This window comes from Lactuca saligna, chromosome 7, assembly GCF_052625555.1.
Source record: "Lactuca saligna cultivar CGN05327 chromosome 7, ASM5262555v1, whole genome shotgun sequence".
Lineage (NCBI taxonomy): Eukaryota > Viridiplantae > Streptophyta > Magnoliopsida > Asterales > Asteraceae > Lactuca > Lactuca saligna.
Window position 1 is genome coordinate 45,548,153 of NC_136423.1, and position 72,089 is coordinate 45,620,241.

Sequence of the window (72,089 nt, forward strand, 5' to 3'; positions counted from 1 at the left end):
GTAATGTGGATAACAAGAAAAACTAAAAGCACAAAAAGACACAGTATTTACGTGGTTTGGTTAAGGTGACCTACGTCCATAGGTAAGAGGGGAATATTCTTTATTTCATAGTTCTCAAACAGAGATTACAAGCACAATTCACTAGAGATTCGTCCTACTCACCAAGGATACATGATACTGTTGGATTAGTGTCTAAGTCCATAACTATTTTGGTATGTACTTGACCCGATGGTGCATGGTCCTTTTGGGTTGCCTTCACCAAAGCAACTTAATTGGAGAAATAAATAGAGAGAGAGGTTATTATGATTTATTAATATGTTATAAGAATAATATATTAAAGGAGAAATCATATTTGTTTAATTAATATTGGTCAATAATTAATTAGGAATTAATTTTGTGATCAAGTGTAATTAATTAAACTAGAGGGGCTGATTTGTAATTATGTGATAGTTACAAAATAAAGTAAGGATTATCTTATTATTAGGTTGGACGAATTTAAGGTGATAAGGCCTTAGAATTCGACTATGATAAGGATTCAAGGATTATCTTATGGGTTGCTTTGTGGATAAGCAACTAGATAAGGATAATGACTGAAACCCTATCTCTACACCTATATAAAGACCCTAAGGCTCATGAATTCGTGAATCCCTTCCCAAGAAATCCTAAGGAAGAATTTTAACCTCTCTCCTCTCTCTTTATACCTTCTCCATTTTCTCTTGGTGTTTGTAAGCCATTAGAGGAGTGATACTTGTGACTCTAAGCATTCCAAAGTCAATTCAAGGAGATTTAGGATTGTTATTGCTATATAACAATCAAGGTATGTTCTTAAACCCATTCATATGTTAATATCGATTTCATATACTAGAATTAGGGTTTATAGTCTTGGATAACTTCCATGTACAATAGAGAAACCTAGATCCAAGCATTAGGAAATGTATGAGCACATAGGATGTCTTATGACCAAAACCCATCAGTGGTATCAGAGCATAGGATGGTTTCAATTGTATTGATTCATTGTATATCTAAAAAATTTGATTTTTGGTGTTCTAGAGGCTGGACTCGCCAAGTCCATAGCTAACCTCGCCGAGTCCAGGGTGACTCGACGAGTCAACTCGTCAGATAGTGCTTATCTCGGGATTTCTTGCTGTTTTTGCATATGGATAGTTACCTTATCATGTTAGATCAATATTAATCCGATTATATGATATATTTGACTATATTTTTGATCTAATTGAAGATATTTATCAATTAATAAGATTATTGTTTCCTTATAAGATAATTGATTAATTATTTTGAGTAAATTGATAAATTGTTTTGCAAGAAATCATTAAATAAATCAAATGTGGATAATTATGTGATTAAATATTAATTTAGATTATTTGTTATTTGATCCTTGTTGTTATGAAAAGTTTCATATTTTGCCCTTTAGGTTTTATAGTTTAAATTTGAACCCAAAAGTTTTGTTGTTTTGAAATTTAAATAGTTGAAACCCTAATGTTTTTGAAATGTTTCAAAACTTGCCCTCAAGTTTTGGAATTTAAAAGTTGATTAAAAGTTAATTAGGAATGTTAAATTCTAAAACCCTAGTAATGTTTTGAAAAGTTCAAATACACCCTTATGTTTTTATTAATTAATTAAGGAGTATAATTAAAAGAGACTTAATAAATCCATAAAAGTCTAGGTTAACCATTTAATTGAATTAAAAGTGTAATTGTTAAAGTTAACCACCTAATATTTTAAAAGTGTAAAATGCACCCTATACTATATATAACATTAAAAGTCTAACATTATATATATGTATGAGTAAAAGTCAGTCTTACCGTTAGTAGGCCTCATTCACGAAGCTGGTCTATAAGGGGTGTTTAAGGAAATTGCCTATAAAATGGCGATCGAATGGGTATCCACTCTTACCCACCGCACTTTTGACTAGTGGAGGGTCATTAGCCGAACGGGTAGGATAGGACGAAACATTCCATTATAAGTATAATGAAATACAAAAGTAACTAAATGTTTTTACAAATTCCCAATCTTAGTTACTTAGGCAAAGTGAATTGATGCAATTCCATGAAATTACACTTTGTGCCCTTGCGAAGACGTTAGTGGAGCGTGTGTGGTTTACCGGAACACTAAATGGTTCTAAGCAAAGGTAGCAAAGGGTGACTCAATGTTTGTCATATTTCGGTGGAGCGTGTGTGGTTTACCGGCACATCGAATAGGTGACTGTAACATGTGAGGGCACCATGTAAGTTTGCATGGTTATTCACACCCGCTTTGTGATCCTCGGCATCCCAGTCACAAACAAGAGGGGCATATCGAGATTTAAACATGCCATTAAAATGTTCAATGAATCTCAAAGGATCTAGGAGTTTTCATAGATTTAAAACTTAAATTTCTTTTTCATTTTTCATGATGGAAATTAGTGAATCGTCATTCACTTACCTTCAAATATTCTGCAACTAGATTACGACATCCCTTTTCTAGGTTGTAGTGTAATGTGTTGGGTCCTAGCCTTAGTATCTCATTTGGGTGATTTACTAAGGACTCAATCAATCAATCAACTAACTTGAATTTGTTTCTCTCGTTTTGTAGATGTCAAAGTTCGACAACTATGGTCTTCCCAAATCCCGTGGAACAAGCATTCCACATGAAGATGATATTCCACGATTCGATCGAGGAACAAGAAATCATGCTTCACTTCCTCCTCCTCCTCCAATTATTCTCCCTAACCCACAAGATTGTAAAATTGAAAGGTTCAATATCACTCAAGCCCTTTTGGCAAGTAAACATAAAAAAGGAAAGTCGGTGTGTGCACACGTCTTAGGGATGAAGTCACACATTGATAGGTTAAGAATGATGGGATCCGTTGTCGGTGAAGAGATGGCTGTTGATTTGGTTCTTCAGTCACTTCCTAACTCGTATAGTGAGTTCGTAAGAGAGTACTATATGATGAACCACGACGTGACCCTTATTGATCTCACCTATATGCTTGTTGCAACTGAATCAACAATGGTTTGGCGCAATAGAAAAACAAAGTTGATTGGCGAATCTGCCTTCAAGACCTCTATGGATATAGACAATGGCAATGAAAGACATGCAATGATCAAAAAGTTTGATCATAAGAGAAAGGCAATGTTTGAAGTAGTTCCATGTGTTGTTCCAAAAGAGTCAATTTGCTTTTATTGCAAGAGAAGGGGCATTGGAGACGAAGTTGCCCTATTTACCTAAGAGATCTAAGAGATGGGAGAGTCAAAAGTATGACTACGCTTCAGGTAAAATCCACTATCTAACTTCGTTAAGTCCCTATTCATTGATTCTTAATACATGATGTGATAAGATTGCATTTGAATGTTTTGCAGGATCGGTGAAAAGAAAGGAAGCTTGATAAGAGAGCAAGATGAATCTAATCACAAGAGATGGATCTCGATCGCATGGACTTGAAGATTGGATTTTGAGCTTAGATAGTTATAATAGAAATTTTCCTTTTACATAGTTTTCAATAGATTTTGCATTGTAAGAACAAATATTTTTCCGCTGCTTTTATAAAGAAAATAAATTTTGACTTATTTATTTGTTTACTTCCTTGCAATGAAATCGTTATGAAAATTGATGTTTGCATATTTCTACAATAAATGGATATGATTCTTAGTTATGTTATTTATGGAAATGTCGAGAATTTACCAAATAGGGAGAGTTTCTCGTCGCCCAAAGTTTCAATTGGACTGAAATTTGGAATCACGCAACTTGGTTGCATGATGAATGAGAAATTTCATATTTGGAAATTAGACAAATTCGTTGACAAAGTATCAAGTGAAGGACTAGGAGATCGAGTACACAAAGTTGCGTGTTGATCAAAGTCCACCATAAGAGTAACAAAGACATTCGTCATGATTTACTAAAGGTTTAGTAAATAAGATTATGCTTATAAGATTAAGTGTGATTCTGAATTGATTGAAAATGTTTAAATCAATAGCAGAACGAATAAGAAGAGTCAAGTAGGCAGAAAGATAAAAGTTTCTCCATTCTAAGAAGAAGGGAAAGTAGCTTTTATGCTTTATGATAGATCTTAATGATTAAGAACCATATCTCAATTGATACTCTAAGTGAGTCTTAGTACAATTGTATGTTTAAGAAGAGGAATCAAGGATTGAAGAAATTCTTAAATCAAGAAGTCCATCATACTTCGTTCCAATAACAAGTCTTAAAGTTAAGATTGTGACAATGAGTGAAAAGTATTAAAAGGTTTATAACATTCATCAAATGTGGAAAGTTGTGATGTCTTGAATAAGACAAAGATCGACTAGGACCAATTTATGAAGTGTTTTGATAAAAACTACACTAACTCTTGAATATTTGTTTGTAAAGAAATGTTTATTGACAAAAGAATCTTATATGTCAAGGAGTCAGTGGGAGTCTTATTGGTCTGGAAAGGTTTCAAGAACAAATCAAATAAACCTTATCAATCATCACTAGCACACGAGTTGAGGTTCACGACCTATCGTGTTGACGTTATTTTGTTTCTATGCCATTCAAATTGAGTTAATTATGCATGTGAGTCCTATGAGTTCTCATCTTGAACGCATAAAAGGCAAGGCACCTTAATCAATGAAAGGTACATTGATAGGAAAAGGTGAGCTGCTTAACTACTTGGAAGACGTGGTGGGCAGCTGTGCTACCATAAGACAAGAAATCAAGATTAAAAAAGGCTCGGTCCATATGAGTTTGAATTTGTCGTAAACTTTCGTTTTAACAAATTCACATGGATAGGAACAAATACACCATTTAAATCTAAGTGTCATAAGATTTCCTCCTTCATGAAAATAATTGTGAGGAAATGCTTTCACTAAGAAAGATTTTAAGAAGATAGTGATTGTAAAATTGCATTCTCGAATTCGATCATGGTTACGGTATCCCTTTCCATAATTTGAATTGTGAGGTTTGGCAATTAGTCTTAATTGTTAAGACACACATATGAACTATCTAAGGCAAAGGTGTATAAGTTCAAGAAGCCTTGATAAAAGATTATCAAAGAACTAAGTATTAGAAACATGGACTTAAGAAATTCAATAGGTATTGTCTTTCTGAAAGTTAAGAAGTTCATGAATACATGTCGAAGATAGTGGGAGCATAAGTGTTATGTTTTTTAGTAATCATCATGATAGTGGGAGCATAAAAGTTATGATTGTATGATTATTATGGAAAGTTTTGCAAGTTGGCAATATTAATTATAGAAAACAAGAGTTATACCTTGCAAAGTCGTAAGGGTTGTATAGTTGTTTTGCTATAATTAAGGGAGAGAATATTATGCTTTATTTCAAATCTAAAGGCTTAGGTTGAGAAATGTTAATAAATTTAGTCAAAGGTACATAGTATGTTCTTTAAATTTCTATTATGATTACGAAATTCCTTTTCACAATTCGAATTTTGAGAACATAGCAAATAAAACATTATGTGTCGTGTCCCATACGCTTCGGGTATAGGATCAATTGCAAATGCTTTAATGTTTGACCATTCTAAAATTTTCCAAATTTCTAGCGCATTTAGAGGGAAAAGGGACTAGAATTGGTTTTGACTAAAATAATTAAACAACTATCAAAGGACAATCCAAAGTTCGACGAGGATTGGTCGCTTGTGAGAAGTTGGAAGTATAGTATTGGAAAATATGGAAATGTTTCATTGGATGGACCATATCGACATCATTACAAATAGAAAAGATTATATTAAGAATGAGTTGTCATGAGGAAAATATGGAAGCGTGTTCATATTAGGAAGTAAATATTGAAAATCTATGTCTAGATTAGAAACTTTTATGCAAAAGGATGTTCAAAGGAATGTACTTTGAGTGAGAGACATCATATCTAAGGAATTGTCTTGTAACAATCTTCGATAGAGGACTTTGTAATATCATTGGCAATAGTCTTTGTGACTTTGGTGCAGTGACGTTACGAAAGGATCGTTGCATAAAGTGTTAGAATCTAGCATATTCTATAAGTAGAAAGAATTTGATATTCTTACACTTATGAAAATGGATTTGGAGTTGTAAAATGAGAATGATTGGAAATATGTTCAATTTGTCTATTTCACAAAAGTAAAGACCATAGGTAAACATTGTGTGCATGCTAGGAGCATGGGACAAGTGTTGGAATTCAAGTAAGAAGTTGATTACCCGAAACGACAAATAATGAGTAATCGATATGGTGATAAATAAAACGTGTTTTATTTATACTCAAAGGTTTGAGGCCATATGGGATTAGTATTATTCTTGTTTTTCACCTTGCATGTTTTGACTTCCAGAATAATTGAGTTTATTAAGAATAATTGAATTATTTGAACGGGCCACAGTCATTCATATGTTGGAAGTAGATATGAATGAAGACTGTCATGAATTGGTGTGTGGATTGTCTAAAGAGCATTAGACATAAGCAAATGTTTGCTGCAACGTTCATGAGTACTTATGAATATGATTTGAGCATTGGATTAAACCCACGCTCACTTGGATCACTCCATGAATTGTATTACGAGTGATTGGTGAGACGATAACATCTTATATTCTTGAAACTGAGATGTGTGAGTTGTATCTTGCTAATCGGTTGCACATTAATAATATGTAAACGTACTAGTAACTTGGTGTTACAAAACATATTGTTGTGTGTGATTTGGTTAGTGAATGCAAGCAAGCATTGTATCAAAGTTTATCCGTTCCTTTTATTCAAAGTAGGATAAAAGCGATATCTTTTGGGCCCCTCGATGGTTTGGTGATGACAAACATAAATGCTCGGCCGGGCTAGGGCTAATTTGATTTGTTCAATTAGTCTTTCGTCATAAATCATAAATCGAGAAGTAGTACAAAGAGAATGATTAAAAATCATATCTCATACGATATCTAGAATGGAGGAATATATGATCCCTTATCTTAAGGACACGCGTATCTGATAGGATCAGAGTTAACAGTGGCTTTGGAAAGCTACGATTGCATATCAGGATCTGAAGTCATACGCATAATAGTTATTAGACTTATCCAAGTGGGAGACTATTGGATTAGTGTCTAAGTCCATAACTATTTTGGTATGTACTTGACCCGATGGTGCATGGTCCTTTTGGGTTGCCTTCACCAAAGCAACTTAATTGGAGAAATAAATAGAGAGAGTGGTTATTATGATTTATTAATATGTTATAAGAATAATATATTAAAGGAGAAATCATATTTGTTTAATTAATATTGGTCAATAATTAATTAGGAATTAATTTTGTGATCAAGTGTAATTAATTAAACTATAGGGGCTGATTTGTAATTATGTGATAGTTACAAAATAAGGTAAGGATTATCTTATTATTAGGTTGGACGAATTTAAGGTGATAAGGCCTTAGAATTCGACTATGATAAGGATTCAAGGATTATCTTATGGGTTGCTTTGTGGATAAGCAACTAGATAAGGATAATGACTGAAACCCTATCTCTACACCTATATAAAGACCCTAAGGCTCATGAATTCGTGAATCCCTTCCCAAGAAGTCCTAAGGACGAATTTTAACCTCTCTCCTCTCTCTTTATACCTTCTCCATTTGCTCTTGGTGTTTGTAAGCCATTAGAGGAGTGACACTTGTGACTCTAAGCATTCCAAAGTCAATTCAAGGAGATTTAGGATTGTTATTGCTATATAACAATCAAGGTATGTTCTTAAACCCATTCATATGTTAATATCGATTTCATATACTAGAATTAGGGTTTATAGTCTTGGATAACTTCCATGTACAATAGAGAAACCTAGATCCAAGCATTAGGAAATGTATGAGCACATAGGATGTCTTATGACCAAAACCCATCAGATACAAGACACAAGACACTTCAAATGACTCTTCATGCATCCCTATTATACTTGAGGGATCAGACCTAAAACCTTAATAGGCCAAGACTATTGGCCAACAGGCTCATGAAAGGTGTCAACCAATCATATTTCACCATGCAGCATCATTTAGAACATTCTTCCATGTCATACAACCCATGAGCATCAGTAAAATACATGATGGAGCACCTGGTGCCATAGTAGAGCATCGTGATATACAAGTGGTGCATCATGAACTCTAATGGCTAAACATCCATCATGGTCGCACAACATGGTGTAATCCTTGAGCAATACCAACTTCAGAGCATCCTTGAATGATCTTAAGTATCATAAAGGACTTCATAGCATACTTGGCTCATCAGGGATACCATGGGTCCTCAAGGAACCAAATACTTACCATCTTGCACCATGATGACGCCTAATGTGCAAGGATAGCACAACATGCTCCAAGTATGGCACAAGAACTTCTATGTTGGAGCAACATCATCACCTTGGTGCAAAAAGAACCATCTTGGCGCAACATGGACATGCTTCGCACAACCAGAACCTACTTGGAATAAGAGGGACTCTCCATGGCGCAAGAAGGAATGCCCTTGGCGCAATAGCATCCTTCTTGGCCCAACACTTCATTAGATGGCACAACAAGGTCCCTTGTTACTCAATATCACTCCCAAGTGGTCCAAACCTCTTCCAGGTGCTCCAAACATTCTTATGTAAGATCTGTTCCTTTGGCACTTGAACAATTCCTTTGTCAGATGTTCCACTCCTTTCTCAGATAATCCATTCCTTTGTCACATGCACCATGAACCCCAAGTGCTCCATTGAGTTCCAAGTGCTCCAAATGCTCCGTGAACGTGAGCCAAATGCTCGATTCACATTTAACATATATGTTTGCAAGTTTCCAAGTAGAACCATGCACATGGATGAAGTCATAAGGTAGGGAACTTATTATTCATTGCCTCGATTCACGTATCATCAATATCGACTTCATAAAAATATTTTGTACATACATGTTGATAGTCTCAAACGTGGTGAATTCAAAAATGCAAATAGAATTTGTATCAGATACACAAAACTCCATGAAATGGCATTTAAAGTTTCGAATCTAAATGGCTCCGATTCGACAATTTTACGAATTTGATTTCGCTTCGAGTTAAAAATATCATAAGAATGAAATAAAATAATAAATAATATTTTGAGTTTAAAAACGTGCTCAAAAATAGTTTATGAAGTTCGTATCTATTCAAAACAAAGCAGAGTAGTGTTCGTATTAGGAAAATCAAATAACTATTGTTTCTATATCTTAAAAAGATCATAACTTTTTCATACGATCTTTGTTTTGGACGCTCTTTATATCCTTGCAGTCACGAGAACATATTATATCCAAATTTGTTTTATCTATAGCTATCAAGTATACTTCATTCATAAATTATATTTTAGGGCACAAAATAATACTTATTTTGATAATTATGTTATGTTTGTCAATGACTATTAACTTTGAGCAAAACAGAGAAATTTGAGTGAAAGTATGAGTATCATGACTTCAATATCTTATAAAAAACAACATACAATAGGTCCTAATACAATGGGTGTCGCAATGCTTTGACCTATATTTACCAATTGTTACATATATGTACTTAATTATACACACCACTTGACCATCCTTCCTAACATCTCAACCATTCTCATCACATTCTTAATTGGATAGGTAGTTTTCACACAAATGAGATGAGTTTCAAAATAATGACGAAATTTAGTTGGAGCACAATAAGAGATAAGATTAGTTTTTCAAGATGTGAATACCTTGTCTCAGAATCCAAGAAACTCTTATTTACATAATATATTGGATGTTAAGCACTATATTACTCCTTTACCCAGACTATGCTTGTTACATTTTTAGATACTTCCAAGTATAGGAACAAGGGTTCTCAATCTTTACGTTTAGCTAGAAATGAAGCCAAAGATAGGTAGCTCTTCAGCTCTTGGAATGCTTTTTCATGCTCCTTTGTCCATTCAAATTTCTTATTTTTATATCAAGATAACATGTAAAATTTTGTATCTTTCATATGCTTTAGAGATAAACCTATTTATGGTTGCTTGTATTGTCTTCCATTTACTTCAAATGAACCATCATTTGTTTTTTGTTGTCGATGTCATTGAATATATGCAATTTACGAGGAACATTAAGGTCATTGTTGGAGTTAACAACACAAAAAATGCATGTCAAATCTATAAATCAATTGATGCTACTACTCCTAGTATTATCTTTTGGCATTCTTGATTGCTTCCAAAATATTAACCTCTACATTTATTTGGGGAATTTGCTAACTCCCAATGTGTATAATCAATGCTTCCAAACATTTAAGAAAAATCATTTGCCGCTTCATGCGTCTTATACAATAATTTAACATAACTATATGGCGGTTTTCGTAAATACTTTTTTTGGTATGAAGTTCGATGATACCTTAACAAAAGATGTAACCACATTATCATGCATTCTCTCCGACATCCTTAAGTACTTATTCATTGTATTGATGGTGGTATCATACGCCAAAAGATGAATTACGACTGTGCATTTTGAGAACAGTGTAAAACCCCACATGTCTTTAGTACATCTTAACTAAAAGCATTCATAATTAGCCTCCAAATTATAACTATTCATACAAATAGTTGTCTATTCATGACGATTTGATGCTTAAATGCTTTTGTGTTATATATGTTGTTACCCTCAAAGTAGTCTCAAGCATTCATGTACATCTTTCATTTCTCTGTTTAAAGCACACTATTGTTTTTTTTTGTTGGGAAGTTTTTATCTTATTTTGCAAAATTATCATGGATACTTGAAATATGTGATGGAGATGTCCAACTTAGGATAGCTTAGGATCACAGGAGCCTTAGAACCTATACCCTTTAGCAAATTGGGCATTTATAAAGCTTTTTGCTATTTTTTTATGATGAAAGAAAATAAACAAAATTGCAAATTTGGTCCTTATAGTTTGTCAAAAATTAGGAACATGGTCCAAAATATTTTGGAGTTGCACCGCTGGTTCAAAAAAAATTTGTTGTAAGTTTGGTCCAAAATTATTTGAAAGCATTTAAAATGAGGAATTTTCCCTTTTAATGTAGTTTTTTACAACAATTAAAAAAAGAAAATACAACCCTATCTGTCACACCCCCAAACCAGAACGGCGGAATCGTTCGAGGGTGGATGACTTCATGTAGTATCGTAATAATTAATACATAGTAAAGAAAGCAATACAACCATCACATATATGATTTAAAAGTTTACATTGTTGAAGGGTACTTGTTTCAAAATAAATTACAATATGATGATTAAATAGAAAATTAACTAACGCCGTAGCGTCCATTCTTCAAAAGTGGCAGTTTACCTATATTACTGAATCCCTGAGAAATACAAGTGGTTTTGAAAGAGTAGGTCAGCATTTAAGCTGGTGAGTTCATAAGTATTTAGTGATATTGTTTCTATGAAATAGAATGAAAATGGTTTGTACATGTTACATGTTCCTAGAAAATCCCATATTTTCTACTATAGTAGATGGTAGTTTGATTTTTCCAAAACTTTCATGCAATAGTGCTTTTCATGCCTAAAATAGTAGTTTTATGTGCAAATCGTTAAGGCATTTGAAAAACTCTGTAAATCAATGTGTTTTTAATACTCCATGTGAGTCTTATAACCATGATATTTGACCAGGATCCCTATATCAACGTTCTTCAGGCGTCGGAAAGTTATGACGTTTGTCACCCCAGACCTGCTGGCCTAGCTGTAGCTAACAACGTAGGTGTGAGATTGTTAATCCCGTATAGATCTATACACTAGTATCACGCTCCCCCTACAAGGTATTATGGTATATAATACAGGACTTAAAATGCATACTCGAAAGTACGTGAAATGTCTCACAAAATTTAGTATAAAACAGATTTTACGTATGAAAATGTTCATTTGTTCCTGTATATGAAAATATCTCTTCAATATAGTAATCCTAGTATGTATGTGTTCATGATTTTCTCGTAAACTCTACATATGATAGTTTTTCAAAGTGTGTTTCGTTCATATAGTAAACCCTAGTGTAATGCTCACTCATTATGTAAAGTATAACACATAAAGTGACTTAACTGATCACATATACCTAATGTAAAAATGGAGCATTTGATTTGTATTTATATATATATATATATATATATATATATATATATATATATATATATATATATATATATATATACACGTTTTATTTCCACAAGACTAGGTGTTATTGAAAATATATATTTCATACGAGGATACTCATGTAGTAGTTTATGAATCATATATTTCATACGGGAATATTCATGTAGAAGTTTATGAATTATATATTTCATACGAGAATACTAATGTAGTAGTTTATGAATCACATAGGATTACTTAGATAAAAAGTTTATATAGTGAATCGTTAAGTTACACACGATAATAACCGCATGTTTTAATTGCATTCCCCCCCCCCCCCCCCCCTAATATTGTATAAAAAGCATTTATCAAACATTTAAAAACGTAGTTTATAGGGGTATGAACTCACTTGAAAGATTGAAGAAGGCAAGATGAAAACCGAGCAGAACTTTAACTCGAGAAAGCTGATTTTCTCGGGATTCTCGGGAATCTCGGGAGCACAAACGACCTTCGGGGCTTGATTATGGAAACCGGGGCTTCGGGATATCACGTGCACGACAAACGAGGTAAAAATGCAAGAAAGAGGAGAGGAAATGAGAATTTTCCCCGGAACCCTCGCATCCCTTTTATAGGAGCTGGGAACCGCCTCGGTACGCTAGGCATACGTGTGCGTCATGCGTGACCACATCCTCGACTGCCTCGGAGCTCGGATGGGATAGGGCATAGCTTCGCATAGGGGGCGATGTGGACGATCCGAGGCCTAGTCCTCGAGTACGTTGGGCGTACGCTATTACGCTGGGCGTAACTTGGATTGGCCCGGTGACTTCCCCTTCGGATAATACCGAATTTTGATTTGAATTTAAATTTTTATTATTTAGTAAACTTTAAAAATTTATATCTTCTTCATACGAACTCCGTTTTGGACATTCTTTATATTCACGTGTAGGTGAGAATATGCTCTACAACTTTTGTTTAGACTCCATCGACAAATTTTGAAATTATTTTTATTATTTATTTTTAAAAGGTTGGGGTAAGAAAAGTTCATTAGAAATCCATAACTTCTTTATCCGATGTTTGTTTTTGCCAGACTTTTTACCGTTGAAATACCATTGTCGAGACCTTCGATTCTCATTTAGGTCATTTCGGCCAAAAGTCGCTCGCTCTCCGTTTCGAGTTTTTAGCTATCTACCGTTATACCGAACTTGCAAAAATCATAACTTCCTCATACGAAGTCAGATTTGACGTTCTTTTTATGTAAGCTCACAGTTTAATGATATTTAACACAATAGGTAACCAGATAGAGACTTTTGTACATTTTATTTTTAAAGTTAATTTCATTACTTTCGAAAGTGGTTACAATACTTGGTTTTTTAAGTCATTACATAGCATCGAAATATCGGGTTGTCACATCATCCCCCCATTAGAGGGAATTTCGTCTCGAAATTTAACGTAAGAAAAACACTTGTGGACTAGGGAAAAAGATGTGGGTATTTGTGTTTCATCTGATCTTCGCGTTCCCAGGTGTATTCAGGTCCACGCTTTGCATTACAGCCGACATTCACGATGGGTATGCGACTTTGTTTTGTTCTTATAATTTCCCTATCCATGATTTTAATTGGTTCTTCTATAAAATGGAGACTCTCGTTGATTTCAATTTCGTCTAGAGGGACGACGAGGGTCTCATCAGACAAACATTTCTTTAATTTTGACACTTGAAAGGTAGGGTGTACGTTATTGAGTTCTTGCGGTAGATGAAGTTTGTAGGCTACCGGGCTGATCCTTACAAGGATCTCGAATGGTCCGATATACCTTGGGTTTAGTTTCCCATGTTTTCCGAAACGTATTAACCCCTTCCAGGGTGAGACCTTTAATAGCACTCGATCTCCTACCTAAAATTCCAAGGGTTTCCGTCTTTTGTCTGCATAACTCTTTTGTCTATATCTTGAAGCCTTTAGTCATTCCCGAATTTTTACAATCTTCTCGGTTGTCTCTCTTATGATTTACAAGCCAGTGAGAGTGTTGTCGGGTACTTGTCCCTTGGCTAGTAGTGTGTCACCTACTTCAGTCCAGCACAATTGGGATCTGCACTTCCGTCTATAGAGGGCTTCCAATGGGGCAACTTTAATGCTGGAGTGATAGCTATTGTTGTATGAAAATTCGACTAGTGGTAAATGGGTATCCCACGCCTTACCAAAATCGATTACACAATCTCTTAGCATATCTTCCAAGGTTTGTATAGTCCTCTCACTTTGACCGTCGGTTTCTGGATGGTAAGCAGTACTCATGTCGAGCCTCGTTCCCAGAGATTTTTGTAACGATTTCCAGAATCGCGAGGTGAACCTACTATCTCTGTCGGAGATAATGGGTATTGGTACACCATGTAGTCACACAATCTCTCGGATGTAGCTTCAACCTAGCTTCTCCATCTTGTCGGTTTCTCTTATTGGCAGGAAGTGTGCGGATTTTGTTAACCTATCAATGATTACCCAGATGGTGTCTAGTCCACCTGCTGTCTTGGGTAATTTGGTTATGAAGTCTATCATTATTTGTTCCCACTTCCACTCGGGTATTTCGGGTTGTTGCAGCAATCCCGATGGCTTCTGGTACTCTATCTTGACCTTAGTGCAAGTCAGACACTTGCTCACATAGGTAGCGATCTCTGCTTTCATGTTCGGCCACCAATACAGTTTCTTGAGGTCTAGGTACATCTTGTCCGAACCTGGATGCACGAAGTATCGAGTCTTATGAGCCTCGTTCATGACTACATCTCTGAATCCACCAAACTTCAGTGTCCAGATCCGATCCATGAAGTAATGGACTCCGTCACCCTTGACTTCAAGATTCTTGTCGATTCCTCTTAGAGCTTCACCTGCCACATTCTCTGTTTTCAAGGCTTCCCTCTGATCTTCCTTGATTTGTGTGGACAGATGTGAATGGATCGTCATGATTAAGGATTTCACTCGGCGAATGCAGCGTCTGGAATGCAGCATCTTGTTTTCCTTCCCAATTGAAAGTTACACCCTTATGTGTCAAGGTGGTGAGTGGTTTAGCAATCTTCGAGAAGTTTTGTATAAATCTACGGTAATAGCCAGCAAGGCCCAAGAATTGTCGAATTTCCATTGGGGTTCTTGGAGCTGACCAGTTCTCGATTACTTTGATTTTGGAAGGGTCCACGTGTATTCCATCTTTGCTAACCACGTGACCTAGGAAATCTACCTTCCGAATCCAAAACTCTCACTTGGAGAATTTTGCGTATAACTTCTCTTTTCTTAGCATTTCCAAGACTTGTCGGAGGTGTTGACTTTGATCCTCTTTATTCTTTGAATAAATGAGTATATCGTCTATAAACATGATCACAAATTTGTCCAAGAATGAACGACACACTCGGTTCATTAAGTCTATGAACACCGCCGGTGCGTTTGTTAATCAAAAGGGCATCACTACAAACTCATAGTGACCATAACGAGTTCGAAAAGCTGTTTTGGGAACATCTCCTTCCATGACTCGTAGTTGGTGATATCCGGATCTTAAGTCGATCTTTGAGAAATAACTCGCTCCTTGGAGTTGGTCGAACAAGTCGTCAATGCGTGGTAGTAGGTATTGGTTCTTGATAGTAAGCTTGTTAAGTTCCCGGTAATCAATGCACATACGGAAAGATCCATCCTTCTTCTTTACAAACAAGATTGGTGCTCCCCAAGGTGAGAACCTTGGCCTGATGAACCCTTTGTTGAGCAGTTTGTTTAATTGGCTGGATAATTCTTGCATCTCAGCGGGTGCCAGACGATATGGCGGCTTAGCTATTGGGGTAGCTCTGTGAATTAAATCGATTCTGAACTCGACTTGTCTTTCTGGTGGGACTCTTGGGAGATCTTCAGGGAAAATATCATGAAAATCGCAGACATCTTGAATGTCTTTGATGCTCTTCGTTTCGTTTTCCTTATCTACTACGTGGGCTAAGAAGGCATAGTACTCCTTATGTAGGTATTTCTGGGCTTTGACGCAAGAGATGATTTGTAAATTGGTACCGGGTTTATCCCCATAAATGACAAGAGTTTTGCCGCTTGGTAGGTTTAGGCGAACGACCCTTTCGTGGCAAAGAATATCAGCATGGTGTAGGCTTAAGCAATCCATACCGATGATGACATCAAAGCTCTTTATAGTGATCGGCATTAGATCGATTTGAAATGAGTGTTCGTTTAGAGTTAGTATGCAACCTATGTACATATCATTCGTGCTTTCTGTTCTACCGTTTGCCATTTCAACTGTGAATATCTTATTGAGTGTTTTAGGGTTCTGTTTTAGTATATGCTTGAATTTATGACTCACGAAACTCCTCTCCGCACCAAAATCAAAGAGTATGCATTCATAAGCGTTATTGTCATTGTTGTTGTTGCTTCCTCGAGGTTGTTTCTGTGCGGTAGTTGCGAAGTTTGGCAAACCCCATGGTCTACGAGAGCTTGTGCCAACTGTTTGGCGCTATCGAAGGTGATTGGTTTGGAAGCTAGATGTAACGCCCGTAGATCCAAGCTAGTCGATTTAGAGATAATAGGGGTCAAAAATGACTTTTTTGCAAAATATTATTTATAATAAATAGTCTTAATCAAGTTTTAGAATATGTCTCAACATTTCCGTACATATAAAGAATGCCGAAATCCGAGTTATAACAAAGAAGTTATGGTTGTCAAAATTTTACGGCAACACCGACACGACACCGGGAAGCGTAAATAGTAAATTTACGATGGAGTGACTTTTAGCCTGAGCAATATAAATGAAAGTTGTAGTATATGTTAAACCAAGAACATACAAAAAAAGAACACCCAAATCTGACTTCGTATGAGGAAGTTATGATTTTTCTAAGATTCGGCTTAGTAGTGCACGACCCGAAACTCGAATTTTAGTTCGAGCGGTTATTGGCTTACGCGACCTAAATGAGAGTTGAAGATCTCATGAATAGGAACTCAACGGTAAAGAGACAGATGAAAACGGAGTCCGTATGAGGGAGTTACGAATTCTTCGCGATCATTTAGCTGTCTAATCTCCATGTACTATTAAATTTAAGATCGGTCGAGAACTATCCGACAGAGTCTAAATGAAAGTTGTAGATCTTGTTTTTACCTACGCGTGGATATAAACAACATCGAAGACGGAGATCGTATGCGAAAGTTATGGATTTTTGAAAATCGACTGACTTCCACCCTGTGTGCGATGCCACGTGTCAGCACCAGGCTGCATCTGGCTGTAGCCAACCTGGCTCACGATGTGAATATTAAAAATTCACGACGTGAACCTTCCTTCAGCCCCTATAAATAAGTGGTGAGGCCTCCATTCATTCCTCACACCTCCCCTCACTTCCCTCTCTCTCTCTAGAACTTCTCTCTGGCCCTGAAACCCCCCGAAAGCCTAGGGAACCTCCCTAGCACGAGGCGGAAGCCCCGAAACGCCCAACAGCTCCGAGAAGAAGAGCCTTTCGGCTCGGGAACGCTGTAAGTGAGCTATTCCTACCCTATCTTTTGTATAGCTTATGTTTTAATATAATAACGTTATTAGGGAATTATGATGAGTATTTGGGATATTATTATGAGTTATATAAGAGTGTTTCTTAATGCTTATATAATAATAATAATAATATCTAGACTATTAATTAGTCGCGGTTAATGTTAGACTAAACTCTAGTGGTAATGATACTAGGTTTTGTCCGAGGGAAATTGTTTTAAAAGTAACGAAGTGCTGTCCGAGTACCGAGTCATCACCTTTCATGTGAGTGCATAGTTACTTTCATCTTACACATAGATATGACGTATTTTATATAAATTACGTGCTATGTGTGCATATTATCTGAGTACTTGTTGTCTATGCTAGATGAACGATTTTATACATGTTTTAAATGATTTAAACTGTATATGTATTTTATATCTACGATAATGTTGGGGTAAAACATTGGTAGATGTAATAGATGGAATATGAGTTGGATGATGAGTTGAGAGGTGTTATAGACCATGAGGTGAGGGTGAGAGGTGGAAGATGTGAGAAGCCTTTTTCCCAAATGATGGCCCTATCATTCAGCAGAGTATGGATGACAACCACATACTATTCTAGACAGTCAAGTGGAACATTAGCAGGCTCGCAACCTGTAGGTGTTGTGAACGATTTATTCACCCGCTGTACTCTAAACCCTGGTGATCATGCAGACTTGATGCCTAAACCCTAGTGATCATGCAGACTTGATGCCTAAACCTTGGTGATCATGCCAACTTGATGCCTAAACCCTGGCGACTATGCAGACTTAGTGATTGTTGTGTAAACCATGGCAACGATGGATTTCTTGCCGATTCCTTAGGATAATCCTTAGGAATGAATGAACGAGGAATAGTTGATTCTTAGGGTAGATCCTTAAGAGTAAAGAAGATAATGGGGATGGGTAATTGGGTCGATTGTTTGATTGTTAAACATAATAATTATATTATTGTGGTTTGAAAACGCTATGTACTCACTAGGTTTCCCAACCTGACCCACTCAGTTTATTTGTATCACAAGTGTCGATATGAAGTGACATTACACTAAGAGATTAAAGAGATGTAGATCACTAGTGTAAATAAATGTAAGTCCGTTTATGCTTATGTTCCTGTATTGATGATGACATCCCAAACGTTTTTAAAATGAATAAAATACGTTTCTTCGAAAATGTTTTGATAACGTATTTATCGTATTTTTCTGGGAACAAATTCCGCAACATTTTTATGAAAAGAAGTACTCTGATTTTTATAAAGCATAAAAAAAATCGGTCTTTTCTGGCCGTGAAAATGGGGATGTCACACTAGAACACTTCCTCGAATCTGGGGTGACAGTCCCCAGATGTACCTTTCGATCTTCTTGCTCTCTAGAGCAACTATTCTCGGGCAAAGGATTGCCAAATCACTGAACCTGTTGGTATAGTTCGTGATATCTGAGCCTACCATGGTAAGGCCCCAAAGTTCATGTTCGAGCTTTTCCAATTCGCCCCATGGACAGTACTCCTGCAGTAAGATTTGTTTTAGGTTCTCCCAGCCCATAGAGTTAGCCACTACTAGCGTTAGTGACTTGACATGGCCATTCCATCATGTCAGAGCTCTCTCAGAGAAAGTACAGGCAGTGAACTTCACTTTGTTCCCTTCCGGACAAGAACAAATTTCGAAAAACGCTTCAGTTTTCTCTATCCACTGTGATAGAGCCATTATTCCTCTGGCCCCATTAAAAGTAATGGGTTTGCTATTCATGAAATCTTTGTACGTACAATCCCCTGGGTGACCTTGATGTTGGCCATTTGTAGAACTATTTACTCCCCCACCAGAACCATTGTTACTCATTTGGACCATTGTCGCTGTTACTGCAGCTGTTACCGCAGCTATCAATGTGGCATTTTCTATTGTGGGAGGGGGTGGTGGTGGAGGTGGTGTGTTGTTGACATGGTGCGTAGATCTACGGGGCGGCATTGTGCTGATAAAGAAATAGAATGAAGAACATAAGTTTTTAGTGTGTTAATAAATTTGTCATTTTTTTATCAATTTATAAATTCAACTAAACTACCCATGGTTTAGAGTTTGAATGATAATAAAAGTTTGCACAGTGCAAGATAAACTTATGAATCTGAGTGGTAGTCAAAGAATTTACACACAACAAAATTTCTTCACATGCCGAGTTACATTTAGAGTTAGGAAAATTTTCGACCCTTCTAAGGATCTCCGTTACAGAAGTTAAAGAAAATAAGACTTTAAGCTGAGTTCCTATTCTATAACAAAATTTTGGGATTTAGCAAGCACTACTTGCGACGTAGGTTGTGGTTGGAGCTTGACTCCGCGACTGATTGCTTTGCTTCCATAACACGCCTATCGAAGGTGGCTTGCTGTTCCCTCATCTCTGCGAGGGCTGCAATTATTTGTGCTTGGAATGCGTCAGCATGGAGATGGATGTCATCCTGCAACCTATCCAGTCGACGGATGTCGGAAGTGTGAACTTGTACTTCCACATTGACTTCGAGAAGTCGATTTGCTTGGACCCCGGATTGATAGGACTGGTTGGCCAGTTTTCCCACCATGACCGAGAGTGCTCGGCCTGCTGAACCTCCGTCCCTGATGTTCTAAAAGTCCTAACACATACCGTAGGGAGGGCGTATCCCTTGTTGTTGGCTCCAATGGTAGAGGTGACTTCCCAAACGGGAGTCGATCCCTGAAAGTTCCTCCTAATAGCGGGAGGTTAAGCGGCTGGAGGGTCGACTACTTCTGGTTCTGAGTCTGTCCCAGAGTCATCCCCTTCCTCCAACTAGATAGGTTCTTCATCCTCTTCGGGATCCTCCTCTACCCATCCTCCATTGCCCTGGTTCGGGTAGTAGGGGTCCCCTGGTGGTTGGAATCCAACCATTTGACTATATGAGAATAGGGATATAAGAAATGAACAAAATTTGAAAACATGTAACACTAAACACGTCGATTAAACTATTACATGCACCAAATACTCCTATAGTATTTAAATTTGTATGTTTGATACTAGTGTTTATTTTGGTAAGTTTTGACTTGTTGCTTACTACGACCATTCCTCGACATACGTTAGTCCAATCTCGGATAAATATAGTTGATCAGGCTATATTAGTCCCAAATTTGATTACATATATCGAGAACAAATCGTAGTGTCCAACTCGTCTTAATACTTCTTGTATAGTTCTAACCATGAAAATATATCGTTGTATGCATGTATTTGTACTTTTACGACCAAAAATAATCTAATTAAATGAAACGAGGTTTTAGGTGTAAAAACGTTTTTTCAGAGACCTTAAGTCCCTATGCATTTATAGTTTGTATATCTTATGTGGTTCGATATACTTAGTTCACTATAAACAATGCTATGATACCAATCTGTCACACCCCAAAGCAGAACGTTGGAATCGTTCGAGGGTGGATGACTTCATGTAGTATCGTAACAATTGAATACATAGTAAAGAAAGAAATACAACCATCACATATATGATTTAAAATTTTACATTGTTGAAAGGTACTTGTTTCAAAATAAATTATAATATTATGATTAAAATGAAAATTAACTAACGCCGCAACGTCCCTTCTTCAAAAGCTGCAATTTACCTGTATTACTGAATCCCTGAGAAATACAAGTGGTTTTGAAAGAGTAGGTCAACATTTAAGCTGGTGAGTTCATAAGTATTTAGTGACAATGTTTCTATGAAATAGAATGAAAATGGTTTGTACATGTTACATGTTCCTAGAAAATCCCATATTTTCTACTATAGTAGATGGTAGTTTGGTTTTTCCAAAACTGTAATGCAATAGTGCTTTACATGCCTAAAATAGTAGTTTTATGTGTAAATCGTTAAGGCATTTGAAAAACTCCGTAAATCAATGTGTTTTTAATACTTCTTATGAGTCTTATAACCATGCTATTTGACCAGGATGTCTATATCAACGTTCTTCAGACGTTGGAAAGTTATAACGTTTGTCATCCCAGGCATGCCGGCCTAGCTGTAGCTAACAACTTAGGTGTGAGATTATCAATCCCGTAAAGATCTATACACAAGTATCACGCTCCCCCTACAAGGGATGATGGTATATAATATAGGACTTAAAATTGATACTCGAAAGTACGTGAAATGTCTCACAAAATTTAGTATAAAACAGATTTTACGTATGAAAATGTTCATTTGTTCTTATATATGAAAATATCTCTTCGATATAGTAATCCTAGTATGTATGTGTTCATGATTTTCTCATAAACTATACCTATTATAGTTTTTCAAAGTGTGTTTCGTTCATATAGTAAACCCTAGTATAATGCTTACTCATTATGTAAAGTATAACACGTAAAGTGACTTAACTGATCACATATACCTAATGTAAAAATGGAGCATTTGATTTATATATATATATATATATATATATATATATATATATATATATATATATATATATATATATATATATATATATAAACACGTTTTATTTCCACAAGACTAGGTGTTATTGAAAATATATATTTCATACGAGGATACTCATGTAGTAGTTTATGAATCATATATTTCATATGAGAATACTCATGTAGTAGTTACACACGATAATAACCGCGTGTTTAACATGCATCCCCCCCCCCCCTTTTTAATATTGTATAAAAAGCATTTATCAAACATTTAAAAATGTAGTTTATAAGGATATGAACTCACTTGAAAGATCGAATAAGGCGAGATGAAAACCGAGCAGAACTTTGACTCGAGAAAGCGGATTTTCTCGGGATTCTCGGAAATCTCGGGAGCACAAACGACCTCCGAGGCTTGAGTATGGAAACCGGGGCTTTGGGATATCACGTGCACGAAAATCAAGGTAAAAACGCAAGAAAGAGGAGAGGAAATGAGCATTTTCCCCGGAACCCTCGCATCCCTTTTATAGGGGCTGGGAACTGCTTTGGTATGCTGGGCGTACGCGTGTGTCATGCGTGACCGCATCCTTGACAACCTCGGAGCTCGGATGGGACGGGGCATAGCTTCGCATAGGGGGCGACATGGATGATCCAAGGCCTAGTCCTCGAGTACGCTGGGCGTACACTGTAACACCGGGCGTAACTTGGATTGGCCCGGTGACTCCCCCTTCGGATAATACCGAATTTTGATTTAAATTTATATTTTTATTATTTAGTAAACTTCAAAATTCATATCTTCTTCATACGAACTCCGTTTTTGACATTCTTTATATTCACGCGTAGGTGAGACTACGTTCTACAACTTTCGTTTAGACTCCGTCGGCAAATTTTGAAATTATTTTTATTATATATTTTTAAAAGGTCGGGGTAAGAAAAGTTCGTTAGAAATCCATAACTTCTTTATCCGATTTCTGTTTTTGCCAGACTTTTTACCGTTGAAATACCATTGTCGAGACCTTTGATTCTCATTTAGGTCATTTCGGCCAAAAGTCGCTCGCTCTCCGTTTCGAGTTTTTAGCTGTCTAGCGCTATACCGAACTTGCAAAAATCATAACTATCTCATACGAAGTCAGATTTGGACGTTCTTTTTATGTAAGCTCACGGTTTAATGATATTTAACATAGTAGGTAACCAAATAGAGACTTTTGTACATTTTATTTTTCAAGTTAATTTCATTACTTTCGAAAGTGGTTACAATACTTGGATTTTTAAGTCATTACATAGCATCGAAATATTGGGTTGTCACACTATCTCCCTCATTCTCTCTCTCTCTCTCTCTCTCTCTCCCTCTCTTCGATATATAAGTCCATACACACACAAACACACAGAAAGAGGAGGTCACGTTAATGGCGATCGATTGATCATTTGAAAGATTAGCCGATGAGACTCAAGTATTTATCCCTATGGAGTGGGAAGAAGCAATAGATATCATTGCTTATGATTTAATCACTTATCTATCTACACAAGACCTCGCCCATCTACACGTTGCTAGTCAACCGCAGCTATCGTCGACGTTTATCATCCTCACCTCCTTTATGTCTGACGTTGTCACCCCTCACCCCTTGTTCCAAACTCTGACCGTCCAACTTTATCATCTACCATCAGTAACAAACATACAAAAAAAACCCAATCAGAAAGCTCGGTCGAATATCTCTCATTGGAAATACTATCAATAATGGTGCTCCAAACTTCGATTGATTCTCTCTCACTTGAGATGGTGTTATGGAGATCAGTACTAAGTTGTAGGTGGAGGGTTTTCCAGGTTTTTATTTTCTGTTTGTATTCGTCACTTCTAGATGCGATGACATAGGTCGAAGGGTTCGATTTGGGGGGTTTAAGTTAATAAAATTTTATTTCAAGGAGCTTTCAGGTCTATGGATTGAATTTGACTTGATGTTTATTTTGATTACATGTAACATGTAGAAAAATCAATTTTTTGGTTTACTTATCATGATTTTAGGTCATCAAATCTGATTTGAGGTTCATTAAGTTTTGTTTTAAAGGGGATGAGACCCGACCTCCTCACCAAAGAAGATGGTTGTGAAGAAACATGGGAAATCCTTTTCCCTATGTGGGATTTTAATGGTGGATTGAAACAGAGAAATAGAAGCAAGAGCAGTAGATGGATTTTCTAATTGAGATAGAGATATCTCATCCGTTTTCGATTTGCCAGTGTAGTGAAAAAAGAAAAATAAAGATCAATGGGGGGATTTTCAGAAATTGAGCACATATGTTTGACTTTATCTCCTATATCTGGTGATTTTCAGAATTCGATAATTCTTGAACAAACCCAAAAAATCTTCTCGAGTGGGTGCGTGTGTGTTGAAGAGCAAACCTAGAAAATACAGTTGGGGATTTAAATTTTTTGTTCTTAAGTGTGTCAGTGTATGTTAAACAAATCCATAAAATCATGTTCGCCTTATGGTTTTAACGATTATATATATATATATATATATATATATATATATATATATATATATATATATATATATATATATATATATATATATATATATATATATATATAGAGAGAGAGAGAGAGAGAGTGTGTGATAGTGTGTATATGTGTGAGGGACGGGGTGGGTTGTATTTTTTTTTATTTTCTATTTAAAAAATAGTGAAGTAAATAGAAAGAAAATGAAAAAAATAAATAAATAATGCAAAAATCATTTTAACCGCTTCCAAATTTGAGACAAACCAAAATTGTAACAAAATAAACTTATTCAATACACATTTAATCCTTAATTTTTTTTGTACACATTTAGTCCTTAATTTCTTTTTGTTGCAATTTTTTTATTTATTTTTTACTTTTTATTATTTTTTTTTGTACTCATTCAATATTTATTAATGTTTTCTTTAAGTTTTTCTTACAACATCTTACATGGAACAATCATTAACGATGTGTTTTAGGCTTTTGATGCTTATGTTCATCGCGATCTCGACTACTTGGTTGCTTAGGTCGTGTGTTTTGAACGTCATAACTTTTTCATACTATCACGGATTTTAAAGATCTTTATATCTATGCGTTTGAATTTTAGTCTACTACAACTTTCGTTTAGATTACTCCCGTTAAAAAGTAATATATTTTTTAATTACGAACTTTATATCCATACGTTTTTTATGAATGCATGTATGTATTTTTTTTATAAAATCGTAAGTAAAAAAATATATTATATTTTAATGGGAGTAATCTTAACGAAAGTTATAGCAGACTTAAAAAACGAACACATAGATATAAAGATCGATAATATTATATATTGTATGAAGAAGTTACGACGTTCGGAATACAAAACCTAAGCCAAACCACAAGACCTATGCAACCAAACAGTCGAGGCCGCGATGAACATAAGCATCAACAACCCCAAACACCTCATCAATCAGGGACGGACACATGATTTGGTAGTAGGTGTTGCCGGTCCGTAGTAGGTGTTGTCGGTAAGTAGAAAAAAGAAAAATTATCGAAAAAAATCGAAAAATTTACACAGCGTACAGAAAAATCAGGGATTGTCGGTGCCACTGCGGGTACCCAAAGAGAACCGTCTCTGTCAGCAATGATAGTCTCATGTTAGATGCTGTGAGAAAAACTCATTAATATATCATTCATTGGTACTGAATTGGTACAAAAACAAAAAATGATTTATTTTGAAACAAAAAAAAAAGTATTAATGATTAAATCAACGTGTACATAATGAAAAATATATTACCCTAATAAGTTATTTTTCCTAGTTAACCTGGAATAACCGGTCATAAAAACTGGATATGTACAGTTTAACAAGTTGAAAGGGTAACTGTGAACAAAAAACAAAAAAAAAAAAAAAAAAAAAAAAAAAAAAAAAAAAAAAAAAACCAATGACCAAATATGTAAAAATCGAAAAATATATTACCTTTTTAAGTCATTATCCCAATTATATAACTCCAAAAAATTTATGAGCAAAGTCTTTATTTTTAATAAACTAAGGGGACCAAATTTGCAATATTGTGAAGAAAATAAAATAAAACTTTGTGAAAACAGATATTTGTGGATGCTCTAATAAAATACACTTTCTGTTTCAAGTTTCATATGACTCCCAATGTACGACTTCCAAAAAAGTGGTCCTCACATATATTAACACAGTGCTACACAATGCTTCTTCGTGGAATCATTTTTGTTAAATCACACAAATACACACACAAACAAACACACACTTCGTCTCCTCCGGTTCTGGTTCATATTTAGCTCACTTTAGAAGAAGAAATTCAGGTGAAAATTCGACATTTTATGTTCATAAAATCATGGAATCTAACGAAGTAATCGCACCATTCATCATGAAAACTTATCAGATGGTCAACGATTCTTCCATAGATGATCTAATCCGGTGGGGAAACTCCAACAACAGCTTTATCGTCGTTGACTCTTTAGCTTTCTCACAACGCCTCTTACCTGCTTACTTTAAGCACAATAATTTCTCCAGTTTCATTCGCCAACTCAATACTTACGTAAGTAATTGAAATACCTTTTAGTTCATATTTAATTTATGTGTTTGTGTTTCTGATTTATTTGCGATCGATGTTTATGTAGGGATTCAAAAAAGTGGATCCGGATCGATGGGAGTTTGCGAACGAGTGGTTTTTGAGAGGGCAGGTGCATTTATTGAAGAACATTGGGAGGAAGAGGCAAGTGAACAGTAGTAGGGGTAAATATTCGGGGAATATGCGAGGAGATGATGAGGAGGAAGAAGAAGAGATGGTTATGGAGATTGCGAGGTTAAAACAGGAGCAGAAGGCACTAGAAGAGGAGCTCGTTGGGATGAACAAGAGACTTGAGGCGACGGAGCGGCGGCCGGAGCAAATGATGGCGTTGATTTGTAAAGTCGCTGAAGATCCAGAGATTTTATCACGTATGATGCTTGAGAAGGTTCAGCGATCTAAACGACTGGTGGATAAAAAGAGGCAACGACGATTACTCACTCCTCCGACGTCGCTGCCGTCATCGTCGAGTTTCCCGATATCAAATTCGATTAAACGCGAGGAGGATTACGGCTGCCAGAGGGTTGGCGGAGACGTAGTTTCATCATCGGAAGGATATTACGGTAACGAGCAGTTATGGAGATCACAGCCGTCTCCTGTTTCTCCGTCGACTGTTTGGCTGTGGAATAAGGACACCCGTGGCGGCGGCGATGACGATGTTTGTTTTCCCGTCGTATCAGAGCCGATGAACGGAAGTAACATGTACTCAAACCATACGGGTGGTGGTGGTGGTGGTAATAACGTTTACTTTGGCGACGGATCAACGGATCCCGATGTTAGACCTCCACCACCGCCGTATCCATTTTCCCTCCTCGGCGGCGGTTTTTAAATTTAGTGTAATTTGTTGTTTGTCAGCGATTAGTAAATCTGAAATTCTGAATTATATCTTATTTGGTATTTTGTATAGTTATAGAAAATCCTTAAAAGGTTTTCATCATCGAAAAATAACAAACAAAATTCGTTTAGATAAACATAATCATAATGTTATGATTTTTTTTTTTTTCCTACAAAAACATCGATCAAGTCTTCAATCCGTCAAATGTATAATGTTATTAAGATTTTAGTATTTACATAGAGATCATAATCATACTAAATATGATCAAGAAAAACAAAACTAAATATGATCAGGATTCTCTAAATCAATTTAATTCTTCAAAGTATATGATTTGCTACATAATATTTAATTTTTTGTAATTTTGACAATTTTTCACAAATGGACCTAATTTTTGTCGAATTTTCTTTAAAATATTTGTAATAAACTTTTATTTGTATAGATAGGTCATATGGAGCAAACCTTTCATTGTAAGTTGTGTTTTTAGAGAAAACTTTGTATGCAAATGGTACTTTTGATTAACTCTGTTAAAATATTATAAGTAAGTCTATTTGGAGTTACATTTTTGCCCTCATTTTTTTTATTTTAATTATTTTTTTTGTTATTTAAAAAAGAAATGAAACATTCTTCATTTTTCCTTCACTCCTCTCTTTCTCTTTCACTTTTTTCTTCATCTCTAGTCCTTCAAACCACCACCACCACAACTACTTTGATGCAATCTCCCCACAACTACTTTGATGCAATCTCCCGGCTCCCTAGTATACCTCATTATTGTCACAACATCTCCACCACCAATCACAGATCAATCTCCGCTTCGATGACTTCTCCTCATCGACTTCTACAACCAAAATGAAAAGAAAAATCCTGAACTACAAATGAAAATCAACATGAAAAACAAAATTCAAGAACCAGATCGGATTAAAATCCCTAAACCAAAATCAAAATCGATTATCTGGATGAGAATGAATTTCGGGTAAAGAGAGAATCTAGAGATAGAAATCAAAGCTTTCATATTTATAAATCGATTCAACTGTGATGGAGGGTGCAGAATGCGATCGATGATGGATGGAAGGGTGCAGATCGACGGTGGTTGTTTTCCGTTTATAGTGGCCATCGACGGTTGTTGTCATAATGTTTCAAGAAGTTAGGGGATGGATATGGTCTTGATTTGCATGTTTTAATTCAAGAAGGTAATCTATTTTGACTTCCTTCTTCCTCTGATGTATCTATTCGACCACACCCACCCTCCTTCCAACCGGATGGAAATCTACAACCACCACCTTTATTTAGCCCCTTTAGAGACCATTCCCATCTTCTACCGGTACTAATCACCCATATTTCCACAACCATGGTCGACATCACCATTCCAACCTCACATACCATACATCCAACCACCAAACTTTTATCATCGATTTTGAAATTAAAAATAAGAAGGTAGGAGAATATGCAAATGAAAGAAGCAATGATGGAGATGGTGGTAGCTGATGGCGACAGAGCATATCGACAACGGTTGGTGGAGATGACAACACAGTAAAATCGACGATGATCATGGTTTGGCTATGATGAGTGGCGACAATCGGTCTAACTATGGTGGATGATAGTGATCTAACTTTGGTGGGTGGTGGTAGTCACGTTATGGCGGAGGTGATTTTCTGGGGGTTTATTTGGATTGTTTGGGTTTTCATTTACGAGTTTGTGAACCAAAGGGATAAGAGGAAGTGAAGATTTGGAGGATGAATGAGTTTATCGAAAGACTCCAAATGATCCTTATGGATTTGTGTGTTTCTTTATGGAGAGAGAGAGAGAGAGAGAGAGAGAGAGAGAGAGTAATATAAAATATGTGTAATATGATATTTTCATCTATATTTAACACAAAAAATAACGATGTTAGTCATAAGGACCACTAGTATGCAATTTCATGCAAAAAAAATAAAGTTTCAAAATGATCATTTTATGGAATAATTGAAATGAATTATGACCATTTGTAAAATTGTCTATAATTTTATTAATTGAATTATGTTTGGATGTCATAAATAATTTATCTTTAAGTATTTTAGTTTAGTCTTGATAAGTTAAAAAATAGATTATAAGTTAAAAAATAGATTATAAATTATCATTTTAAAAAAAGTGTTCTGTCTAATATTTCAACAAGTTTATATAGCATTTTCAAAATTAAAAAAATTTACACTTTGTTAAAAGAATAAAAACAATTGTTCATTAATTTTATTGTAATTTTTATATTTGTCAAACTTTTTCATGTAATAATTTTGTTATGAAAAATGATAAAAACTTTTAGATGTGTTAATTGTAAAATAAATTTATTTAATCAACTATTATTAGTGTCAATGATTAATAAATTTGACATATTTTATATTAACCGTCAATAATGTATAGAAATATCATTTTGTTCATTTTATTTTTCATATTTCAAAAATAAAATAAAGTCACTAATCACATAAACAATCAATTATGTAGTTAAAATCAAAAGGTGATTTATTTGTTTGATATTTGTATCAATTTAAATATTTTGACATCAACATTTTTAATATATAATTTTATTAAAAAATTTTAAGTTTAATATGAGTATTTAATAAATCAAATCAATCAATCATGAAATATCTTGGACAAATTCTCAATTTTTTTTCACGTGCCCTTCGGTTTGAAAGTCAAGTATCATAAATCAAAAGTATTTGGTAATGGAGCCTCCCCTAGTGAAACTAATAGGTGGGCTAATATTCTTTGTTGTGAAGCCGTCACCCTTCCTTTCACATACTTAGGTAAGCCGGTGGGAGCAAAGATGAATCTCATAAAAACTTGAAGTCAATCATAGATTGCTTTAATTCTAAAATCTCATCATGCAAAGCAAAAATTCTATCTTACGGTGGAAGACCGACTCTTATAAAGTCGGTGCATGGAAATCTACTAACTTATTACCTTTACCTCTTTAAATCACCCGCTAGTATACTGGAAAATCTTGAAATGATCTGGAGGAAATCCTTATGGGGTGTCATGAATCAAACTATATAATTAATTGTCTCGTGGAAAAAAAAAGTGGTTGCATCAAAAGAGAATAGGGGACTTAAAGTTTGTAACGCCTGATTCTTGGTACACATTTAATTATACCTTATTCGCTTTTGTAAAGCTACTCGACGAGTTGGAAGCCCTAAACTCGTCGATTATAAATCAGATTTGACGCGTGATCTTAAGTCACCTACTTGACGAGTTGAGAGCCTTGACTCGACAAGTAGGGATGCTAGGATGAAACCCTAATTTCAAGGTTTTGCACCCTATTTAAGGATCTTAATCCCCACCCCTCAACTTCATTTACAGCCTCCAAGTCCCAAACCCTAACCTATGAAACCCTAGTGTTTTGCTTGAGATTGTGAGCCATTTTGAGTGATCTTTGTGTGTTTTTGAAGCTTGTGGAAGAAGAGAAAGCTAGAGGGCTCAAGTGGGAAAGAGTAGATCTAGAAACTACACATCATTTGCTATATTTTTTAGTAAGCAAGTCCCAACTTTACTCAATGGTTTCTTTGATCTCTTCTTTTCATCTTTATGAGGGTTTTGGTCCAAGCTAGCATGTGAAGAATGGACAACCCAAGTGGATATTCTTCCAGATCTAGGATCTTGAAGGACTATTATGGCATAAAGGTGCAAACTTTATGCCATAGGAGTCCCCATGCAAGCCATAGAGTGTCATTTTGGCCCTTTTTAGCCTAAAAGTTCATGCATGGAAGCAAAGTCTAAGACTTTACGTGTTCATTTGGTATCTAGGACTTAGATCTCGTTTTTCATGTTTTGAGTTGGAGGAATAAGGCTTTTGGACAAACATCTATGTCCTAAGGAACTAGGGTTTTAGCTAAACCCATTAAGATGGGTTATTAGCCAGTAAAGTTGGAAACTTTACCCTTAAAAGGGGCAATTTTATGGTATAGACGAACTTTGGACTTTGGAACTGAGAGTAGAGGCTTAATCTGTTAAGATGACCCAAATAGACAGAGGAGCTCATCGAGTCCATAAGGGAACCCGACAAGTTGGGTCGTGTTGTCCCGTTTCAGATTAAGATAGAACTCGACGAGTCTGTGAAGGGACTCGGCGAGTTGATTCGCTAAATCGTGACTATGAGCATCCTAATAGAACTCTATGAATCGGGGGGACGACTCAGCGAGTTGGGTCGCAATTTCAGGACTGTTGAGTTAAATAACTCGGCGAGTTGATAGGTCAACTTAGAGAGTTGGTCAACCCAAAATCCTGACTTTTATCAGGGTTTAAATGGTCATTTTATCCTTAGAAGAATTATCAGTTTTTGTCTAAGTGTTTATTTTGATGATGATCGCAGGAGAGTCGATTGGAGCAACCATCAGAGATTCCTCACACGAGATTTCAGCAGTCAGCTTGAGAGGTGAGTTTTCCTCCAGTAGGAATGAGTCAAAGGCACCAATGTCGGGCTGTTTATGTATGTCAGCATATGCCGGACATATGTTCAATGACAGGGTTAGTCCGATGTAGATTATATGTTCCGAACTTCGGCCTGATGCCGGGGGAAGCCCAAGGAATGTTTCTATGCTTGATCTCTTCATGATTCTTGCATGTGTTTGTTTATGTATTCCAGACTTCGGTTCGATGTCAGGGCAAGCCCGAGGAGTGTTTAGTTTATATGTTACGTGTTACGTGTTACATGTTCTGTATTTTAGTCTAATGTTGGGGAAAGCCTGAGAAAGGTTTCGCTTATATGTTTATGTTATATGCTTGTTGATATGTTATATGTATATCGGACTTCGGTCCGATGCCCCGGGAGGGGGGGGGGGGCTGATGCCAGATTCGTCTGATCTCCGGTGGGGCCTGTTGTAGTGGGCAAGGCTTAATCTATGCTATTATGTGATTATGTTGTATGGTATGTGGTAGTTTGGGGAGACTCACTAAGCTTCATGCTTACAGTTTTCATTTTTGTTTTCCGGTACTTCCACTAGCAAGGGGAAGAGCTCGGGATGACTGCATAGCACCCACCACAACTTTTAGCTTGGGTTGATTTACTCTGATGTTTTGACATGATTTTGATATATTGACAGTTGATAATAACATTTATGAGATACACGGTTTATGATTTTCATATGATGTATGATACTCATTGTTTTTATTTATGAATTTAAAACTAAAATTTTGGACTGTATTTTTGGGACGTTATAAGTTGGTATCAGAGCCTTGATTTGAGGTATTCAGGCACACTCTCAGGTGTGTCTGAACTCAAACTAAGGAATTGGTATAGAAATTTCAAAAGAAAATCATTTTTATAAAAAGAACTTTGAGAAAAAGAAAAGAATTTTAGAAAAAGCGAAAAGAATTTAAAAAAAGATAGAGAAAAGGGTGTGGTGCATGAAATAAGCCAAGCTCAAGTAAGTACTCACAAATTACCCATACAAGTTTATGTTATGATATGTCTATGAGAACTGCATGCTAGATTAGGGCTAAGGATTTTGGAAGGATGCCTTATGTGCGTGTTATATGTGTATCAGCTTTATGAACTGCATGCTAGCATAGATTAGTAAGTGATATGATGGCCTGATTAGGATATGCTTGGTTATGTGTACTCAATGCACGAATGTTGCTTGCTTTGTGCTTTTAGGAGTTCAAGTTATCTTTTGCTTACTAGTAAACGAATATGTTAAGTTACATATAACGAGGACTAAATAATTTCATAAGGTTAGGTTTAGCCTTATTTTGCAGCTCTCGTTTGAGTCTAACTGTTGTAGGGTAGGACCTCTCATTCGAAGAATTATCTAGCCTTAGTGATATGTAATGGTATTTGTGAGCTAGTTAGGGGGAGATAGCAGGAAATCCTTATGCAGCTGGTGGCGGAGAGTGGGATGGTGATTACCTTAGGGCAAGCCTAGGATGAGAGTAGCGCATGAAGAATCAGTAGTAGAAGGGACTCGGTGAAGTCAAGGCAGTTCTTGAGGAAAGTACGGATAGATGTCGAAGGTAGTATGGGATCGTACTACTAAAAGCAGAGGATCTATACTTGAATCAAGGAAGGTTGAGTTGAATCCAAGGAACTTGTAGTATATGTGATCTCCCGAGATATGATTAGTATTTTGATGTTTGTTATGATGTGATTTCAGAATGGTGGTATTACACACTAGACCAGTTGGCATGTCAGGTGTCGGTGAGGGATCATGCTCAGGCTCTAGTGTCGGGCAGCTAGATGACCAGACGAGGGAGTTCATCTCCTCTGAGATCACGTGCAATATTATGGACCAGACTCCTGTGATCTTTGGAATGATCAAGGAGGGTATTTTGGAGATTTTGCATAAGAGATTGAGTGCTTTCCGCACTGAGGTGGCAGCCATGATGGACGGCCATCAGGGCTGGGCAGAGGCGCCTATGGCTAAGAGCAGGGTAGGTTAGGCTTTTCAGTTGACAGCAGAGGAGGCACGAGCAACTCCTGGCATGGCGACAGGTATGTATCTTCTCCTTATCTCTTTATTTATATTCATTATAGCTTATGTTTATGTGTTTCATTATAGGATCGTTCCTTACTAACGATATATATGCTCTAATATTATTTGATTCGGGGGCTACCTGATCTTTTGTGTCGCTCGTGCTCAACAAGCGATTCTTAGGGGCTCCGGGGGAGCTAGATTACCCACTTGATGTGGAGATAGCAAATGACAAGACCTTTAGGGTTGCGAGGGTTCACCGATGTTGTACACTACAATTGTTTGATAAGCAGTTTTCTGTGGATTTGGTCCTTATTCCCCTTAGGGGGAACAAGGTGATAGTTGGTATGGACTGGTTGACCCCCACTAGGGCAGTGATCGACTACAAGCAGCAGCTAATGAGGGTTCGGACTCCTTGTGGGGGAGGGTTAGTGATTCATGATGAGAGGCCGCAGGGTGGACCGACTCTATGTTCAGCAGTGAAAGCGAGGGGCTACTTTCAGTAGGGTTGTGCGGGTTACGTCGCATATGTTATGGATAGTCAGGACAATGGAAAGACGACGGTGGATGATTTACCGGTAGTGCGAGAGTACCCAGATGACATATTGGTTTACTCCAAGACTCAGGAGTAGCATGAGGAGCACCCGAGGGAGGTGCTGGAGACATTGAGGAGGTAGAGACTTTTCGCAAAGTTTTCCAAGTGTGAGTTCTGGTTGCATAAGGTACGGTTTATGGGGCACCTTGTCAACCAGAAGGGTATTCTAGTCAATCCGGCCAAGATAAAGGCCGTAATACAGTGGGAGATTCCAAGGTATCCAACCCAGATTCAAAGTTTCCTGGGTCTAGTGGATTATTACCAGAGATTTATTCAGGATTTCTCCAAGATCACTGTTCCCTTGGCCCGAATGACCAAGAAGTCGGTGGCCTTCCGTTTGGGGCCTGAGCAGTAGGCAACCTTCAAGACTCTCAGAGAGTGGTTATGCGAGGCACCGATCCTGACGTTGATGGAGGGAGTCGATGATTTCTTGGTGTAGTGTGACGCTTCGATCACAGGCATGGGAGCGGTATTGATGCAACGGGGTCACGATAGCTTATGCTTAGAGCCAGTTGAAGCCTCACGAGGCTAACTGTCTGACGCATGATTTAGATTTGGGGGTTATGGTTTTCTCCCTTAATATTTGGCGACATCACCTCTATGGAGTCTGTTGTACCATTTATACGGACCACAAAAGTTTAAGGCACCTCATGGATCAGCCGAACCTAAACATGAGGCAATGTCGGTGGTTAGATGTGGTGAATGATTACAAATGTGAGATCCTTTACCACCCGGGCAAGGCCAATGTGGTGGCCAATTCCCTGAGACGCAAGGCGGTAGTGACCCCGATTCGATACATATGTATAAGGATGACAGTAATTACTCTATTGCTCGAGCAGATCATAGAGGCGCGAGTTGAAGGCTTGAAGGAGGAGCTTCGGAAGTGCGAGCGGATCATAGGCTAGGTGGCCTCCTTTGGTTACGATAGCCGTGGGCTGTTGACCCTACATGGGAAGGTCTGGGTACGATACTGGGGCGGGGTACTGCAGATTCTGATGGATGAGTCCCACAAGTCCAGGTTCTCCATCCATCCCGGGGGAGACAAAGATGTACAGAGATTTGCATCTTGACTATTGGTGGCCCTGCATGAAGAGGGATGTATCCTAGTAAGTTGAGAGTCGCTTGACCTGTAGGAAGGCCAAGGCAGAGCATCAGAGGCCCCACGACAAAATGCAACAGTTAGACATTCCCATGTGGAAGTGGGAAGATATCACTACGGACTTCATAACTAATCCTCCCAGGATTGCACGCGGAGTGGATTCGATATGGGTCATTATGGATCGATTGAAGAATAGTTCTCATTTTATTCCGATCTAGGAGAGAATATCGACCGAGAAGCTGGCCAACATTTATTTGCGGGAGATAGTGGCACGACATGGAGTGTCTATCTCGGTGGTGTCAGACCGAGATGTTCATTTCACTTCCAAATTTTAGAAGCGGTTTCATGATAAGATGGGTAGTCTTCTTCACTTCAACACTGCTTTCCACCGCCAGATAGATGGACAGAATGAAAGGATGATTCAGACTCTTGAGGACAGGCTACGCGCATGAGTCTTGGACTTCGATGGCAGTTAGGATATATATCTTCCATTAGCAGAATTTTCGTATAACAACAGCTACCACGCCAGCATTGACTGACCTCTCTTCAAGATGCTCTACAAGAAGAAGTGTAGGACCCCAATCTGTTGGGGCAAGGTTGGTCAGAGAGTCATGGGTGTAATGCCCAGTTCCGGGTACGTATTTTTAATATAATTTTTTGCATTTTTACAGTAAGACTCGACGAGTTGGAGTCCCACCTATTCTAGTAGATGCGAACTTTAGGATGCAGGTGGAAGAGTCTAATCGTTGAGTCGGAATCCCCGACTCGACGAGTAGACATGTCTGGATGAAACCCTAAATTTGAGGGTTTGCACCCTATTTAAACAACTTATAGGGTCTCCACTCTAGCCTCCATCACCCTCAGACTGTCTTCACACAACCCTAATCAAATATTGAGTGTTGTTGAGCTTTTTGTGCCATTTGTGAGTCTTTGAAGCTTGAGAAGAAATAGGAAGCTTGGGAGATCAAGAGAAAGTAAGTAGATCTAGAGGTTTTGGCATATTCCCAACTCATTTGAGGTATTAAGTTGATACCTTAACTATTCATTTCTTAGATCTCTATTTAGGGCTATTTTCTACTATTTCTAAGTCTTAGTAAAGCCATATTTAGGATTGTGTGTGTCAATGGGGTTATACTTCAGATCTTGAGCCTTTGTGGGTTCCCATGACATAAAAGTGCCAACTTTATGGCAATGGGAGTCCCATGCACCATATAGACTTCATTTTGGGTCTTCATGAGCTAGTTAAACCATGCATGCACATAAAGTTCGTAACTTTACATGCTATATCGATCCTAGGAGGTCATATCTATGTTTTGGATGCATTAAGCCCGACTGAAATCGACTATGTAGACGTGGACTTTTGGGGACTTGGCGAGTCGTGCATGGGAATAGGCTGGTCGTGTCATGGTTCCCCAACCTTTTCTATTTCTGATCAATCTGGTCGAGTCTAAAAGAGGACTCAACAAGATGGACATGAATATAGACTTGAAGTTCAAAGAAATCGACGAGCTCAAGGATGAACTCGGCGAGTTCAAGGAAATGTCCCAACTTATATAAAGAATTCAACGTGTTCAAGGAAGAACATGGCGAGTCAAGGACTAAACACTTCAACTTGTATGAAGCAGGTTTCGAAGAGTTCAATGATGAGCTTGATGAGTCATGAGCAAAAGGTCTCGATTCTCTATAAAGGAGAAATCGACAAGGTCTTGAAAGACTCGATGAGTAGGATTAAAGTTCCAGTATTTTGTGGATTATGGAACTCGACAAGTTGGTGGACCAACTCGGCAAGTTAAGTAAACCAGATGTTAACTTTGACAAAAAGTTAACTTTGGCCAAGTTGTTGACCTTGAATTTGACTTTGACCTAAGTTGACCCTTGAAAGGGTTATGGGTATGAAATGGTAATTATGGAAGGTTGCTATGTGTAGGAGTTTCAGAGGAGTTGATCCTAGCATCAAGGACTGTTCAGAAAGTTCACGACATTGAGGCGAGTTACCTTCCAGTAGAAGTGGGTCGAAGGCACCAAGGCCGGCCCACTAGTAATAATTATAGCAGAGGTAAATGTCTTTGTGATAATTATCTGGTATATTGGTATATGTTATGATTATGTGCTAGTATGCTATGATGATATGCGATATGTCATAAAAGGGGTAGCATAGACCCCAGTACCTATTGATAGGGCCGAAGGGGTATGCTAGCACCCATATAAGTTACCTATTGATATGGCCGAAGGGGTATGCTAGCACCCATATAAGTTAGGCAGTATATGACTTGTATGTTTATGCACTTGGATGCTATGTGGTAGAGTCAGGGATGAAATAGTTCCCAACACCGGTCTAAAGGACCGAAGTGGTAGGCTGGCACCCTGATAGGCTAGGCAAGGTTACCGGTCGACGACACCGAAGAGGTAGGTTAGTACCCCTATATTCTAGGCGAGGTTACCGATCGACAGGACATAAGGGGTAGGTCAGTACCCTGATATGCTAGGCAAGGTACCGGTCGACGCGACCAAAGGGGAGGCCAACACTCGGATATGCTAGGCAAAGTATCGGTCGACATGACCTAAGGAGTAGTTAGTACCCAATTATGTTATACAGTATGTGTTATGGATGGTATGTGGTGTGATGGGGGAACTCACTAAGCTTTGTGCTTATAGTTTTCAGTTTTGTTTTCAGGTACCTCTTCATCGAAGCAGAAGAAGCTGGCACGGTAGCAGCGCATCGCAAACACACATGATTTATGCATTATGAGATTCTTTGGATTGTACTTAGACATTATTACTATTCTTATAATATGCTTTTAAAACAGGTGATTATTGTTTTATGAAATGATGTGACTCGATGGCGTTTTCTTATAAATGCTTTCTAAATAATTATATCAAAAGTGAAATTTTTGGTCTTGAAGATTGAGATGTTACAATGGGAAGTACTGAGGTAGTACTCAAGACTACAGAGTGGATCCAACAGGTTCGGAGCAGGCTCCAGACTGCTCAAAGTCGGAAAAAGAGCTACGTTGACAAGTGGCATTCAGACTTGGAGTCTCACGTGGGCGATATCGTCTTGCTGCAGGTGTCACCTTTGAAACGTGTCATCTGGTTTCGGAAGTGGGGAAAGCTAGGCCCCAGGTATATCGGCCCTTTCAAGGTTTTAGCCCGGGTGGGCAAGGTGGCGTACAAATTGGATCTCCCAGTGGAGCTCAGCCAGATCCACAACACTTTCCATGTTTCCCAACTATGGAAGAGCTTAGCGGAAGATTAAGCAGTTGTGCCTCTAGAGGACATTCAGGTTGATGACAACCTGAATTACATCGAGAGACTAGTAGCTATTCTCAATAAGAAGATTAAAGAGCTAAGGAACAAGAGGGAGGAGCTGGTAAAGGTGCAGTGGAATCACCATAGGGGTTCAGAGTGGACTTGGGAGCCCAAGGAGGAGATGAGGGAGTGTTACCCGAAGTTGTTTGCAGATGCAACAGACTTCGAGGATGAAGTGTAACTTAAATGGGGAAGAATTGTGATGCCTGATTCCTGGTACACATTTAATTATAATTTATTCGCTTTTGTAGAGCTTCTCGATGAGTTGGAAACCCCAAACTCGTCGAGTAGAAATCAAATTTGATGAGGGATATTAAGTTACCTACTCGACGAGTTGACGTCCTTGACTTGACGAGTAGGGTTGCCAGGATGAAACCCTAATTTCGGGGTTTTGCACCCTATTTAAACATCTTAATCCCCACCCCCAGCTTCATTGACAACTCCCAAGTCCCAAACCCTAACCCATGAAACCCTAGTGCTTTGCTTGAGATTGTGAGCCATTTTGAGTGATCTTTGTGTGATTTTGAAGCTTGTGGAAGAAGAGAAAGCTAGAGGGCTCAAGAGGGAAAGAGCAGATCCAGAAACTACACATTATTTGCTACATTTTTGGGTAAGCAAGTCCCAACCTTGCTCAATGGTTTCTTTGATCTCTTATTTTCATCTTTATGAGGGTTTTGGTCCAAGTACGCTTGCACATGAAGAATGGACGACCCAAGTGGGTATTCTTCCAGATTTAGGATCTTGAAGGACTATTATGGCATTAAGGTGCAAAATTTATGCCATTGGAGTCCTCATGCAAGCCATAGAGTGTCATTTTGGCCCTTTTTAGCCCAAAAGGTCATGCATGGAAGTAAAGTATGATACTTTTTGAGTTCATTTTGTATCTAGGACTTAGATCTTGGTTTTCATGTTTTGAGTTGGAGTAATAAGGATTTTAGATAAAGATCTATGTCCTAAGGAACTAGGGTTTTAGCCACCAGAGATTTGTTACACGAGATTTCAGCAGTCAGCTTGAGAGTTGAGTTTTCCTCTAGTAGGAACGATTCGAAGGCCCAAATGCTGGCCCATTTATGTATGTTAGCATATGTCGAACTTAGGTTCGATGCCGGGGTTAACCCGATGTAGATTATATGTTCAGGGCGTTGTTCCGATGTCGGGGCAAGCTTGAGGAATGTATCTATGCTTGATGTCTTCGTGATTCTTGCATGCGTTTGTTTATGTGTTCCGGACTTCACTCTAATGTCGGGGCAAGACCGTGGAATGTTTAGTTGATATGTTATGTATCATATGTTCCAAATTCCAGTCTGATATTGGGGCAAGCCCGAGGAAGGTTTAGCTTATATGTTTATGTTAAGCGTTTATGTTATATGCTTGTTGATATGTTATATGTATACTGGACTTCGATCCGATGCCGCGTGGGGGCCGATGTCGGACTTCAGTCCGATGTCGGGCGGGGTCTGATGTAGTGGGCAAGGCCCAATGTATGCTATTATATGATTATGTGTATGCTATGTGGTAGTTTGGGGAGACTCGCTAAGCTTTATGCTTATAGTTTTCAGTTTTGGTTTGGGGTACTTCCACTAGCAAGGCGAAGAGCTCGGGATGACTGCATGGCACACACCACAACTTTTAGCCTGGGATGATTTACTATATTGTTTTGACATGATTTTGATATATTGACAATTGATTATAACATTTATGAGATACACAGTTTATGATTTTTATATGATATATGATACTCATGGTTTTTATTTATGAATTTAAAACGAAATTTTGGACTATATTTTTGGGACGTTATCAAGTTGGTTCTCTTTGTGCCCTTAATATTTTTTTAATAGTGAAGTCGTAGTGGAAGTTGAAGGTGGATCACAATATTTATGGTGCCAAGTTGTAACATGCATACATAACCTTTCCCAAAATCCTTCTGATTAGTTTTCAATTAAAGCAATTGCAGGCGTGTGGAACAATATAACAAGTGAAAAGAATGAAATGCATAAAAATGGAATTGTGTTAAGCAACATCCTGAAAAAAAAATCTGGGTTCAAGTGACAATATTTTGTTATGGCAACATGGGTGGCTAAACTGTGGAACACTAAAACTAAAATTCCCTAATCTGTATTATTTGAAGGAAAAGAAGAAGTGCTTAGTTGAAGACAGGGTAAAACATGGCAAAATTGAGTCGAAATGGATTCAAAATCCTGAGCAGTTTAACCTCACTTAGGAATTGTTCCAACTAGTAAATATCATTAGTTCATTTTGTCTTATCGGTGCTCTTGACTCATGGAGATGTAAACTTACCTATGATGGTAAAATATCATTGGAGGCTGTCATAAGGAAAACCAATAGGTTTGTTGCCTATAAACCTTAATATCAACATTCAATGGATGAAAGAAATACATATTAAGGTCACTTGTTTTGTCTATAGGGAAGATATGGGTCGAATTCCAACTGCTACATCACTTATACATAAGGGTGTTAACATCACATCTCCTATTTGTTGCCTCTATAATATCGATGTTCAATGCTCATACCATGTTCTAATCGGATGTCACTTTGCTCAAACAATCAGAAGCCTCATATTCAATTGGTGTGGATTGATCCACATAAAATTTGGCACTTCATGTGAACTCTTAAATTATGCTTCCAAACGGGGAAATTTCACTATGAAAAGGAGAATATTATCGATAATATGTTATGGAATGCTCTGGTATATATGGAAGGTCCGAATGATAAGATCTTCAAAAAAAAGTACTCAATATCTTTCGATAAACTTGTAGACAGTACTAAATATGAGACATTCCTATGGATTAAATGTTGGGAATCATAAGGGGGTGTTAAATGGGGAGGAATGGGGACTATCTCATTTTAATTGTTTTTTCCTGTAAATGTAATGCTCCCTATACTTTCCTACTTTTCATGCTAACTCTTTACTTTGCTAGTTAGCAGTTTGTTTACTATAAATCATTTGCTGTTTCCAAATAAAGGTAAAAGGATTTAAGAAATTTACATAAATTTAAATAATTATATACAAATTATTTAATACTTAATTAAATTTAAGAAATTTTCAGCAAGTGACATGATAAGGATGACTGTGGAAACAATTACATATTCGTTTTTGAATGTGGTTTCATTTTTTTGGTTGATCCTTAATACATGTATATATAATTTTGTTTTACTAATTTTATTTTATTTTGGATTTTATATATATATATATATATATATATATATATATATATATATATATATATATATATATATATATATAACTTTTATTAAAAGTTAAAATAAAAATAAAACTAGCCTATGTTCTCTCTCTCTCCTTACCATTACCACATGGACCCACCCCACATATTCTCATTTCCATACCCCTTCTTTTTTTTTTTTTCCTATTTTCATTATCGTTTTACATATGCACCACTACCATCCATCCTTCATAGGAGTTAAAGTGCCTACTTCTCTGGCCGGAAACTGAACCCTGCCCCCCCCCCCCCCCCCACCCCCTATGTCGTTACCTCAAACTTCTCAATACAATCATAAGAAAAATTATATTAAAATATAGGCAAGAAGGTGGTGAGAGAGGTTACTAGAAAAATCAATTTCCAGATCTTGAGCTCCTCCCTAGTTTCTTTAGAAAATAGATTTTCATAACTCGAAAAGAAGGATGTTTGGGAGGTTACTAGAAAATTCAATTTGTAGATCTCGATGTCGTCTCTACCCTTACAGAAAAATCATTTCCAAATCCAGAGAAAACTACAGTGAAGGGATGATTGTCGAAGTCGCTAGTGGTGATTTTAGTATTGGTGGTAGTCGATGGTGGTGGTTGCCAATGGTGGCGGTTCCAGACTATGGTGACAAATACTGTGTATATTTCTATGTATGTGTGTTCATGAGTGTATGTGTGTGTGTCTATATATATATATATATATATATATATATATATATATATATATATGTTTTGAAGAATAAACCCAAATAATCTGGAGTGTGTGTGTGTGTATGTTCATGAATGCAAATGTTGTTGGATTAGGTGTTTAAGCACATAATTATAATTGGTATAAACTTGAACTGATGGTAGAACAATCCTTTTGGGTTGCCCTCAAACCTAGCAATTGAAAATGATATCTTTTAGAGAGAAAAAGATTGATTTATTAATTTATTACTTGGTTAATATATTAATTGGAAATCAAAATAAATACTTTGTTAATATTTTATGAGAATAATATATTAATAGGAAATAGTATTATTTAATTGATAATTAATCAGAAATTAATTGGAATTAATTTTTGGATTAATTAGATTAATTAAAAGTTGGAGGACTAAAGGTGACAATGTTAAATAGTTGAATATTGAGGAATTCTAGAACCTCCTATAGGGAGGATGAACTCTAGAAGCCTTCTAGGGTTTACTTGGGCTTTAAGCGTGATTTGGATGCCTTAGAGAGGAAGTAAAGAATTAGGGTTATCTTGGAGACACCTGCCTTATCAACCACTTTCCTGTCACCTATATAAACCCCCCTGGGGTTGAATTTCGTCCATGCCTTCATTCCTAAGAGGAATTCTGATTTTTACATCTTTTTTTCTCTTTCTCTTCAAGATCCATGGTTGCTAGGGTTTAGGTGTGAATCATTAGAGGTGCAACACTTATGGTGCTTGCTTCCACGAGATCAACAAGAAGGTTTCATTGTAATTCTTTATAATAAAAATCAAGGTATGTTTGTCCTAACCCTAATTAGTATAATTACGAAAATATGCTAGGTATCCTAGGGTTTCTTATTTGTTGTTGAAATTTTTATATTCAATTAGAGAAGGCATAGATCAATTATTTAGGGTTGCATGCACACATATGATTTATATGTTTTTCATAATACCCATCAGTGGTATTGTAGTGTAGGTTTAGTTTTCTATTGAATTGATACAAATGTTAAACTTGAACAAATACTTCATGGACCGAATATGGGTTCCAAAGTTTGTAGATGTTATAAGACTAGTATTAAATGAGGCCTATGTGACTATGTACTCCATCCATCTGAGATTAGACAATATGTATCTAGATTTAATAACTCTTTATTGGTGGTCAAACATGAAGGCTAAAATTACTACCTACGTAAGTAAATGCCTAACATGTTCCAAGGTTAAGGCAGAACATCAACAGCCATCAGGATTGTTGTAACAACCAGAAATACCCGAGTGGAAGTTGGAACAGATTGCAATGGATTTTGTGAACAAGTTTCCTAAGACTGCTAGTGGTTAGGACACTATATGGGTAGTTTTCGATAGATTAACCAAGTCTGCCAGCTTCCTACCTATAAAAGAGGCAAAAAAATGGAGAAGTTGAACAGGATGTACCTTAGTACATCATATCGTCCTCAGACCGATGATCATAGCAAAAGCACAACCCAAACGCTTAAAGACATGCTCAGAGTATGTGTGATAGATTTCAGAAATTCATGGGACACTCATCTTCCATTGATGGAGTTCTCATACAAGAATAGCTATCACACAAGCACCAAGGTTGCACCATTTGAAGCTTTATACGGTCGAAAGTGTCGATCTCATATTTCTTGGGCGGAAGTTGGCAATACCCAAATAGCCAATAAGTTGACATGAAACACCCTACAAATAGGGCCCGAGATTATCCATGAGACGATTGAGAAAATAGTGCAAATATGAGAGCACATGAAGGCAACACGTGACTGTCAAAATAGCTATTCTGATATAACACGCAAACCCCTCGAATTCCATGTTGGAGACAGGGTTATGCTTAAGGTCTCTCCTTGGAAAGGAGTTATAAAGTGTGGAAGGTAAGGAAAGCTAAATCCTAGGAACATAGGACCATTTGAAATTCTCAAACGGATTGGTCTAGTGGCCAATCGATTTAGGTTACCCGGAGAGCTCAATAATGTGCATGACTTCTTCCATGTGTCCAATCTTAAAAAGTGTCTCTCCAATGATACACTTGCATTCCTCTCGACGATATCCAAATCAATCACGAGTTAAACTTCGTCGACGAACCAGTCAAAATTGTGGACATAGAGGTCAAACAACTCAAGCACAGTCAGATTCCCATAGTCAAGGTACAATGGAACTCAAAGAAAGGACCTGATTAAACCTAAAAATGAGAGGACTAAAAGAAGAACAAGTACACGCACTTGTTCGAAAGAATCCCAACGATAAGAGAAAATTTTCGGACGAAATTTTAAAACGGGGGGAGAATGTGACAATCAAGAAAATGTATGTCACCAGTCACTGTTAAGAAATAGTAGGAATCGATAAAAGTAATAGCTTAGTATTTTAATGTTTGATTTTATGAATAAATATAATCAAATATGTTGTTACATTTAGAAATAGTTCGACGTTTAGACTAAACAATAAGCATCCAAAAAGTTGTATTGTCTTTTACAAATGGTTAATGTATTCGTAACATACTCGTCGATGTGATTCCAAGGATATAAAATTGGTATAAATCTGACTCCGATTGGAGGAGTTATGATTTTTGTAAAAATTAAAATAAACTGTATAAATAATTATTACGACGTCGAAACAGTACGTAGAGATTGGTTAAGTTTTGACTAAAGTTATAAATAGGATAATTGTAGTACTCCTCAAGATAAGATCTTTAGGAAAAATGATGTTGAAAATGAGGTCTGCATGAGAGAGATATTATTTTTGTAAAATGATTTACTTTTATTCCCATTGGGTAAAAGATGAAAGTTAAAACTAGCCACAATAACTTAAAGGAAGTTTGTAGTACTAGTTGAGATCATGACATAGATATAGAGAGGATAAAGATCTGAGCTTGTATGCTTAAGATAAATATTTTCAAAATATTTTCTATGCACGCGAGGTGCACATCTTTACCCAACGTGCATCTTACACAGGATTCAATCGGTTTGCAAGTGACATGGCTCATGGAGAGAGTTACATGTGGCAACTCCTTATGGAGCCATGATGATCACGCGCGACACGCACATAGATTTGTGTCACATGGACGTTAAAACCCCAGCTATAAATAGAGAAGTATGTAGTCTCATTCTGCACACTCTAAACATTCGACTTTCTATCCCTCTGATTGAGCTACTACAATCCCAAGGTACAAAGGAGTCCCGAGCCTGAATCAACCCTACACCAACGTTATCTATCACAACTAGCAAAAATTGGGGTCGAGATTTTATTCATGCACAAACAATCTCTCTATGTAACCTTGTTGAAATGAATCATGGTAATTCAAAATGGCAATGTTATATAAGTCCATATATACTTACACTAAGAATCAAGTTGTAATAGCCTCTCATAAGCTCAATTTTGATCAAATAGCCAAACTAAAACAAAATTTTGGGCCTTTGCTTAGAAGTTCTTGACCCAAATAACCCTAAACCGAAAACCTTTTTCTTTGGTCCTTACTGGAACTGAAAACCATTTATTGGGCCATGCCAAACTCGAAAGCCCATACACATCCTAAAAACCAAAAACCCTTGAGGATGGAGGGTGTTTTCGGTCACCCTAGAACCGAAAACCCCTCTCCTAACCCAATAGAAATCGGCTATATGTACATAAGCCAAGGGTTGAAAACACATTAACACCTCATTGCCTTTACATCCCTTTACCCCCTATTTCTATACCATGAAGACTTTTACACAACAAGCTTCCATGCATGACCTCCCATAGACCAACAGACCTCCACACTAGACAAACAATTAACAACCAAAAATCCACACTCTTTTCCCTCTATCCCCATTTAAATTGCTGCCGAGAGTGGGTTTATCCCACTCTTGCCACTTCATTCATACCACCAAATCTCTTTGCACTCTAGATCAATACCATTTTGCTTCAAGACTCACCATATCACGACCGATCTTAGTGAGTTTGGTAAGCTTCTTCACAAATATTATGTGCTTGTATACATTTTGTTGTCTAGTTCCTCATGATCATACACATTTTCGTGTGCTAGAATCCTAGAAACACTAACATCTTCAAGAAGCCCTTCGGGCTCATTACCAAAATCTAGGCTCGAAAACTTCTTCACTTTCCTTCCTAGCACACATGAAAATATCAAGGTGAGCTTCATACCCCATTATTTTCAAGTTTTACATACTTTTAGGGGGGGGGGATACAAGTCATTTACCCAATGGATATTTGCATGCACCAACTTGTTTGTGATTTAAAATATGCATGGAATCTTATAGATTATCATACATATGTTCATAAAAATCATGATTTATATGGTTTATATAAGTCCAATTGCGTTTGTCCTTTGGACATTTGCATGAACTATGGTTAATTGTTTGAATATGGAACAATTCCATGTATAAGAAGTAGATACTACTTGCTGACTACATAAAAATCGAGATATAGATGGTTATTATCATTTTTATAACACAAAAATCATGTTATGGGTTGACATACATAAATATAACAAGAACATAATGATCGGTTTCACACAAAATAACATCCTATATGATCATGCAAACCCTAAAGCTTGGATCTTGGTTTCTCTATTGTACATGCAATTCATCCAAGAGTTAATAATCCTAGATCTAGCATACATATTTCAAAATTCATCATATAAAAAAAATCTAGATGATTACCTCTTCAACAATGGCTTGAATCTTCTTGTCTTGGAGCTTAGAGTCACACATGTCGCTCCTCCAATGGCTTACAAACACGACACAAGCAAGGGGATGATATTGGAGAGAGGGGATAGGCAAAATTTCAGCTATGAAGAATCCTAGGGTTTCAAGCATGGTTGTAAAAATCGGTCTAGGCGGCCGATTAATCGGCGTATAGACGCTTGACGGCCTCCAACTGCCTATGAATAGGTGTTAAAGGGTAGATTAGGCGACCTTGGTCAATATCGGTAAAAACCGGCCATAATCGAGCCAAATCGGACCAACTCGGACCTAATCGGTCCAACTGACTCTAAAGGACCCACCAGCTCAAAGGAGCCAACTTGCCTAAAATATAACTATGTTTCTTTTAGAGTGAAGGATTCCCTTTTATAGACTATGTTTTCCTTGATAAAATGTTCCCAACTACGATGTGGGATACTTAAACTTTCACTCTTCCATATATGTTCTCGCCAGCTCGACTCCGACTCCCCCCTGCTTGTTCTTCGCCATCGTATTCTGACATGAATTTCTCTCTACACCGATTATCTATCAACAAGTTGTTCTGATGGTGCTATTCCTCGAGCTTCTCCAGACTTCGAGGTTCGTTTCGCTCTGCACCGATCATCTACCAACAAGTTGTTTACATAATTTGATTCTCGATTTCAGATAGTCGGAAGCGTATATCGATTACTCTATTGCAGGTTCTTATCATTAATTATATACCAACAAGTCGTTCCAGTGCCATATGTTCGATTGCAAATAGTTGGGAGTGTCGATTGCTTACATATTTCTTTTTTGGATTGGATAGGTTTGCATCAATTGGTCCTTCTGCCACTCCTTCATCGGCTTCATAGAGGATTGAGCTTCGTTCTTCTCTTGTCAATTCTGGTACCAATTTCTATTTGAACTTATTGCATAAATATCTTTGTTGTCGTATATGTATGTTGATTATAGCCTTGTGATACACAACTCCAATAGAGTAATCTGGTTCGTGTTGTTTTCAGTGATGTGGTTAATATGGTTGTTTGATAACTAGCATGTCAAGTGTTTGTGTAAATGGTTAAGAGAAATTGACAGAAATTCTAGTCCCTTATTCATGTATGAAGTTCTCAAGAACCATGGATTGAAGATGTAGGTGCAGTAGCTAAGGGTGTGATGTTGCTGAATAGATGCAAACAATAAGTTTGTCAATTGTGGTGTTTGGTGGTTGGAGAAAAAACGAATGGAGTAGGTGGTGGCATTTGGCTATTCTTATCAGGGGTAGAAAGGAGGTGGTGGTTTAAGGTTGTTGGCTGATATGGTTGTTTAATCCAAACAATCAATGAGAAGATTTGTAATTCTTGGCTGTTATGGTTGTTTAATCAAAATCATCAATGATCTAATATATTTGTTTACTTGTTTACTGATATTATTAGGATTAATGTTATATTTATTAAATTTTTATTAGTTTTTTAATAATTAATAGTCCCCGATTAATCCCCACCTAGCCGATTAATCCCTTGACTATAGTCCACCATCGAGCCTACGTCGAACGTTTTTTGCAACCTTGGTTGCAAGTGGCCGAAATCTGATGCCCTAGGGGTTCTATTTATACTTGTGTTGTTTGGGTTTCAGTCAAATCCCTAATGGACAGCTTAGGCCTTAAGCAATCCAAGGAACCTTCTGGAATAGGGCCCTTATGGCCAAAATTAGGATGGACATATCCCTAATTTCTTCAATACGGGCTTGGCACATAAGTCAAACCAAATCATCGAGGGGCCCTCATATCGATTTTATCCTCTTAGGATAAAAAGAACATATTGACTTCGACTTATATGCATTTACTATTCACTAATCAAATCATACACAACAATTTGTTTTATAACATCAAGTTACTGATGCGTTTATGCATTATCAATGAACAACCAATTAGCAAATAATAAAATATATATCTTGGTTTTAATACCATATGATATTATCGTCTTGCAATCACGCGAGATGAATTCCATGAAGTGATGCAAGAAAGCGTGGGTTTATTCCAATGCTCAAATCTTTTTTCATAAGCACTCATGGACGTTGTAGCAAACCTTTGCCATGTCTAATACACTTTAGACAATCTACACACCAATTCATGACAATCTTCTATCATACCTACTCCCAAAATATAAGCGGATGTGGAACGTTCGAATTATCTTATTATTAGGAAGTCAAAACATGCAAAAATGAAACAATAGGTAAATAATCAACATAAGATAGTAACTTTACTTATAAATAGTACTCCTTTATTTAATCATCAAATGTCAATTATAATTATCTATTGCATGTTTTAAATTGTCTAATCTAAACTAATATCATCCTTCAGCCTAATGCTCCTAGCGTGCTGCAAGTGCTTAACCGTACTCAGTCACTTCGTAAGCGGATCTGTTGGGTTATCCTCTGACGATATCCTCTTCACTACGAGGACTCCTTCTTCTACCCGATGTTGAAAAAAGTGATATTTTCTGTCGATATGTCAAAATCTACCATGATCCCTTGGTTCCATGGTCAAGGCAGCCACTCATTTATTATCATAGAAAATTCTCATAGGCTCCTGTATGGTTGGCACAACTCCAAGGTTTCCAATGAAGTTCTTCAACCATATTGCCTCCTTTGATGCTTCGTTCGCCGCAATGTACTCTAATTCACACATTGAATCAACTACGGTCTCCTGCTTGGAACTTTGCCAAGTCAGTGCTCCTCCATTCAGGGTAAAGACCCAGCCCGACTACAAATGGTAGTTGTCCCTGTCGGTCTGAAAACTGGCATCACTGTACCCTCGCACCTTTAAGTCATCACTCCCGTCGAGGACTAGAAACCATTCCTTGGGCCTGCGAAGGTACATAAGAATATTCTTGACTATGGTCGAATGTGCTTTACCAGGGTTCCCTTGATATCTGCTAACCATGCTCAAATTGAAGGCCACATCAGGGCGAGTACAAGTCATCGTGTACATGATCGAGCCAACTGCGGAAGCGTAAGGTACTCGACTCATCTCTTCTATCTCGACCTTGGTACTCAAACTTTGAGTCTTACTTAACTTGGCATTACTTTGGATTGGTAACTCCCCTTTCTTGGAATTCTCCATACAAAAACGCTTTAGTACCTTATCCAAGTAAATATTCTGACTAAGTCCTATTAGTATTTTAGTTCTGTTTCTCACTATCCTTATTCCCAAAATATAGGCAGCCTCTCCAAGGTCCTTCATAGCGAAACACTTCCCAAGCCACGACTTGACTTCCTGCAGCGTCGGGATATCGTTTTCTATGAGTAGTATGTCATCGACATACAATATGAGGAAGCTTACTATACTCCCACTGGATTTGACATACACACATGATTCATCCTCGCATCATAGAAAACCAAACTCTTTGACTTTCTCATCGAAACAAAGATTCCATCTGTGAGACACTTGTTTCGGTCCATAAATGGACTTCTCAAGCTTACACACTGTCACCCCCCGAACCGTCAGAAAAACGACAACGGAAACGTTCAGGGGCGGCGACGTCATTCGTAGTATCACAACAATCGTATCATAGCAATCAAAGTAAACACAACCATTACATTACAATATTAGTATTTACATGTGTTTTGAGAACATAGTTTGTACATAACAGTATATAGCAAAAGATAAAGACGAGACTCCAATAAATGCTCCGTCTTCTCCAAAAGCTGATGTGGTACCTGTCTATCGTTGTCCTAAGAATACAAGCGGTTTTGAAAACGTATCAGCATAAAGCTGCTGAGTTCATAAGCATGTTTCTGTGTATTGAAAACTAGTCACTGAGTTTATATAAATGGTTTCTTTCCATTATAAGTAAATTTCGTTTGTATCGAAAACCATTGTTACCAAGCTGTGAAATATGTATGCATGTTTTCCTAGAAAATCCAATATTTTTTAACATGTTCGTTGAATTTTGTATGAAAAGCTTCATTCCGTTTGAAAACCCTGGTTGGCACCAGTATAGAAGATCTTGATCGAAAACCCTGGCTATCACCAGTAAGTATAGTAGTTTTCTTACTTAAAATAAAACCAAAAGTTGTGTCCCTGGAATACCTTCCAGTAAGTAGGTAGGAAGTTTTATTACTTAAATAAAACTATAGAAGAAAGAAATTCCGTAAACAAAGGTTAATTTATACATAATGTGAGTCGTATAACCAAACTAATATGACCGATGATCTCCTTGATGTTTCTTCAGGCATCGTATGATTACAAAATTTGTCACCCCAGGCGTTCCCGCCAAACTATAGCTAACAGTTCAGGTGTGGGATTGTCGATCCCGAATAGATCTATTCACAAATTCCACGCTCTCCCTCCATGAGACTCTGGTTATACTACCGGTGAGGATTTATTGGTAGCCCTAGGGGCATTACGAAGATAGTCTCACAATCCTATATTAACTAGTTTGCGTGTTGTTCGGTTATTCTAGAGTTCAAAATAGTTTATAACGTTGTAGAGTATAAATAATTAAACATAGAAATAATTATTTAGCAAGATACTCTAGGTTTGTATTCGTAGAAATGGATAAACTAAATTTGACATAGTTTATATGTTTGAATCTGTAAGACTGATATTGAAATCCCAAACTATACCCATTATAGTTTGAATGGTTTGTTGCATTCAAGAACTATTTTGAAAGCTATGCAATTATGATTAGAAAACATCCCTTATGCTTCGCATATTACAAAAGGGATAATTGTATCTAAATTTTTGATAGAAAACCGTTGTAATTGCATCAGATTTTAAGTAATGAAAACCTTTATGTGTGGCTTGTATCCCCCCCCCCCCTTAAAAGCATGAAAAACTCGGAAAAGTGTAGGGGTATGAACTCAGGATTGGTTGGATGCAGAGGATTGAACTGGATGATCCTTGAGTTGCTATATGTAGCACTTAACGGAATCCTAGTGTCAAATGAATACATATGTGTATTTAAATTAACGATTTCGTTAGACAAGTGCTAGATAAACACATGGTTTCGATTAAGGAATGTCATTGGGAATTGGTTGGATCGAGGAAAACAAACTGTTTCCCCACGAATGAGCTGTTTACGGCCATAAAGGGAGTTTATGGCCGTGAACTAGGTTTGCGGTCCATGGGTTTACGGCCCATGGGTTTGCGGTCTAAGGGTTTACGACCGTAAACACTGGATGAGATGTGTGATTTTCTGTGTTTCAAGGTCCTTTCTAGCTTCTTGGAATTATTCTAAGCCTTCTGCAAAGCTCAAAGTAGGGTTAAAGGCTAATATTCAACCTAAAATGGAGTTTACGACCATTGAAGGGTGTACGGTCGTAAACCCATCCGAGTTTATGATTTGGGTCAATCTTAGGTAAAAAATCAGTGGTTTCTAGTGGATATCAAGCATAGATGGAAGTTACTTATTGTAAGAGGCTTGGAATGGGGTTTTTAGCCACCAAACACTAGTGTGTGTTCTTGGTGAGAGAGAATATCTAGCAAAGATGAAATTATATGGAATGAAAACATGGATTCATCACTTAGAAGGGATTAAAACACAAGAAAGGTGATGAATCACTTACATTCTTGATGGTTCTAGATAAAACAAGGAATTGTAGAGAGAGAGAGAGAGAGAGAGAGAGAGTATAGAGAGAAAGCTTCATAGAGTGTGAAAAGCACTTTTTAAGATTTGAGATATGGAAGACAGGGTGAATGTTACTAAGCTCTTGAGGTAAACGGAGTTTGTATGCTACGGGACCGATCCTAGCAAGGATCTAGAATGGTCCTATGTATCTTGGATTTAGCTTTCATTGCCTTCCAAAGTGTATCATGCCTTTCCAGGGCGAGACCTTCAGCAGAACACGTCTCCGACCTAGAACTCCAAGGGTTTTCGTTGTTTATCGGCGTAGCTCTTTTGTCGATCTCGTGAAGCTTTTAGTCATTCCCGGATTTGTATGATCTTTTTGGTGGTTTTGCGAATGATTTTTGGACCAGTGAGAGTGCTATCAGGGAGTTGCTCCTTGGCTAGCTGCGTGTCGCCCACCTCAGCCCAATGTAGAGGCGATATGCACTTGCGGCCATATAGGGCTTCAAAAGACACAACTTTGATACTGGTATGATAACTATTGTTGTAGGAGAATTCAACAAAGGGCAAATGGATGTCACACAATTTACCGAAGTCGATGACACATGCTCTCAACATGTCTTCCAAGGTCTGGATGGTTCTCTCACTCTATCCGTCTGTATGAGGATGGTAAGGTATACTCATATCCAGCTTAGTTACAAGAGCTTTCTGTAGGGACTACCAAAATCTAGAAGTGAACCTACTATCTCGATCGGAGATAATAGATATAGGCACTCCGTGCAGTCTGACTATCTCTTGGATGTAAATTCGTGTGATTCTTTCCATCTTGAAAGTTTCTTGGATTGGTAGGAAGTGAGCGGATTTCATTAATCGATCGACTATTACCCAGATGGTGTCGTATCCACTCAGAGATTTGGGTAATTTTGTGATGAAATCCATGGTAATCCTCTCCCACTTCCACTCAGGTATTTCCGGCAGATGAAGCAGTCCTGAGGGCTTCTGATATTCGACCTTCACCTTGGCACAAGTCAGACACTTACCCACGAAGGTAGCGATTTCTTCTTTCATGTTTGGCCACCAATATAACTTCTTGAGATCAAGGTACATCTTATCTGATCCTGGGTGAACGAAGTATCTAGTGTTGTGAGCTTCGTTCATGACCACCTCTCTATATCCACCAAACTTTGGGGTCTAGATCCGGTTCATGAAATGTAGACTCCATCTCCCTTGATCTTTAAGTTTTTCTCCATCCCCCTAAAGGCTTCGATTGTCATGTTCTTTGGTTTCAGGGCTTCCAATTGAGCTTCTCTAATTTTATGCGGATAAGTGGGAATGGATGGTCATGGTAAGTGTTTTCACACTACGACCTGAGTATTCTTTTCGGCGGAGGGCATCTGCTACCACATTGGCTTTGCTGGGATGGTAGCGTATTTCACACTCATAATCACCGAGTAGTTCTACCCATCTCCGTTGTCTCATGTTTAAGTCTTTCTGGTTGAAGATGTGTTGCAGGCTTTTATGGTCAGTGAAGATCGTGCACTTAGTTCCGTAGAGGTAGTGTCTCCAAATCTTCAATGTGAAGACCACTGCTCCCAACTCTAGGTCATGAGTTGTATAATTGAGTTCGTGTGCTTTCGACTTCCTCAAGGCATAAGCAATAACCTTTCCTCGCTGCATAAGCACACAGCCTAATCCCTGGTTGGATGCATTGTAGTAGACAACGAAGTCCTCTGTCCCTTCGGGCAGAGACAGGATAGGTGTGCTGCACAAGGATCGCTTCAATGTTTGAAACGAAGTGTTATGCTTTTCACTCCAACAAAAGGGTACACCCTTCTAATTCAGAGTGGTTAGGGGTTTGCCAATTCTGGAAAAATTCTGGAATAATCTACGATAATAGTCAGCAAGACCCAAGAATTGACAAATTTCTGTGGGTGTCTTCGGTGCTGACCAATTCTTTATCGCTTTAATTTTGGACAGGCCCACGTGTATGCTTACCACGTGACCTAGGAAGGTTACTTTTCGAATCTAGAATTCACACTTGGAGAATTTAGCATATAACCTCTCTATCCTTAGAGTTTCTAGCACTAATCTCAAGTGCTGTTTGTGGTCTTCCTCGCTTCTGGAATAGACAAGTATATCGTTTATGAACATGATAACGAACTTGTCCAAAAAAGGATGACACACACGATTCATCAGGTCCATCAATACTGCCGGTGTGTTGGTTAGACCGAAGGGCATTACTACGAATTCGTAGTGACCATATCGAGTTCGGAATGTTGTTTTAGGAACATCACCCTTGTGGACTCGTAGCTGATGGTACCCTGATCTAAGGTCTATTTTGGAGAAATAGCTAGCTCCTTGGAGCTGGTCGAAAAGGTCGTCGATCCGATGAAGAGGATAATGATTTTTGATGGTGAGCTTGTTCAGTTCGCGGTAGTCAATGCACATCCGAAAAGATCCATCCTTCTTTTTCACAAATAAAATCGGGGGTCCCCAGGGTGAGGAACTCGGTCTGATGAATCCTTTGCTAAGTAGCTCGTTGAGCTAACTGGATAATTCTTGCATTTATGTTGGCACTAGGCGATATGGTAACTTAGCTACGGGGGTAGCTCTAGGGATTAAGTCGATACGAAACTCGACTTGGCGCTCAAGAGGAATTCCCGGGAGCTCTTCGGGAAAGACATCAGGAAAGTTGCAGACTTCGGGGATGCTCTCGAGGTCTTTAGCCTCCTGTTTCTCATTTACAACATGGGCTAGGAATGCAGGACACTCCTTTCGTAGAAGTTTTTGAGCTTTGATGCACGAAATAATGTGAAGCTTTGAACTGAGTTTATCACCATAGATAACGAGGGATTCTCCAGAGGAAGATTGAGACGGATAGCTTTCTCGTAACAAAGGATATCAGCACGATTGGGGCTCAACCAATCCATGCCAATGATAACATCGAAGCTCTTTATGGAAACTGGCATAAGGTTGATGGGAAAGGAATGATCGTTTAGGGTAAGGGTGCAACCAATGAACATGTCGTTAGTGCTCTCTTTCTCACCGTTAGCCATTTTGATTGTAAATGTTTTGGTTAAAGATTGAGGTTTATGTTTGAGAAGATGCTTGAATGCATGACTGACAAAACTTCTCTCCGTACCAGAATCGAAAAGAATGCATGCCTAAGAGTTGTCGAGGAGGAACGTACCCATAACAACTGTAGGATCAGCGACTGCCTCCTTTTGCCCCATTGCTAGAACTCTTCCGGTTTTCCCAGTTGTTGATGCCTTGAAGAAATTTCTCTTGTAGTGCCCGACCTTGCCACATCCATAGCAGGCTTGACCTACACCTGGTCCAGATGCCTGATTGGTTGGTTGGGCTGGTGTTCTGCAGTTTCGAGCTATGTGACCCTTCTTGCCACAGTTGTTGCAGAGCATTTCACAGCATGGGCCAGGAATACGGTGATGGTAACTGCACTTATTGCACCAATGAAGAGTACCAGTATATCCACTGGTAGGTGCTTGAGTTGCAGGAGCAGTAGCAGGAGTAGTGGCAGCATGGACTGCCACTGCATGTTTTTTCTTGGATGGTTCCTCCGAAGACTGCTCTTTTGCTGCTTCCAGAATTTCCTCTTCTCCCCACTTCCTTTCGCTGGTTCGGGAGCGGATGTTACTTTATCCAGATCAACCCCGTGATCTATGAGAGTCTGCACCAGGCACTTGGCACTGTCAAAAATGTTCGGCCTGGCAGCCAAGACATTTCGTTGAGTTGGGGGCGTCAATCCCCAAATGTATCTCTCTATCTTCTTGCTTTCCGGGGTGACCATTCCGGGGCAAAGAAGTGTTAGGTCTTCAAACCTAGAAGTGTTAGCAGCAATATCGGAACCCTTCATTTTCAGGTTCCAGAGTTCATGTTCCAATTTATGCATTTCACCCCGAGGGCAGTACTCAGCAAGCATGATCTCCTTCAGACTCTCCTAACCCATAGCATTTGCTACTGACACGGTTAGGGATTTGACCCGACTATTCAACCAGGTCAGTGCTCTGTTGGTGAAAGTGCAAGTGATGAATTTCACCTTGTTAGCTTTAGAACAAGATCAAATCTCAAAGATAGACTCGATCTTCTCGAACCATTGAGTCAGGGAAATAACACCTCTAGTACCGTCAAAAGACATGGGTTTTGCATTTATGAAGTCCTTATAGGAGCATTCCTTCTGATGCCCTTGACTTCCTTCATGGATTTGGGAATGATTACCACTCCCGGAACCACCAGAACCACCATAATTTATCTGTGACAAAGCGGCAGTCACAGCGGCAATGATGGCTTCCTGGAACATTACGGGATCGAACTGGGGAGGTGGTGGTGGCGTTGGATATGTCGAAGAATTGTTGTTCTTTTTGTTGGGTCTTTTCTTTGGGGCCATTTTGTTCTATACCAGGAAGAAGAAGATGATAAGTCCCTTTGACTTTAGAACCAAGAGATATGAAACAAGATATATCTCCTTGACGTTTCTTCAGACATCGTATGATTACAAAATTTGTCACCCTAAGCGTGCCTGCCTAACTATAGCTAAAATTTCAAGTGTGGGATTGTCGTTCCCGAATAGATCTATTCACAAATTCCACGCTCTACCTCCAGGAGACTCTGGTTATACTACCGGTGAGGATTTATTGGTACCCCCAAGGGCATAACGAAGATAGTCTCACAATCCTATATTAACTAGTTTGCGTGTTGTTCAATTATTCTAGAGTTCGAAATCATTTATAACGGTGTAGAGTATAAATAATTAAACATAGAAATAATTATTTAGCAAGATACTTTAGGTTTGTATTCGTAGAAATGGATAAAATAAATTTGACATAGTTTATATGTTTGAATCTGTAAGATTGATATTGAAATCCCAAACTATACCCATTATAGTTTGAATGGTTTGTTGTGTTCAAGAACTATTTTGAAAGCTAGGCAATTATGATTAGAAAACATCCCTTATGCTTCGTATATTACAAAAGGGATAATTGTATCTAAATGTTTGATAGAAAACTATTGTAATTGCATCAGTTTTTAAGTTATGAAAACCTTCATGTGTGGCTTGTATCCCCCCCCCCCCCCCCCCACTGAAAGCATGAAAAACTCGGAAAAGTGTAGGGCTATGAACTCACGGTTGGTTGGATGCAGAGGATTGAACTGGACGATCCTTGCGTTGTTGTATGTAGCACTTAATGGAATCCTAGTATCAAATGAATACATATGTGTATTTAAATTAACAATTTATTTAGACAGGTGTTAGATAAACACTTGGTTGTAGTTAAGGAATGTCACCAGGAATTGGTTGGATCGAGGAAAACAGACTTTTTCCCGACAAATGAGATGTTTACAGTCATAAAGGGAGTTTACGGTCATGAACTGGGTTTGCGGTCTAAGGGTTTACAGCCATAAACACTGGACGAGATGTGTGATTTTTGGTGTTTCAAGGAATTATTCTAAGCCTTGTGCAAAGCTCAAAGTAGGGTTTAAAGGCCAATATTCAACCTAAAATGGAGTTTACGTCCATTGAAGGGTGTACGGTCGTAAAACCATTCCGAGTTTTTGATTTGGGTCGATCTTAGGTCAAAATCAGAGGTTTCTAGTGGATATCAAGCATAGATGGAAGTTACTTACTGTAAGAGGCTTGGAATGGGGTTTTTAACCACCAAACACTAGTGTGTGTTCTTGGTGTTCTTGGTGAGAGAGAATATCTAGCAAAGATAAAATTATATGGAATGAAAACATCGATTCATCACTTAGAAGGGATTAAAACACAAGAAAGGTGATGAATCACTTACATTCTTGATGGTTCTTGATCAAACTCGGAATTGTAGAGAGAGAGAGAGAGTAGAGAGAGAAAGCTTCTTAGAGTGTGAAAAGGGTAAAATGAAGGCCACTCAACCCTTATATATGGTGAGTTTACGGCCAGCGGTGGGGTCCACCTGGCACTGACCGCAAACAGAGTTTACGGCCGTAAACTCGCCTTGGCCGTGAACTCGTGGCTTTCTAGGGAATCGAGAGTTTTTCACGCGCTTTTTCATTTTCCGTCACGTATGTAATTATGACAATACTTAACCCAAGAAGTTGACGGAAATTTTAATAAAAATTAAATTTCATTAACAGAAGTGGGTTACAGTAACGAAATGAATTTCGGGTTGTCACACACACTCTATTGGGATGCTTCGCATTGACAAAACCCTCTGGTTGATTCATGTAAACATCCTCAGCCAACTTTATGTTAAGGAAAGTTGGTTTTGACATCCATCTGCCATATTTCAAAGTCATGAAATACAGCAATGGCTAGCATCACCCTCGTAGACTTTATCTTAGAAACTGGTGAGAATGTCTCATCATAGTCAACTCTGGGAGTTTGAGTAAATTCCTTTGCCACCAATCACTCCTTAAAAGTGTGCACATTCCCATCCATGTCGGTCTTCTTCTTGAATATCCATTTTCACCCAACCGTCTTAAGACCTGGCACATTATCAACCAAGCTCCAAACATGGCTATCGTACATGGACTGAATCTTGATGTCCATGGCCTTTTTCCACTTTGTAGACTCTGGGCCTGCCATGGCTTCCTTTTAGCTGTTAGGTTCGTCCAAATTTACTAGTGTACTATCACTAATGAACGTATCCCATTTTGTAGTAATATGAAAACCATAAAACTGGGGTTGAACCATAACTCTTTTGGAATGTCTAAGAGGTAAGGACTCGTCATTCGGTTCAATCGGAGTTTCCTCCTCGGGTTGAGCGCCAGCGTTAGAGGTTCCTTCATTGCCTGATTCTTGAATTTCTTCAAGATCGATTTGCCTCCCACTGTCCCCTTGGCTTATGAGTTCATGCACTCGGAAAACCCCTATCCTCACAACGAGGACAACATTATCACTTGCTCTATAGAAGAGGTATCCAAAAGACTTCTGTGAGTAGCCGATGAAAATACACTGCTCGCTACAAGGTTCGAGGTTGTCGTGATTCTCTTGTCTTACAAAAGCCTCGCAACCCCAAACGTTGATATGTGCCAACGAGGGAGCTTTCCCTGTCCACAACCGGTGAGGTATTTTCACAACCTTCTTGGTAGGGACTAAGTTAAGGATATGGGTGGCGGTCTCTAAGGCATACCCCCAAAATGAGATAGGTAGCGAAGCACGACTCATCATGGAACGAACCATGTCTAGCAAGGTTCGATTATGCCTCTCAGCCACACCATTCAATTGCAATGTCCTAGGTTGCATCAATTGTGAAACGATTCTGCATTCCTTGAGGTAGTAGTGGAATTCAAGACTTAGGTACTCTCCACCTCGATTGGATCGAAGCATCTTGATTTTCCTACCTAACTGATTCTCCACTTCTTTTGTAAACTCTTTGAACTTCTCACAGGTTTCTGACTTGTGCTTGATCTTGATTATGTAGATATACCCATATCTGCTATAATCATCGGTGAAAGTCACATAGAAGTAGTTCATAACCATTGTAGTGGATCTAAAGGGTCCATACACATCGGTGTCTATGAGATCCAATAAACCCTCACCCCATTCACAAGTGCTAGTGAAGGGTGACTTGTTCATCTTTCCAAGTAAACAAGACCCGCACACATCATCGTCCCTAAGGTCGAATTACTCCAACACTCCATCCTTTTGAAGTTAGCCTATGCGTTTCTTGTTGACATGCCCAAGACCACAATGCCACAAGAATGCTTTATCCAAACTATTGGAAGAATCGATACACAACACATCATTTCCTAAACAATCTACAATCACCACAGTTTCATATATTCCATTACAAGGCAATGCTTCAAAATAACAAACACCATTAAGATAAGCATTAATAGAACCCTTTTCATTAACAAATGAATATCTAAATCCTTGTATATATAAACCATGAAAAGAAATGATGTTTCTTGCCATATCTGGCGAATAGCAACAATTATTTAAATCTAATCCTAATCTATTACTAAGCACTAAAGAGTAAACTCCAATCTTGGTGACAGGCGACGATCTTCTATTCCCCATGATCAAGTTTATCTTCGATGCTCCACATCCTTATTTCTTCTTAGGCCCTTTAAATCAAAGCATATGTGAAAATCACATACTGTATCAAGAACCCAAGAAATAGCATGCGATGAATCTTTAGATTTAATAGGGTAAATAACTATGAAGGATAGTTTGATCTTTCCATCCTTGATATTTTGCAGATACTTCGGGCAACTTCATCTCCAATGCTCTATTTCATGGCAGTAGTGGCACTCTGCCTCCTTGGGGTTGGAGTAGGGTTTAGCAAAACCAACCTTGGTTGCACTAGAGGAGGTACCTTCTTGGGACTTTCCCTTAAGGTTGCTCTTTGAGGGAGCCTTCCTCTTCTTTCCATTCCTTGCCCAATTGCCAAGACTGGGGCAGCAGCAGAAGTAGGAGTTATTGCAACATATTTATCTTTGAGATGGCTCTCAGCAGTCTTTAGCAAGCCTTGAAGCTTGCTTAAAGTGACCTCTTCCTTATTCATGTGGTAGGTCATGCGGAACTGGTTGTATCAAGGAGGTAAGGAGTGAAGGATGATGTCGATTGCTAGCTCTTCATCAAGGTTAACATTTAACTTTAGAAAGCGATCAACATATCTCTGCATCTTTTGCAAATGAGCAGTAATGGGCTCTCCATTACCCATTTTGGCAGTGATCATCGAAGTCATGATCTTGTACCTTTCTTTCCTAGCGCTCTGGTGGTACTGGTCTAGCAAATTTTGATGCATCTCATAGGGATACATATCCTCATAGGTCTTCTGGAGTTCTCCAGTCATAGTCGCCAGCATGAGGCAATGGACTTTCATAGCATCACGCTCATGGGCCTCAAAGACAGCGATCTCATCTGCAGTGGTAGTGTTGAGGTTGATTTCCTTCAGATTTTTATCGATGACATACCCTTTGTCTTCATAGCGAGTTACCATTCGGATGTTGCGGATCCAATCATTGAAATTCGACTCGTCAAAGATCACTCTCCCACACAAATTCATGAGTGAGAACGAGCCAGAGGAATTTGAGCCAGAAGCATTGTTGTTCATGTTCGACATCTGAACTAGAAAAGAGACAAGTTTGATTAGAAATGAATCCCTAATTAAACACCTAAATGAGAATTTAGGGCTAGGACCCAACAACATTATTTACGAATTAGAAAACGGATTTCGTAATCTAACATGCAAATAATTTGAGGGTAAGTGAATAACGATTCACTAATTCTCCAACATGAAAAACGAAAAAGAGATTAAGTTTTAAATGTATTGAAAACTCCTAGATTTTTTGAGATTCATTGAACTTTTCAATGGCATGTTTAAATCTCAATATGCCCCTTAATTTGTGACTGGGATGCTGAGGATCACAAAGCGTGTGTGAATATCCAAGCAAATGTACATGGTGACCCCAGTGTTACAGTCACCTAATCGACGTGTCGGTTAGCCACACACGCTCCATCGATCTATGACAAAAATTGAGTCACCCTTTTCCACCTTTTCTTAGAACCCAATTAGTGTTCCGGTTAACCACACACGCTCCACTAATGTCTTAATAATGGTACAAAGTGTAATTTCATGGAATTGCATCAAATTCACTTTTGCCTAAAGTAACTAAGATTGGGAATTTTGTAAAAACATTTAGTTACTTTATAATTCATTATACTTTTAATAAGGAAAGGGTTTTCCCTATCCTACCCGTTCGGCTAACGACCCTCCTCCAATCAAGGAAGCGGTGGGTGAGAGTAGACACCCATTAAACGACCATTTTATAGGCCATAACCTTATACCCCCTTTATAGATCGGCTTCGTGAATGAGTCCTACTAACAGTAAGACCATTTTATAGGCCATTTTATAGACCTTTATAGGCCATATATAATAACTATTCTTATATATTATAATAGTATAGGGTGAATTTTCAACTTCTAAAATTCTAGGGTTTGAAATTTAAACAATTCAAATTAAACTTTTAATCAAAATTTAATGTTCAAAACTTGAGGACAAGTTTTGAACATTTTCAAAACACATAGGATCAAACAGCAAATAATTTAAATCACACACTTAATTTAATGATTATCTAAAGTTGACCTATTCCATTTTATTCACAAGATAATTCATCAAAAAAACTAAATAATCAAATCTTATCATATAAGGAATTTATTATTCAACTAATTGGTAATTATCTTTTGTTTTGGTAAGGATAATCACATAATAACAATAAAATTCGGATTTTATTAGACAAAAACGATTTTGGTAATTATCCTTCAACAAAACAGCAAGAAATCATGAAAATCCCTCTGTCCGACTCCCCGACTTGTCGAGTCACACATTGGACTTGCTGAGTTGGTCCGACTCGCCGACTGCAGCTAGTGACTCGCCGAATCAAGTCAGGTAGAGAGCAAAAAAAATGAGTTTTTCATCAAGATGAACACACAAGGCATCAATACAATAGAAACCAATCAAGGCTCTAATACCACTGATGGGTTTTACACAAAATAACATCCTATGTGCTCATTCAAACCCTAAAGCTTGGATCTAGGTTTCTCTATTGTACATGAAATTCATCCAAGACTTAAGAATTAGATGTAGCATACATATTTCGAAATTCATCATATAAAATAGATTTGGATGATTACCTCTTCAACAATCGCTTGAATCTTCTTGTCTTGGAGCTTAGAGTCACAAAGGTCACTCCTCTAATGGCTTACAAACACCAAACAAGCAAGGAGATGATAGTAGAGAGAGGGGAGAGGCACAATTTCGGCTATGAAGACTCCTAGGGTTTCAAGTGGCCGAAATCTGATGCCCTAGGGGTTCTATTTATACTTGTGTTGCTAGGGTTTCAGTCAAAACCCTAATGGACAGCTTAGGCCTTAAGCAATCCAAGGAAGCTTGTGGAATAGCACCCTTATGGCCGAAATTATGATACACACTCGCTAATTTTGCCCAAGCCTAGTCCATAAGGCTTCTTAGTCCAATATTCAACTATCACACATTTGACAGTTTAAGTCCCCTTTACTCAGTTAATGTCTTTTAGTCACAAAATTAATTCTTAATTAATTCTTGTCTAATATTAATTAAACTATATGATTTCTCCTTTAATATATTATTCATATAACATATTAATAAACCATAATGACCTCTCTCTCTCTCTCTCTCTCTCTCTCTCAATAAATCACGCTGTCAAGTTGCTCTGGTGAAGGCAACCCAAAATGAACATACACAACTGGTTCAAGTACTTACCAAATATAGTTACGGGTTTAGACACAAATCCAACACATACTTATATATATATATATATATATATATATATATATATATATATATATATATATATATATATGTGTGTGTGTGTGTGTGTGTGTGTGTGTCCAAATATGTTCATCTTTGGATACCTACAAGTCTAACTATTACAAATTTAAAATTTTTATAAATTATTGGTATAAAGATGTTGAAGACTCCATATTAGTATTTTTATAAAAATCGTGACTCATAAAAGTTGAGACAATAGTTTGATAAGTTGATATGGGCATATTTAGTTATAAAATTCATGCATGATCTTAATACTTTATGTTGATTTTGTCTCATTTAATGAACAAAAGGTGCTTAATTAGATTAAATATTTCATTTTCAGCAACAAAGACATGCTCGAAAGGAAAATGAAGCGGAACTAGGTATTGGAAGCTTGGATCTTGGATTTTGAAGAAAGAAGGATGTTGCTGGACAGCTTGACCCCTCGTCAGTGTTTTGGCCATATCTCATGAACCGTAACTCCGATTGACGAGATTCAAAATGTTCTGAAAGGTAGACACAATTTTGCACGACTTTCGTGTTTTGAGAAAATTCTGATTCCAAACGTACTCGGCGAGTAGGTTCGATTACTCGCCGAGTTGGTCAGAAGTTTCGCGATTCTGGACGCGCTAACTTGCCGTACACGGGTTTTAAGTGATGGACTCGCCGAGTAGCCCCTGTTTTGTGAAAATCTATATAAAGGGACTTTCAGATCGATACCCTAGCATATAGATGAACCCTTGGAGGCCATTTGTCGACTAAAGGTGCTGTTGGAGCGTGGGAAGCAAGGGAATCAACCCTACATTCAATTTTAAGGAGAATCAAGTCAAAATCAAGTTTACTCTTACCTAATCTCTTGTTTGAACTATGTTTTTTCCAATTGATTTTGTTTTTGTGCTTGTTTCTGCTGTAATCATGAGCTAAAAACTCATAACTTCTGTTTAGGTAGATGAATTTGTGAACATGGATTGATTATTTGATTAGGATTAATTTTAATTGGTGATTATGTTTTATTAAGCTAGTTAAAGAACCTTATGTGTTAACAATAACTATTCTTCTATTAATAAATTAGTAATTAAGTTGTATGAACATCTCTTAGTTGCTAATTTCATATGATTTACGTGACCACATAGTTGTATGTCTAGGAATAACTAATGTGAAACTAGAATTAACTTGAAGATAGGTAAGTTAATGTGTGAGCTTGTTTGATGAACATCAACAAGAGGTTAATTGAATCACCAATTTAATTAACTATTACAAGTCTTATTTAACCCGAATCAATAACTAGGAAATCCGTTAATTTAGACAACTGGCCACTGCTTGAGTTAATTTGTTTCCTAAGGATTAGTAATAGCAAACGTGGAACTAATCATCTTAGTCGGTAGCTAATGAAGAATTAATCCGATACATCGAAATCATCCATGGGAACAAATGAGTCGAACCTAAATAGAAGTCCTCTTTATTATTGAATTTAGTTGATTTTTATTTGCTTAGCTCTTTGTTTCTTAGTTTAAGTTTTAGTTAATTGTTTAAGTTTCTAGTCTTGCAAAACTAGAGAAAACCCTCTTTCTATTACTAGTTTTATTTAGATAATATTAGCATCTGTTTTAATTGTTTACCGTTCCCTGTGTTCGATACCCTACTTACCTGAACTAAACTGCTAATCGATAGGTATACTGCCTTTCGTGTGTTTGTCTTTGTGTTTAAGTTAGTAGGATTTAAAACTAGTTTGTTTCACACACATCAAGTTTTTGGCGTCGTTGTAGTATAGTGGTAAGTATTCCCGCCTGTCACGCGGGTGACCCGGGGAACGGTTCTAAATAGTTAATTTTATTTGCTAATTCTTATCATTTATTTTATTTGTTGATTAATTTTTTATATTTATTTTAATTTTAATTTTAATTTTTATTTATTATGTATTTTCCAAATCTCGATGCTTTTGATGCTATTCTTGAAGAAGTAGTATAGGAAATTGAGCAAGGAGATGAGGAGTATGACTCAGATGAAGATTTGAAGAAATTTGGAAGATGGTTAGATAACATCTTGCCCAACACAGAAGGGACATCTGGGTTACAATATGAATAATTTAATCCAGAAAGAGACTTGGAGGAGCTGGAAAGATTGCTAGCAGAAGGGTCAGTTGAAGAACAAGAACAAGCTGAATTACAGGAACCAAGTTGTGGTTTGACCATTACCACGACGTGGCCCCATATTCTTCCGGTTTGTGTTTCGAAGCGTGGGGTGACGACTCCAACTTTGGAGAAAGTTCTGAGGCACGATCCATTTTTGATTAGTATCCAACCGGTTCCAACCCTTGTCAAGATTCTTGGGTTTTATGAATTCAAGCTCGTTTGGCCTATTTTTGAAGCAAAGAGCCAAATTTTACAAATTGATCAAAAGAAAATATTTAATGCAATGGATGGAATGGAATTGATTTTATTAGAAGTTTATTAAGTTGGGAGTCCAGCTAAAGACTCGCACAAAAAGTAGCGCTTGCGGGAGGCAACCCGTCATTAGAGTTTGCTTTTCTTTTTCTTTTAATCTTCTAGTATTTAGGGATAATATAGGAATTTTTATTTTGATGTTTGTTTTCCTTTTTCTATTACTTGTGTGCTTCAACTCGGCGAGTCTACATACTTACTCGACGAGTCGCTCATTCTTCTTACTTTTGAGCTGAAGATTTGATGACATTTGATATGGGCATTGGTTCTATTCTTTGAAGATCATTTTCCGAGCATTTCCAAGAGTTTTTCCCTTATGTTTGGAGCTTTTATAAAGACTGTACCACACGAGATTTTGACACCCAAGACATGGATGAGCTGTTCCCATGTCTAAAGTCAATTGAAGATGGAGCTGAAGAGAATAGATATCAACCTCACCACTACTATCCCAGGGGAGTTTGTTCCAATTCTCTCCTTATTTTTATTGTTCTTTATCATGCATGATATGCAATGGGGACATTGCATAAATTAAGTGTGGGGTAGGGGTTGGTTGGTTACACTAGTTAATTTTTAAAGTTTTGCATAAAATTTTCTAGGATTAATTTAGAAAATTTTGGTAAAGCAATTAGGGATCACGCTAGTATTATATTCGATTATTGCATGAAAACCCAAATGTTTAGTTGAGCCTATATACGTTCTAGTGCATTTGTGGCTTCCTTATTCCAGTGAAATCATGGGACAAAAACACGACCTCGCTTAGTTTGAAGGATGCAATATGTTTAGCATCGTGTACCAGAAATGTATCCAGGAAAATTATTATCATTAACCAATAAAGGTTGAAGTTGAGCGCCCCTGCTTAAGCATGTAGGGTTTTGAGTGAAAAAAAAGTGAGTTACATGTTAGAGAGAGAGAGAGAGAGAGAGAGAGAGAGAGAGAATTACAAGAAAAAGTTTGAAGAATTTTTGGAGCATCAAAGTTAAGTATGAAATTAGAAGATCGAAAATTCTGAAGAAATTCAAAAATTGAAGATACCAAAAATCAAACAACAAGGTGGTGAATTCAAAGAAATCAAAGATCAAATGTCAAAGAAGTGAAGAATTCAAAAGAGATCCAATGTGGTATCATAAATTGTAATTGTCTAGTTTATGTATGCTTGGGTTGCTTAACCAAAAATACCTTGAGGTTAAGAGGTTTTCTAAGGATGGATTCGGAGGGATGCATAAAATGAGCATTGTTCGGAAAAAGTGGGCGAATGTTTATGAGGATTGTGAGTATTTGGAGTATGGGGGGTTATTAGGAAAATTTTAGACACAAATGCATGCGTTGCGGTCTTGGCATAATGGCTGGGTTTGATTGGGATTGTCTTATGTAATATTAGTATACTAATATTCAGTTTTGCTTGGGGGCAAGCAAAAGTCAAGTGTGGGGTATTTTGATATGGGCATATTTAGTTATAAAATTCATGCATGATCTTAATACTCTATGTTGATTTTGTCTCATTTAATGAACAAAAGATGCTTAATTAGATTAAATATTTCATTTTTAGCAACAAAGACATGCTCGAAAGGAAAATGAAGCGGAACTAGGTATTGGAAGCTTGGATCTTGGATTTTGAAGAAAGAAGGATGTTGTTGGACAGCTTGACCCCTCGTCAGTGTTTTGGCCATATCTCATGAACCGTAACTCCGATTGACGAGATTCAAAATTTTCTGAAAAGTAGACACAATTTCGGATGATTTCGTGTTTTGAGAAAATGCTGATTCCAAACGTACTCAGCGAGTAGGGTCGATTACTCGCCGAGTTGGTCAGAAGTTTCGCGATTCTGGACGCGCTAACTTGCCGTACACGGGTTTTAAGTGATGGACTCGCCGAGTAGGTCAATGGACTCACCGAGTAGCCCCTGTTTTGTGAAAATCTATATAAAGGGACTTTCAGATCGATACCCTAGCATATAGATGAACCCTTGGAGGCCAATTGTCGACTAAAGGTGATGTTGGAGCGTGGGAAGCAAGGGAATCAACCCTACATTCAATTTTAAGAAGAATCAAATCAAAATCAAGTTTACTCTTACCTAATCTCTTGTTTGAACTATGTTTTTACCAATTGATTTTGTTTTTGTGCTTGTTTCTGCTGTAATCATGAGCTAAAAACTCATAACTTCTGTTTAGGTAGATGAATTTGTGAACATGGATTGATTATTTGATTATGATTAATTGTAATTGGTGATTATGTTTTATTAAGCTTGGTAAAGAACCTTATGTGTTAACAATAACTATTCTTCTGTTAATAAATTAGTAATTAAGTTGTATGAACATCTCTTAGTTGCTAATTTCATATGATTTACGTGAGCACATAGTTGTATGTCTAGGAATAACGAATGTGAAACTAGAATTAACTTGAAGATAAGTAAGTTAATGTGTGAGCTTGTGTGATACACCATCAACAAGAGGTTAATTGAATTACCAATTTGATTAACTATTACAAGTCTTATTTAACCCGAATCAATAACTAGGAAATCCGTTGATTTAGACAACTGGCCACTGCTTGAGTTAATTTGTTTCCTAAGGATTAGTAATAGCGAACGTGGAACTAATCATCTTAGTCGGTAGCTAATGAAGAATTAATCCGATACATCGAAATCATCCATGGGAACAAATGAGTCGAACCTAAACAAAAGTCCTCTTTATTATTGAATTTAGTTGATTTTTATTTGCTTAGCTCTTAGTTTCTTAGTTTAAGTTTTAGTTAATTGTTTAAGTTTCTAGTCTTGCAAAACTAGAGAAAACCCCTTTTCTATTACTTGTTTTATTTAGATAATATAAGCATCTGTTTTAATTGTTTACCGTTCCCTGTGTTCGATACCCTACTTACCTGAACTAAACTGCTAATCGATAGGTACACTGCCTTTCGTGTGTTTGTCTTTGTGATTAAGTTAGTAGGATTTAAAACTAGTTTGTTTCACACACATCATAAGTATAAACTATTTTTGGTGATACTAATATTAACCAGTAAAACTAAGAAGTATAAAACTACAAAGTTTGGTATTTTTGCTAAAAATAACTTTTATAGTAAAAGTTGACATATTTTTAGTTGTCACTATTTTAGTGGGTTAAAACCCAAGAAAATTATTTTTTAACAGCTTTACGAATAAATATTTATATAAATAAGTTAAGACAAAAACATACATGGAAAATTATTGATGGTCTAAATTGTGCGTTATAAAACTCATGTCACAAATTTCCAATTGTATAATTATTTCATGATTCAAGAAAGGGAGTCGTAGTTCACATAATTCCGTTAATGCTTTAGTGAGACACTCTATCTTCATTGTACCGACCTAGTGTACACTCTAAGTCCTGTATTATAACCAGAGTCTCTTGGAGGGAGAGTGAGGTAGTTGTGTATAGATCTATACGGGGATTGACAACCCCGCACCTGAGTTGTTCGTTACAGCTAGACGGGCCAGTCTAGGGTGACAAATATATTACCTATTCTGACGCCTGAAGAATGTCGTACAGGCAAAACAGTCACATGAAGCATAATTATAGTAACTCAAATAGGGATTTACAGTACTATCATGGTTTACGGGGAGCTTACACTTCACCGGTTTTATTTAAAATATAAAACTTCATACTGCCTTTCAGTACACTATGGTTTACATTTCTAGCCTTAGGGTTTAAGACTACCGTTTTCATACATCAAAAAATACTAGATTTTTTAGAAACTTACATTTTTCAATTACAAGAAAAAGAAATAAAGTTCATGCATACATACATTTTTAATCTTTGGTGTAAGACTTACAACTCATTTTTATAGAAGATATCGGATTTTCTAGAGATATATAAACCATTTTTAAACAAAGCATATACAAATCTTTTTCATACAAATATGCTTATGAACTCACCAACATTCACTATTGATGTTTTTCAAAATCACTTGTATTATCAGGGAACCAGTAACAGGTAATCAACTCTTTTGAGATCAAGTGATGCAGCACTATGGAATTTTACTTTTCTGTCTTTTTTGTGTAACTTATAAACAAATACAATATGTAAACTATGTAAGTATGTATTCTTAATGTATACTGTTTGGTTGCTATGATTTATTTTATATTCAATTGTTTTGATACTATACAATGACGTGATCCACCTACGGATGTTACCGTCGTCCTAGTTCGGGGGTGTGACAGTATCAGGTATTGAGGGTGAGTTCACGACCTCACTTTTACGGTTTCAAAGGTTTTACGGGGAGAATACATTCTTATTAAACTTCTTTATCAAAATATATTTTCTAAAAATATGAGTAGTTTATATAAATAAACGTGAAACGATAGGGTGATATTACGGTAGAAACTCTACCTAGACTTAAGGATTGATATTATGCCTAGTCGTTATGCTACTCGATTAACTAGGAAAATATTATACCTAGATGTTATACTCACCGATTTTCTAGGATAACTTAGTACATAAAAGTAATGTTGGTTAAGTTATAGGATAGACATTGTACTTAGTTGTTACTTTTCCCTAATATCCTATTGTCCAAATAATCGTAATTATTGTGCGTGTATATATATATATATATATATATATATATATATATATATATATATATATATATATATATATATATATATATGAAAAAAGAAAATTATATGCACAATATCAGATATAGAATATTCACTAGTTATAGTTATCTTATATACACGTATTATAATGAAGTATATATATATATATATATATATATATATATAAATTGATTATTGTGAAAGAAAACGTAAGAATAGACAATGTACTTAACTGTCCCATAACCAATTGAAAAATATCTATAAAGATAATTACTAGACTAGGATGGTTATTCTAATGTATTTGATGCAAAGTTTATTGTTCAAAGCTATAAAATTCGTTTTTTTTTTTTGTTTTGACTAGACTCACAACGTGACCAGAAGAAGGTCATGACGTGAGTACAACTGTTTGCTAGATTCTGAATTTTCTGCCTTGATTTGCTTTGGATAATTACCATAAATTCTTTTTTCAAATTAAAAGTCATATTTTTTGTTATTGTAATTGATATCCAAATCAAATTAATGGATAATTTTCAATGTAAGATAATTACTTGTTTTATAATATAAAGATTGATTATTTGTAAATTGATTTGAATTATCTTGTAAGGAAAAGATTAGGTCAAATTATGTGATAATTAATAATAATATGATTAATTAATAATTTTCAAATTTGATCTAAAAGATTTTTTGAAAAGTTTCAAAACTTACCCTCAAGTTTTGGGATTTAAATTTTTAATTGAAAGTTTATTTTTGAAATATTTAAATTCCAAACCCTAGAATTTTACAAGTTTAAAATTCAACCCCTATACTATTATAATATTATAAGATTAATAATTATATATATATATATATATATATATATATATATATATATATATATATATATATATATATATATATATATAT

The 72,089-nt window shown here is 37.1% G+C and overlaps 1 protein-coding gene across 2 annotated transcripts; it reads left to right on the forward strand.

Annotated features, from left to right (window-relative positions):
• Positions 1 to 26,003: 26,003 nt before the first annotated feature.
• LOC145007573 (heat stress transcription factor C-1b-like) lies at positions 26,004 to 27,343 on the forward strand. 2 transcript variants are annotated; one of them, XM_078966490.1, is made up of 3 exons: positions 26,004 to 26,194; positions 26,275 to 26,430; positions 26,513 to 27,343. In XM_078966490.1, the coding sequence occupies exons 2-3, from the start codon at positions 26,275 to 26,277 to the stop codon at positions 27,287 to 27,289; spliced, it is 933 nt and encodes a 310-aa protein (XP_078822616.1). In that variant the 5' UTR covers positions 26,004 to 26,194; the 3' UTR covers positions 27,290 to 27,343. The 2 variants fall into 2 exon arrangements, with proteins under 2 accessions (XP_078822616.1, XP_078822614.1); XM_078966488.1 differs by having other exon boundaries at positions 26,005 to 26,430.
• The last annotated feature ends 44,746 nt before the right edge of the window (positions 27,344 to 72,089 follow it).

Bases quoted from the DNA above. Each gene is read 5' to 3' on its own strand.
- LOC145007573 (XM_078966488.1), top strand. From the start codon at position 26,227: ATGGAATCTAACGAAGTAATCGCACCATTCATCATGAAAACTTATCAG. The intron at 26,431-26,512 runs GTAAGTAATTGA...ATGTTTATGTAG, and splicing joins TTCGCCAACTCAATACTTAC to GGATTCAAAAAAGTGGATCC.